This window comes from Panicum virgatum, chromosome 2N (assembly GCF_016808335.1).
Source record: "Panicum virgatum strain AP13 chromosome 2N, P.virgatum_v5, whole genome shotgun sequence".
NCBI classification, from domain to species: Eukaryota; Viridiplantae; Streptophyta; class Magnoliopsida; order Poales; family Poaceae; genus Panicum; species Panicum virgatum.
In genome coordinates this window covers 40,434,286-40,502,815 of record NC_053146.1, presented here as the reverse complement: position 1 = coordinate 40,502,815, position 68,530 = coordinate 40,434,286, and the positions used below count along the sequence as shown (strand labels likewise).

Genomic DNA, 68,530 nt, shown 5'->3' with positions numbered 1-68,530 from the left:
GATATCATGACCTTATGTGATACCCCGTCTGTGTTGATGAACTTTCTAAGGTCGCGGTGTGTGGTAGTGCTGGTTAAGTTTTTGAAAGTACTAGTCACATGCCGTAAATATGGTACGCGGCAAGCCTAGTAGCCGATTGGACCGGGGAGTGGATATACCTGACACTCTCTCTTAGAGATAGGTTTTTATTTTATGTTGCGCAACACCACGACTTCTAGGGACAAGGGTGGACCGAGCACGGGTGGACCTTGGAGCCCTGTAGTCGGGGAGAGTGTTCCTATCCACAAGCCGGAAAGAAAGGTCAACGGTTGTTTGGGAATGACCCGACGGTATTCCAGACGTGTGTGCTAGGTTACCCTTGCAAGGTTGAATTTCGATTCAGAATCGTCCGCCTCTCACGATGAAATGAGACTGCTTGATCTCTTTGCCACACAGAGTAATAAGAGCAACAATATTCTTATTAATCTTGATGTTTGCTTAGAAGTTCCACCATGTTTGGTTAGTAGATGCATACATAGAATGGTTAATCAACTAGAATCTTGAAGCTAAAACTTGAAAGTAAGGACCTACTCTTTATTGCTTTTCAGCAAAGGAAAAACCAGAGCCTTACAAAGCCTTGCATAGTCTAGCTAAGGTGGGCTTTTTATACCCGTTGTCGGTTAAGTCTTGCTGAGTATTAGAATACTCAGCCTTGCTGTTGAAACCCTTTTTCAGGTATGAGTTTTGAGGATCAGATCGCTAGCTTAACCTATCCTTGCTCGTTGCCTCCTGGCTGGTCCGTAGAGTGGGATACGTCTTCGGCCGGCAATGACTATGACGAGTGATACCATGCCTGGGCTAGCCTGGTATCCTTTTTGCGACGTGTTGTAGCCGTCGTGTTTTATCTTCCGCTGTTTTAAACTCTGATTCTACACTTATGTTTTGTATAACTGTTTTACTTAAGTTGGTTTTGTAATAATCTTTTGAACTGGTTTGTAATCTTTAATATGCCTGTGTTGTAAAATTGTGGTTGTAATATCTCTGGACTCGCCTTCGTGCGGGGTATGCTTGTTCGATCCGAGAATCGGTGGTTGTATCGGGACGTTACCCGACAGACCAAAAATTGTTCCGTTTGAAGTGCGTTTAAGCTAATATTGTCTTTATGGTGATGGTTTACGCACTTGAGCCGGGATAATTTAGGCGGTTCTGCCACAACCTCTATGATATCGCACCACCTCTAAGGGTAAACACATACCCACTCGTGGCATATAGCTCATCAGCGGCAGATATCCAGTTTGAATCACTATATCCCTCAAGCACAGAAGGGTGCCCAGAATAGTGAATCACATAACTCATAGTACCTGCTAGATAACGCATAACCCTTTCAAGTGCATGCCAATGATCAGTACCCGGGTTTGACATGAACTTGCTCAATTTGCTCACAGCAAAAGATATGTCGGGTCTCATTGTGCTAGCTAAGTACATGAGTGAACCAATAATCTGCGAATATCTCAGTTGATCTTTGGCAATTTTTACTATTCTTTCTCAACATCACACTAGGGTCATAAGGTGTTGGAGAAGACTTGCTGTCGATATAGTCAAAACGGCAAGACCTTTTCCACATAATGGGATTGTGAAAGAGTAATCTCATTCTCAACCTTAATAAGCTTGATGTTAAGAATAACATCAGCTTCTCTTAGATCCTTCATATCAAACCTCTTTGAAAGAAAGGACTTGACCTCATTGATCACATCAATGTTTGTGCCAAAGATCAGTATGTCGTCCACATACAAACGTAATATCACTCCTCCACCCCCACCATAGCGATAGTACACACATCTATCAGCCTCATTGTTTAGGTGCTTGTTTCAACCCATACAAAGACTTCAAAAACTTACACACCTTGTTTTATTGACCTTTCATTACAAATCCATCAGGCTGATCCATGTAGATCTCCTCATCCAACTCTCCATTTAGAAAAGCTGTCTTAACATCCATCTGATGAATGATAAGACCATATGAGGCAGTCTAGGAAATTAATGCTCGAATAGTGGTCATTCTAGCGTCAGGTGAATAAGTATCAAAGAAGTCTTCGCCTTCCTTTTGTGTGTACCCTTTAGCAACAAGCTGAGCCTTGTACTTGTCAATAGTACCGTTAGGCTTAAGCTTCTTCTTGAATATCCACTTACATCCTACTGGCTTGCAACCATAGGGTCGTTCAGTGAACTCCCATGTTCCATTAGAAAGAATTGAGTCCATCTCACTTTGGACTGCTTCTTTCCAATCATCTACATCTGAAGATGCATATGCCTCTGCAATGGACGTGGGAGTATTGTCCACAAGGTACACAGTGAAATCGTCACCAAAAGATTTTACAATCCTTTGTCTCTTGCTCCTTCTAGGAGCTTCACTGTCATCCTTCTCTAGGACATGCTCATGTTCATCGGATTGTTCAGAAGACTCGATAGGTACTGCAGGTTGAGGACTTATCTCTATCGAAAATCTAGAATTGCTATGCATATCTTTCATAGGAAAAATATTCTCAAAAAATGTTGCATCACGAGATTCCATAATAGTATTAACATGCACATCTGGTATCTCAGATTTAACCACTAAGAATCTATAAGCAATGCTCCTCTGAGCATATCCTAGAAAGTCACAATCCACTGTCTTAGGTCCCAACTTGCGCTTCTTTGGAATAGGCACATTAACTTTCGCTAAGCACCCCCACGTGCGCAGATAAGAAAGTGATGGTTTTCTCCCATTCCACATCTCATATGGAGTTTGATCTTGATTCTTGTTTGGAACTTTATTCAAGGCATGACACGAAGTCAATACAGCCTCCCCCACCATGCCTTAGAAAGACCAGCTGTGTCTAACATGGAGTTAACCAAGTCAGTCACCGTGCGGTTTTTACTCTTGGCAATCCCGTTTGATTCGGGAGAATGGGGAGACGTCCTCTCATGAATAATTCCATGCTCCTCACAGAATTAAACAAATATTTTGGGAAAATACTCGCCACCACGATCTGACCTTAGACGCTTGATCTTTCTCTCTAGTTGATTCTCAACTTCAGCTTTATAGATTTTAAAGTAGTCTAACGCTTCGTCCTTAGTTCGCAACAAATAAACATAGCAAAATCTAGTCGCATCGTCAATTAACGTCATGAAGTATTTTTTTCCCACATTTTGTCAACACACCATTCATCTCACATAGATTAGAATGTATGAGTTCTAGGGGTGCCAAGTGTCTCTCCTCAGCAGCCTTGTGAGGCTTCCGAGGTTGCTTTGATTGCACACAACTATGGCACTTAGAACCTTTAGCAATGGTGAATTTCAGAATTAAACACATGCTGGAAAGCCGAGACATCAAACCAAAATTAACATGACATAAACGTGAATGCCAAACACTCGCATCATCGCTAACGTTGCCGCAAATATGGTTCACCGACTTATTACAAAATTCAGCAAGAGAAAAGCGGAACAAGCCTCCGCAATCATAGCATTTACCAACGAATTGTCCATGTTTCGACACGACAAATTTATTAGACTGTAACACTACCTTAAACCCGTCCTTGCATAGGACTGACCCGCTGACCAGATTTTTGTTGATAGTGGGCACATGCTGCACGTTCCTCAGCTGCACGATCTTCCCGAAGTAAACTTCAGATCTACCGTGCCAACACCATGAACAGAAGCATGTGAACCGTTCCCCATCAGCACAGAGAAGTCCTGGACGGTCTGGTAAGAAGAAAATATAGAGATGTCAGCACACACATTAACATTAGCACCCGTATCCCCATCAGCACAGAGAAGTCCTGGACGGTCTGGTAAGAAGAAAATATAGAGATGTCAGCACACACATTAACATTAGCACCCGTATCAAGCCACCAACTCGTGGATTGAAAAACTGAAAGAACTGTAGGTAAATTACCGTACCCATCTCCAGTGTTGCTTATGGTCACTATGTTGACATTCTTGGACTCATTTGCTTTCTTGGCCCTGCGGTCTGCCCGATCCGGGCACTCCCAGGAGAAGTGTCCAATCTTATCACATACATAGCACTTTTTCCAAAGTCTTGTTCTTCTTCTTTTTGAAGGTAGTGGTCTTGTTATGCTTGTTGTTCCATTTGTTCTTGCCATGTGGGAACTTTTGGACCGGGTTGGCGCTGGACTGGCCTTGATCTCCTTTCTCAGGCACTTCATTCTTCCGAGCCTTCTCCTCAACATCAAGAGTCGCTATCAGATTTTCAACTGATATCTCCTGTCTCTTGTGTTTCTGAGTTGTGGCGAATTTCCTCCACTGGGAAGACAACTTTGCAATAATGCATCCAGCCACAAATTTGTCGGAAATATGACACTTAAGGAGATCAAGATCCTTGACAATGCACTGCACCTCATGCGTCTGTTCCACCACAGAACGGTTATTCACCATCCTGTAGTCATGGAAACTCTCCATGAGGTACAGTTCATTTCCCGCATCTGTTGCATCATACTTAGCAACCAGAGCATCCCACAGCGTCTTCGCCTCTGTCTCATCAATGTACACACGGACTAATCAGTCTAACAGATTGCAAATGATACATCCGACAAAGAAATTATTGGCCTCATCATACTTCTTCTGCTCTTCAGCAGTAAGTACGCCCTCAGGCTTGCCAAGTCTCATGTCCCAGATGTGCATAGCAGTAAACCAGAGGCGAACCTTGGACTTCCAGATCTTAAAGTTCATGCCAGTAAACTTTTCTGGCCTTAGTGACTCAGCGAAACCAGCCATTGTTAAATCAACAGATTGCCTATGATAAATTTTTTGGATTGTTGGAAAAATATACATCTGCAAGTTTAAATTCCGAACTAGATTTATCATGACTAGAATTAAATCTAACATGCATGACTCTAACATACTAGACAGTACGTATATCATAAACATGATTATGAAACAGATCTGATCACAAAATACGTACTGTGCGGGAGCCGCCGGGAAGACGAAAGGCGCAGACGAGACGAAGACGGTTCTTCGAACGGAGCGCAGCAACCGGCGTTGCAGACGATGGTACGCCGCAGCTCCTGACTTGGACGGAGGACGAGCCGTGGCGAAGAAGATGAGCAGTCGCGCTTAGCGCTTCCCAAAAACCTTAGTCGCCCTCTCCCAGTGCAGGATCACAGGAGCGAGCGGTTCCGGAGACCTGCTCTCCCGTTCGCCGGTGCACGCCGGCGCTCGGGATGGAGGAGACTACGGTGGCGGCGCAGCAACGAGAGGAGGCAAAACCCTAACTCATATTAGATCTTCTTATGAATTCCCAAACCTTGGGGACTCCACGTATAGCGATCTATGGTTCACTTTTTCTATGAGGGAGGTGGTCCGTATTTAAAGGGAGAAAAACCCATTACACCTTCGTCCATTAGCAATACGGGACTAATAGATAGTGTACCTCCTCTTAGCGCTAATTGATTTTTGAGATTTATTAGGTTTATTTATATGGACCAAGCCCATAAATCCAACACCTCGAGCCATGGACGCACGCATGGGTCTCTTATCGAGTATATATCGCCGGGCCGGTGGCGTCGTCTCTCCGCCCGGCGAGCGCGCGGCGGCAGCTGCCCGCGCCCGTCGTCCGCCCGCCGTGCCGCGCCGCGCCCCCGCAACGCGGAGGCGGAGGCCGAGGGAGGAGGGAGCTGAGTGATCGAGGCCGCGCGCGCGGTTTATGTAGCCCGTAGGCCGCGCGGGCTGGCAGGCACGCTGACCGCGGCGGCACGTACGCCAGGGGGAAGCGCCCGGGGGATACGATGGGCTAGCGGTGGTGGCGGTGAGAACCGCCGCACTAGCCAGCGAGCTGCTATAGCGCCTGGCGGGAGCGGGCGCGCCTGTCGATCGGACAGCGTGCGGGGCCCGGGCCAGCCTGTGACTGGCCTGGTGGTGTACAGGGCGAGCGAGTGGTGATGGAGGTTAGGGCCGCTCCTGTCAGTCAGTGCCAGCCATGCCCGCCACGCCACCACGGTCCAATATAATGGTCCACGCACACTGAATCCGTCGAGCTCGCCGCGCCGGCCGGCCGCCCTCCTCGTTGCGTCCGTCGTCGCCGCGCCATCGTTCCGTTCCCGTCTCGTACGTGCGCCGGCGGTATCGGCTTTGTCTCCCTGCCTGCGGGGATGCGATCTATCCGTTCTGTGTTCCATCCGTCTTGGCAGGATCGTGCAACACATATTGACATACCTACCACCAATTATTCGGACGTATCTATCAGATTAGGATGACGATGTATTCTTGCATTCGCTTATCATGCATGCACCCAAACGCACAGTGGCGAAGCTAGAGTAATTTGGAGACATGAGGTACATATCTATATCTATGCATATTTCAAAACAGGTAAGATTTTCATCTAAATTTTTGATTTGGTCCGTCTTGTGTTATTGACAGGTGGAACTTAGTCCATCCCGTATGCGAGTCGGACCAGCTCTCCGTCAACAACTCGATCACATAGATCCCTACAAATTAATGAACGAGCAACTATACATGTTTGATACCTATACCAACTCTGTCCGTAGCGATGCACGGACATAATTGCCTAATATATTAAAAATTTAAACTTAATCACTATTTTTATATTATTTTAGGTGCATGAGCACCCCCTTAATTTGTATCACTACTAGAAAACAAGCTTTAGGTACACACCAAAAGTATCAGTATGAAAATGAACTGGTATCTATGCTAGCTTAGGCACCGGTTCATCTTCATACCGGTACTTTCGAGGTGGATGAAATCTATGAATGAGCCTTAGGTACCGGGTGGTAACTTTTCCATTAGTACCGGGTGGTACCACCAACCGGTGCCTATGGATGAGCCTTAGGTAACCGGGTGGTACCACCAACCGGTGCCTATGGATAAGCCTTAGGTACCGGTTGGTAACACCAACCGGTATCTTAGGAGCCTTAGGTACCTATTGGTGTTACCAACCGGTACCTAAAGGTCCTTCACGTGCTATTTCAAAATGAAAATATCTCTCTTTCTGTCACATGTGTTGTGTAGGTGAGATGGTAAGAGACGTACGCGCGAGACAAGAGACCATTGATTCGAATCCTAGCTACCGCGTAAATATTTTTCTTTTACGAGAGCCTTAGGCACCGGTTATTTTACCCGATGCCTAAAACCTAGACTTTTAGTCCCGGCTACGCAGTTTGAAAAACCAGTACCTAAGAGCCTCACCAACCGGTGCTATAAGCCTATTTTCTAGTAGTGTATATAGCTTCACCCCTGCAAACACACTCTTTTTTTTTAAATGATACGGATCCACCGATGTAAGCAGAGCTCATACGAGCAATCAAATGTACCCTTTACTGCCTTACTACCTCCGGCACTAGTTTGTATAGTATTTTTTTCGTGAACGTGCCTGAATACGTATTTCATTAAGAGGAAAGCAATACAACCATTAGAGAACTTAATAGACAGAGGCTATTAAGGTGGAACAAAACACTACAAGCAAATGGCAGGCGATCCATACAACAAACAAGAACAGTAAGAAGAAACAGGGAAAACATAGAACCCACAAACCTAAATACAACCACAGCTGAGCCCGCTAAAATATACTACAACGCCAAGGGAGCAAAGGTCGACAACACAACAAAAGTGGCAAACCATCCACCCCGACCCACCACGGCGGCAAAGCATCCACCTGAAGTGAACACCAACACAACAATGATGGCAAAGCATCTGCCAGAGCAGAACGATGGGGAAGTATCCGCCAACGAACAAGAGGACACCAAAGCATCCGCTAGAAGCGACCATTGCAACCCAGATGATGTAGATGAAACGAGCGAAAGCAGGCGCATAAACGGAAGCTCTCCGATGAGAGCATACGACCACCATCACCACCAACAGCAGAGCTTCGAAGACGATACCTCCAGGAGGGAGCGACGCCATGGGCGTCGTCGTCATCCGACAACAAGGTCAAGGCTTTCACTTGGAAACTCACCAAAGAGGAGGGAACCGGGCAGAGAATGATGTCTTTAAGAAGGTAAATGGCACCCGAGGGCGTCGCCATCATTGGCCCACAAGCAGACGTAGACTTTGCTGAATAATTAGACAACTGCATGATTAAATTTTCAAATAAGTAAATTATAAGATCTAGTATGAACAACTCTATCATACTAGCAAAAAACACAGCATGATCATGATCTCGGAAAACATGTTTAAGATCTGGATTAAACAAAAGTGTACGCAGTGAGTCTTTGCCTCCGGGAAGACGAATGGTGTTGACCGGATGAAGACGGTCCTGTAGACGGAGTGCAGCAGACGGTGTCACAAATGATGATTCGCCGATGCGTCTGACTTGGATGGAGGACGAGCCGTGATGAAGATCTTTGAGCAGTCGTGCTCGGCACTACCCAAAAACCTTATTCGCCCTCTCCCGGTGCAGGATCACAAGAGTGAAAGGTTTCGGAGACCTGCTCTCCCGTTCGCTGGTGCACGCTTGTAAGGATCACCGGGGTGTCCGACCCTAGAGGGGGAGGGGGTGAATAGGGTCGCTAATCGCTTTTCTATCCTAGGGCTCAATCTAATTGCATAAGATAAACCTAACACGTCCTACACATGCTAGTTATGACTAAGGTTTATCTATGCTACCCTCTACTTACCCCAAAAGACTTGCAACCTATAGCCAATCCTAATCAAACTAACTAGGAAAGTAAAGGTAAGCAAGAAAGAGTAAATGCGGAAACGTAATGCGGTAAGTAAAGCGGTAAGGGAGAGGATATGCAAACTCCCGTGAAGACACCAAGACACACGATTTAACGTGGTTCGGTTAGGACACCAAAGTCCCTCCCTACGTCCACGGCCACTTGCTCACAAAGAACAAGTGTGATACCGAGTCTCTTCGCTTGATCACCGTCTTGCCACGCCTCCAAGGCTCCCGACAAGCAAAGGCTAAGTGACACCAAGTCACAAAGACGAGGTCACCGCCACCGTCTATCTCGAAGCGTCACCACGGCACCGTCTTCACTATCTTGGAGCTTTAACACCAAGTAGGGGCCTCCTTCCCCGCACAAAGTGTCGTTGCCACTCCACACCAAGTCGGAGGGTCACACGACGAGTACAAGTGTTTGCTTGCCGCAGCAAGACTTCTCTCAAGGGAGCTCTCGCAAGAACTAATCCCTAATCAAGCACTAAGCACTCTAACAAGTGTGCTTAAGCCTATATGATGTACAATGAAGCTCTATGGTGGTTGGAGATGATCTTTAGCTCTAGTATACTTCTTTGAACTCCAGCACACTCAAATGGTGCGGCCTTGGGGGTATATATAGGCAGCATAAGCAAATATAGCCGTTGGAGACAAGCTGCCAGAAATGTGCTTAACACCGGTTAATCCGATGCTCCCCAAATCGCCATCGTCGGTTTAACCGGTGATACTAAACTGCCCACTGAAAACTAGCCGTTACGTGTACGGGCAATCAACCGACGCAATCGACCGGTGTATGTAATGTTAGCGTCGGTTTAACCGGTGAGTGCAACTGTCCTCTGATCCTTGAAAAACAAACTCTCTGGACAACTGCACCGACGCCATTAACCGGTGCATCATCGGTTCATCCGATGTATGCATTTTCCTTGGTCTGCTTCTGCCATTGCACCGACGTATTCAAACTTCCTATCGTCGGTTCATCCGGTGCCAAACCCTAGCCCGCAGGCCATCTCTGTCATTGCACCGATGAGTACATTTTGCCTTACGTCGGTTTAACCGGTGATACTAAAACTCCCAGACGTGCTCAAGTCAATGCACCGACGTGTGTAATTTGCTTGGCGTCGGTTCAACCGGTGACTTGATTTCTTTTAGGTTTCAGGGCGCTGCCCTGAGACCCGCGAGGGGCGGCTCCCCCTCGACCCCCGTCCGCTAACCGGGTAGCGGAACCCCCGTAGGGGCGGCCCTTCGGGCCTAGCTTCGCCTCTCTTCTCTTTGTCATCACTTGAACCTAAAAGCCTGAGTATATCATCTAAGCAAACACATTAGTTCAAGTGTTGCGTGTGTCATCAATCGCCAAAACATTATATTGAAATATGGCATGAGAGGCCACTTTCGCTACAACGCTGGCACTAGGTTTGGAGCAGACTACGAAGGCGGTGCAATAGTGAGAAGAGGCAACACTCTAACTCAGACTAGATTGATCTTTGGTGAAGGACGATAGGTCCTATATGTAGGAGAGCCCATGACCTCGCGTCGTGATCGGATCATAATCTGATTAGGAAATCGAAAAGACCTGCCATATCTCGTAAACTTAACGACCAAGTTGTCGGGTACCACAATTACGGGCACCATAACCCAGGGACTAAACCGCCCTCGAAACGCAAAACACAATCCGCCGTGTCAGACTCTACAGTCACAATGAACCAAGGCCAGCAGACTTCCTCCGATCCGAAGGGAAAGAAGGACTACTCGATGGTGGTCTTGGAGAGGAAGAAGCCAGTAATGATGACAACTCTGTCGTCGCTCTGCACCCGGATATTATGGAGTTCCTCTAACTCCTCCACGACACCTAGATCCTCTCCAGGTCCCAAAGAGGCCCAATCCTCGCTCGGCCCATGGCCTAGCTCCGCGGTACGGCCCATCCGGGCCCCCCTCGAACCCGCGGAGTAGTCTCCGCTTCGCTCGAGGCCTCCCCGCCGAGGCCCTCGACAGCGCACCACATCTCCGCCTCGCTCGAGGGTAGCGGACCTACCCTCGGAAGAGCAGGCCAACTCCGCTTGGGCCGAGCCATCCTCTGGGCCTCGGCTTAGGGGGAAACTCCGCCTCGCTTGAGGCTACCCCTCGGCAGTTGGAACTAGCAACCCATCTGCTCATCGGCCCGTCTGACAAGAGCATTAACTGCCAACCACTCCACCGCGGAGTGCAGAGTCATACGGCATCAGGCCACCATGCCGCACAGCAGCTGTGACCGGAGTCCCGTCCGCCAACTCCGGTCACTGCTCCGCCATCCCCGGCACTGTTACAACACTGTGGGAACCTGCAACGCCCTGTGCAGACGTGCCCAGCACTGCTCCTGCCACTGTGCTGCCTACTCCTCGTACTTTCTCTGCTGCAAAACCCTCGACCGGCATGGATGCGACCTTCGAACACGGCCCGGGCCTTGATCGGAGCAAGACCCCCGCCCGCAGGACCCTCGGCATGCCGCCACGTCACGCGTGAAGGATGCCACCCTCCACAGTGACCACCACAACGCCCACAGGAGCCATCAGGACGCCGGCGCGATCTCTGGAAGACCAGGGAGCCATCTAGGACAACTGCCACGCCCGGCGCCATGCCCCACAGTGTACTTCCAACAGTGATTGACCACTATACACCCCCGATTCGGGGAGAAGACGACGACTTCCGCGATCTCCCCGTACATGTACTCCGCCACTTCTTGTGTCTATAAAAGGAGGAGGCGGGCTCCTTCCCAAGCGATCTGATCTCCACACACTCATTGGTTCACTCGCTCGCACACACGCTCTCCGGAGCACGATATTGGCACTTGCCTCAATCTCTTAGCAGAGACCAGGGAGCTTCCCTCCCTCTCTCGCCTCGCTTGTACCCCCTACTACAAGCACCCCGGTGCAAGATAGTACAGTGCACTCGCACACCTTTGCTGGATGTACGGCCCCGCGGCCGGAACCAGGATAAACCCCGTGTGTTACTGTGTTGCCTCTTGCATCAACCATCTAGGGTTAGGGACCACACATCATCATTTCTAGTTGGTGCCAGACTGCCGGGTCAGGACACCGACACAAGTAACCAAAAAATAAAACAGCAAAAGAAAGTCGCGCCCCCGCAAGTCGAGGAGACGGATTTCGAAGGACCATTCACGCGAACGTCATGCGCTCGCGCCTTTTGCCACGCCATGCCTGGCGAGGCGAGGCAAGGTGAGTGAGCACGCACGTGTGGAGCTTCCCTTCTCTCCCCACACACTTAGCTTGGAGAGGTGAAGATAACTTCCATAATTATGTTGGTCATCCTCCACTTCAACTAGTAAGGTGGAAGTAAAGGATTACACCACTAGCTCACTTCCTCATGCACATACATGGGCCTTTGAGATTTATTTTGAATTCTTAAAATGTTCATTGAGCCAAGCCCAAATTCCAATAGACTTTCGCCTCCACCGTGTTCCCTCCCCAGAACTGAAGAATGCCGCCGCACAGAAGAGTATGCTAGTCGGCACCCCACCGTAGATGGCCCCTAGAAGAAAACCCACCCCGGGACCAGCGGCGATGGCATGGCAAAGCCCCGGCCACCAGGGGCACCGAAGGTGCAGTTGTAAGTGCATCTAGGCTCTAATGGATTTTGGTGAGTTGATTGACAACATGATTAAAGGACTAGCGATATTATTAAAGTTGTCATGGCAGGAGTTTATTTATATATTAATTATTGACATTGGCTCATGTGATATATAATCAAACAAAAGGCAAATATTATTGTAAGTCAAGCATGTTGTGAAGAAAAATAGAAACAAAAGCTCGTGTATTGATCAATGAAGGTTTCTAATTATGGCTTGACAAAGAAAAGAGTTATTTGACTAAAGGATCAAAGGTTCATGATTACAACAATATGAAAACATGAGAATGAACAGTGGAATTCATTGTTGATGTGTAAAGCTTAACTCAAGGTGGCAAGGGTAAGTGGTGAAGAAACCAACCGAGATGACTAGTGCGAGGGACTAAGCAAGCTTTGGTGAAGCGACGGCTTACCATGTGCGAATTGCTAGGGTGAAGTTGCTGGTATCGGTGGGGTTTTCGAAGTATCATATCTAAGCCATGTTGGGTGAAGCAATGCAATGCATCAAATATATTATGGAGTGACTTAGATTTAAGGAAATATTTTCCAAAGAGATGGAATTCCTAAGTCCCTAGCACAAGTATGTATTTGCTCAAGAAAAGGGGATGCAATGTTGAAATCCCAAGATCGACAAAGTCAAAGTATGACAAGACTGGTGTGATTCAAGACACAAGTGATTGGATTGTGTTTTATATTTAATCTTGAGTATAGATATACCGTACTATCAAGATGGATGCAATATTGATTATTTGACTCGGTCAAAAATGCTCATAGGTCACCGAAGTGAGGATCCTGAGAGAAAACCTCTGAGAAATAACTTAGTACTTCTTGAATGATCAAGTCTTGACTTGATGGACCAAGAGGAGCATTCTAAAAGTGGTTTGCGGTTCTCTGGCCCTGACCGGTCTTACCGGTCCTAGGGCATAACGGCTAGTTTTAGCCTGACCAGTCTGACCGGTCTGACCGGTTTGCACTGACATCTCTAACGGCTAGTTTTTGGATAGTGGGTATTTATACCCCTTGGCCCTCTCTTGCGTGGGCTGCTGGTTCCTTGAATATTCCTGAGCTTCTGGAGGCATTTTCTTGACCAGCAAGCTCTCCCCAACACTCTTTGTGAGCCGTGATATTAGATTGCATATCATTTTATTGGGTTGAGAGATCGAATGTGTGTGAGCAAAGTGACCTTTGTGAAAGTGCTATTTCGAGCAGCTGAGAGCAAACATAGCTTGAGCACTCTTGGTTCTGTCAAAGATTCAATTTGCATTTGTTACTCTGGGAGGTGAGCCTGCTAGACGGCTAGGTGTCGCCGGCTAGCTCCCGACGGTGTGGTGAGCAGCGGGAAGTCTGTGCGGGCGTGATCTTGTCCCCTTGGTGGAAAGAGTCAAGATAGTAGAAAGGAGGAGTGGTTGAAAAAAACCCAACTCAAAGGGATCGAGTTGAAAGAGACTCACGCCCAACGAGTTCCTCAACAGAGACGTAGGATTCACTTTAGTGAGTATGAACTTTGGAAAACAAATCCTTGTGTATCCCTTGTGGTTTGTCTCACTACTCATTTCTCTACCTTTACTTTGTGCTTCCGCTTCGATCTACTTTGTTGTATTGTTTCTGTGTGTGCAGGGACTAGAAAATATATTTGATATCACCTGCAGAGGCACTACATCAAGTTGTATTTGTGCTAGAATCAAAAGAGGGGACTAAATTTGTGCAGGTTCTACACAGGACCGGTCTGACCGGTCATTCCAACCGGTCTGACCGGTTGCCTGCTTTGTTCTGCAACTAAATCTTAGACCGGTCTGACCGGTCAGTATGCTGACTTTGCTTTTAAGAGCTGATTTATCCAGAAATTTTAGAATGCCTATTCACCCCCCCTCTAGGCGACATCCTAAGATCCTTTCCGCAGCAAACCGGCCACCAACAACCCGAGACACCGATGTGGCAGTCCTCGCCCCGGGCCGAGCGGTGCCGATGGCCAGAGGTGGGGGGCCAATGAGGAAAAAGGGGCGAGTGGTGACGGTGGCGTCCCTGCCAACCAAACACCTCGCATAAGAGCTGGCGATAGGAGGACCCACAGTCCTAGCCCTCGGAGCCGAGGCTCCAGCAGTGAGGGAGGCGGTGCCAACGATCGCTGGAGGCCAAGCACGATGGCGCAGGGGCAAGAGCTAAGGCCGACACGGGTGCCAAGGTAAGGGGCGCCCATGGGGCAGGACGCCAGCACCGAGGTGGCGAAGCCCGACGATAACAGATCCGCCCATGGGCTAGCCAGATCCGGCAACCCCAACGGCGGATCTGGCCCGCAGCGATCGGTGGCGGCGAGAGAGGAGTTGTGGGCGATCCAGGTTTGGAGCTTAGTGGAAAAGAGAGAGGGGAAGCGAGCTGATCGGCTTCGGTCAAGTCGCGGACTGCCACCGCCGCATGCCCGGCCGGCCGGTGACGGCGACGGCGACGGCCACCAAAGGCAGCGAACGGAGTAGGGCTGGGCAGCAACGCAGGAATCGCCCCATGTCGCCTGGGAGAGCCCTTTTGTAGTTTTTGTGGGGGGTAAAGAACCCTTGAAAGGGACCAACACGCTCATCGCTACTGAGCATCTTCTCTGTCCAACTGCTGCTCGGTTGTTACTTCCTTTTTTTTATAAGAGGATAGTGAGTTACTTTGTGTTTATCAAGTGTTTCTTTTTTTTTATTTTAGAGGAGTCTCTTAAATGTATTCATCATCTCTGAAGACAAAGGTAAGTTCCAGCACATGTCCATGAATAAGATAGCGATGAAGTTTCGAATAACAAATTTGCTTTGGACTTGCATGGATGGCCTTACAACATCGCTACCGTCTACCGCTCTCTACATTTCCACCATTGACTAGTTGTTTGATGTGAGAAAAAAAAAAAGTGAATTGCTGCTATGAATGTTAATCAAATAGCAAGAGAAATCCTTGTTATTTAGTGGGAATCGATAGCTATATTGACATAGCTTTCCTGATACCAAGGCAAGTGTAGCTACGTTGGTATCATAAAAGCTACATCAATATAGCTAAATTTCACACAACATAGCTAAAGCAACCAATAATTTCATGTCATACAATTTCACATAAGATTCTCTATAAGCTAAATTTTAGAACTACCTTCTATCATTTTATACTTATATTTATTATTTATTAGTGTATTTTTTTTACTTTGCATATGAGATAACTTAAAAGAAAACTAGTTATAATAATCTACTCACTCCCTCTTAAATTATTAGATATTTTAAGTTTTTCAATATATAGATTTTGCTATGCACCTAGACATAATTCATATCTAGATGCATAGCAAATATTTTGCACGAGACCGTCATTAAAGATTGAAATCGGTTTGAGCATAAGCGTTTTCCAGTGCAATCCCGCTTTCATCTGCTTTGATACGTAAGTACAGAAATACGTCTCGGCCGAAGGCTCACGCCAAACATTTGACTTCCGCTTACAGCGTCAAAACTGAAAGGCAGGTTCGCGCAAAGCGGCAGCGGAGCAGCAGAGGGCATGGTGTTCGGGCGGAGCAAGTCGTCCACGTCGACGACGCCGTCCGCCCCCTCAAAGGCGGCGGCGGCGTGCTCGGAGATGCGGGCGGCGTACCACGAGTGCTTCAATCGGTGGTACGCCGACAAGTTCGCCAAGGGGCAGTGGCAGAGGGACGACTGCACCGACCACTGGCACAAGTACCGCGCCTGCCTCGAGGTAATCCCATCCCTTGCCACGCCTCTCCTGCCTCCGCTTCCACCCCCCTTGCTCTCTGAAATTCCACCGCAGGATGACAGATTGATCTTATTGCTTTGCCCGGTAAAGATCACAGCTTTGTTCCCCTTGTTTCGTGGCACGGAAGCTATTCTTGGATGCGATTGTGCTCCCAATGGGGGAAGCGACTGGATTTTGCTGGGCTTCTTTGTTGAAGGGATTCCGTAATCCACACTGTTGTTGCACTTTAGACTCGGATTCTTCCTTGAGGCTTTAGATTTTGTGGCGAGATCTAGATCATCGTGTTTCTGTATAGATAGATCTCGCTGGCCTTGTAGTTTCTGAATCGTGTTTCTGTTATTTCCCCAAATTAGATGGTTGTATCACAGTAAGCCAAATACTCAATTTATATTTCAATTATAGGTAGAGGTAGCCACCAACCACCAATTGTTGGAGTGAAATGTTCATCTATGAAATTGATGGACCCATTGCTTGTGGCATAGAAAACCAACCCATATGTCTCTTATTTGTCTACTCCCACTGAACTTTGTAATTTACTAGCAAATATGCATGTGCATTGCTACAGGAAGTCATATAAATATATTGATTAGCATATAAAAGTGTATATATTATACACCATATTATTTTATAATAACATAATACGTATCAGTTGAGGACTTCGGTTTTTTTTCTATTTTACTCGTCAAACGCTAATTCTAAATGGTTTCAGACCTTTAACACACAGTGACCCGGATTCCGATTAGGACTCCGATACCAAGGAATCATTGCTTGCTTTAGTAATAAAATAGTAGAGATACAGAAGATATTTGTCATTGATTAATGATTAGCCTAACAATATATATGTTTTGTGATGGAAATTCTTTCAGAGATTTTCCCTTACTACAAGTGTAGTGCTGTTATTTCATTTTAGAAAGAACTTTCCTGTGATAATTCTTTTCTTAGTATGAATAATTTAGTTTACAAATGTAATTTGAAGACTATGCCGAGTCAAACCACAGCTCATATTATGAAATATGAATGGAGTATTTAACTGCCCATACTGAACTACTGATGGCCCTGTTTGTTTCCGCGTTTGCTTCGATTCTGAGTCAAATAATCAGAATAATCCCGCCAAACTATTCGTTTGACGCACGTTGCCCGGCCGCCGGCAACTGAATAAGCGGCAGTTAGAACGTGGAGTCCCAAAATCGCGAGAAGCGAGGTCCGAGCCGCTTAACGCTTATGCGTGCCGCGCTTTTTTGGTGTGCGGTCCCAAACAGGGCCGATATCCTGCATATTTTGGAGTAGTTACTGGAAAATCTGTTTTCAGGGATTGAATTTCAGATCTCTATCAGCATGACGGAAGTAATTATTACTGGAGGGTGTTTGTATAATGATTCATGTTCAACACGTGCCATGCTTTCTTCAGATTTTACATGAACACTTTGCTCTCATCACATTGACCTCTGAGTCTATGTTCTATTACTTTATTCCCTATTTTTGCTCACAATGGCTGAATGTTCCACATTTTTATTGCCTGAAGGAACATCTGGAAGACAAGCACCTGAGGCAAATCCTACTGGACGCAGAAACTTCTACGTTTTATGACAGGCCTGAGACTGATCCTCCCTCAGGTCAGGGAGCTAAAAAGTGAAAGTATCGCTAACCACGTGCCATTCTTTATTGCACCCAATCAGAATATAGAGAACCTTGGTAGACGAAATAGAATCCCTAGTATCTGGACACTTGTGAGGTCCTGGATCATTTAACACTTGAGAAGTCGAGCTGGCATTTGCAGACGAAAAAATTCCAGGGTGAGAATGGGGTGCCTTGCTTACTAGCTGGAAACCCTTGAAGAATTAAGAATACAATCTGCTGTGTAGCCGATCATGTTGAAGAATGGTGTGTTTCATTGATGACTTTGTGTTCATAGAAGTTGTTGTGTCATGGGATTTCAGAGATAGTATTGTTTTCAAGACTTCTCTTTCCAATGATGTTGTTAAGAGTTCATGGGTCGTGACAGTGACATGGTCACTCACCCTACGTTGAGTGCATAGCAGGACAGTGCGCTGCGGTTGGTGTAGCAGCAGCTACAGGGAGATCAACAAATTGATGGAATTCTTTTCCATCCTTGTATCTCTTTTGAGTCCGGTGAGTGCGGCAAACATCTCGAGTTGTAAGCCCCTTGTACCTTCTAATTTTTTAGAGGCCTTGTACCATGGTTAAATTTTCCATATTTTAGGGAAAAAAAGGTTTGTCCTGGGTAGCCCAACTTCCTCACCAACAATATTGTCTCAAACATGTGTACTTGTGCTTGTCCAGGTACAATGAGAACTCTTTTGCTGGTTCCAATTTATGTGCTGCATTAATAAATAATTCTGAGAAGAGTTGTTGCTATAGATTCTAATTATACAAATTTTGACAAAAAAGAATGTTCTTTGTTATGCAATTACTCGTTAGCCACTTTAGCAATCAATTTGAAGAAGCAAAAAACCAATTTAGTAATTCACGGTGCTCTTGAATTTTGTTTTGTAGTCGGCTCATTTTAGCACCATTGGTAGCTTAAAAAACAAGAATCCCTAAAATGAATTAGAGTATGTCCAACAATTCCTCAATAAATCTTTCCCAATAATCATCCAATGTGAATGTTCCAATTTTTTTTTTTAGTTTTTGGGAAAGTTGCTTTTGCAGTTTCGCAATAATCTCATCCCAAGCCAACTACTATATTGGGAGAGCTTCAACTCTCTCTTTTTGGGGAAGTTGGGGTGGATTGTTGATTTGTCCTAATAATTATTGGAAAAGGGAAAGGGAAAGAGGATCTGCTAGAGCACAATCTTTACACAAACTCTCCCAATATGATAGTTGGAATGGGGAATGGGGTTCCGCTGGAGATGCTCTCAGGACTCTTTGGAAAGAGGAATTGCCTTTAAGCCAAAGATGACTCATATGATAGCTTACCTACACAATCATCTCCCGCCAAACTGAGCAAACTATCTCAGTTTATCGTGAAATAGGTTACAACAAAAGCTGGTGACTGTTCAATTCATGATGACTTGATTGCTACTTCTTTATTCAAATGAATGTCCTCATATTTTTCTGTCTCCTGATAGCAAATATGCTTTCTGCACCTAAACACAATTGAAAACTTAGTAACCTTTGATTAGCTTGTTTTTCAAATAGCATTGACCACACTGCTTGTCATGAATTGCACAAAAAGGATACTAGCTGCTTTGAGATCAACTTTATTTCAATCAAAGATTGATAACAATCCCAGCACCGATATCGATAATACATTGTTTCTACGCATCTATCTAATGCTATGGCTAGTGACATGGCAGTCTTGAGTATAACACCATGATGATTTGCTGATAATAGCTTTAGTCATATAAGGCTTTGATAAAGCTAGCATTGATGTCAACTGTAATATTTGTTTGAAGTTCTAGCTATTCGTTTGCCCTTTGGCTTCGCCCCTATTGCCAAAGTGACTTAGTCACCTTGCTAGATGAACAAGGAAGTACTTGTATTGCTATATCCGTAGATCATGTAGCACATCAGCAGAGAGCTGACATTTGCAAAGTTTTTCATGTCAGACAGGAATGGTGTATGCTACACTCAAGTCACACGTGTTCCTTTGTGTACGAGAGACATTCAGCAGCTCTTAGATCATCTCCAAGAGTGTCCAATTTTCTAGTTTCAATATATCTGTATTGGGGCCTTGCTAAAAATATTTTAGGCATGGAAAATAACCACCTCTCCAATAGTGCCTTAAAATTTGCCAAACCAGCAAAAAAATAGTAACGTACCAACAGTTTTATTTCTCGCGAAAAAAGGCACGACACCTCCTTGCTCCTCCATCTTCCATCCATGTGGCCCTTTTTTTTCTCACGGAGGCATTGGGAGTGCAGAGAGGAGAGCAAATTTGGCTCAGAATAGCTCTCTTATTGGGCACGCGAAAAAATTGAGAACAGATATTGGACACTATTGGACCTTTGTTTTTCGTTTTTTTGTCCAAAACTAATTATTGGGGGGATTTATTGGGCACTCTTGGAGATGCTCTTATAGAATTGTGAGAACAGAATCAGCCATCTAGCTGTACTCCATGTTCCCCAACGCTGTGTTTATATGCACACTCATGTTTTGAGAAAAGCATGTAAAGTACGAGGACACACATAACAAAGACGACCAGCAGTATACATCTTTCCCGTTCTCTTCATGTGCAATATCACAAAGAGAGGGTGTATCCAACAACAGAGAAGAGATGTTGAAGGTACGGTGTTGACAACACACACATTACAAAGACGAGCACCAGCACAGGAGCATTGAGACAAGTTGTGATTTGGCTGACTGTAACCGGTAGCTGGTGATGATTTATTGTGAGAGAAAAGTAGTGCTGACAGACTGGTGGCTGATGCTGATTTGGTGTAAAAGAAAAGCACTGCTGGCTGGCTGACTAACAAGCCAGTTGAACAGAGTGAATATCCACAAGCCGTCACCTCCAAAATTCTTATTCACCCTCTTTGGATGCAATATCTCAAAGTAACCTATTGATAACGACTGAATCCGTCGCAATAGGATGTAATAGACTATGGTGACGGCACAACAGGACGGAAGAGGCAAAAGTGCAGAACCCTAATATGAGCTAATTGGGTGAAGGTCGCATTTCTATTTGCTCTAGGCTCCGTCTACTTTTCTAACAAATTGGCACAGAAAGTTCAGCCGTCCCTAACTTGCAGTTCCACCAGAGACTATTTGGCCATCCCAAGACTTCACTTTATGGTAGTGTTTCACACTTTCACCGGGGTGAGTTGTGAGTCATGACATTGACGGGTATGGATTCTTGTGTCCATCATCGGATTCCTAGACTTTTTGTGTCGAAAGATCTCGTCATGGGATCAGCAAAGAACTTGTCCCTTGTCAGTGGTGATATAGGTCAGTTCCTCTGATGTGGGGACAAACAAGCGTGAAAGCTACTCGTCCCGGGAAACTTCCCGGCAATTGAGCTCCCTGCGCCCCTTGCTTTCCCCTCCACTCTCCAGAGCTGCGCTCTCTTCTTGCTCTTGCCGTTCATGGCCAAGAAATCCAAGAACCACTCTGCCCGAAGAGCTTCCTCCTCTTCGTCAGCGGCAGGACGTGGTGACAGTGCGCCATGGCTCCGGCTGACGGCTTTCGCCGTGCTCACCGTCCACTCCGCCTTCTCCGGTTACCTAGCCTGGGACGACGCCAGGTTGGTCGCGCTGGTCTCCGTCGGCTACCTCCTGATGCTGGTGCTGCTGTTCTATGGCGGCCTGCCTGGGCTCCAGAAGAGAGACTAGCCGGCAGCTACAGCCAGAGCCAACAGGTCGGTCTTATTATCTCAGAGCATGACCAGGTACCATGAGACCTGTTTTTCCTGGTTCTGATTTCCTGACTAATTTTATCTAGATTTGGAGGTGTTGTAGCTGTGTTTGTGTACAGAGCTGTGTGTGTTGATGAACATGGTTGTAGTTGTAGCTTTGTATGTTACATGCCCCAAGATACATACAGTTGTATAAGCAACTGGGCAGCCAGTACAGGCTGCAGGGTTCAAGTTGTACACTTACACTAGTGTTACAATTATTGTGTACATGTACTGATCTTTTTACGTTTTGCGACTCCTGAATCATCACATTCTGCTAAGTCAATAGTTTGTTGGTGTCATCTTTCTGGAGGCACGCGACTGCAATTATCAAAATATCCTGTTTGCTGGGCAACCGCTTTAACAAAGCAACAGTTCTGCAACACAAAATCTTTCATCTTGAAATCTTCAAATCAAATCTAAATATCCCTGTAGGAGTATAGGAAGATCTTGAGAGACATGAATTTGTTTGTGATAATCAGCACATCAGCACGATCAAGGCCATTAATGCAAATAGCCTGGGGATTAATTTACCTCCATTCCATAATGTTTGTACGAAATCATAACATTCTTGTTGTTGGATAAATTTACCATTGATTAATCGGATGAGTACAAATTTTACTTTACATGCTTTCATCATAGACAATCAAATACATAAACAGACCAGACAAACATTGCAAAATGGAAGGAGTGATTTGGGATGTTTCAATTGCTGTAAATATATTCTATTACATTCACGTGCTAATTAAATCAATGTATTTTCAGCACTACTGCTGTTCTGAATTCCATAATTACACAATTTCAATAGAATTCCTTCTAGTTTACTATCAAACAAATAAGTGTGCAATAACTAGCAAAAATGGATGCTGAACTTTGTGATGACTTACTAGTTACTACTTCTCTGTTCATATCACTGTTCCCATATTTTCAGCTTCTTGGTAGCAAATATGTTGTTCTTGGTACCGCAACAACTTTGCAAACTGAAAAAAAATGAATTAGCCTTTCAATTAAAATTAAGCACACTGTTTGCCATGATTTGTAACAAAATTGTACCTGAGATGCTTTGAGATCAAGTTCATCCCATTCAAAAGATGGATTTGTACCTTCAACGATCCCTGCACCGGCGTACACTAAAGTGCTGTGACCCTGAAAGCAGAGGAGATTTGTAACTGTGAGAAAAAACAACTATGCAAGTCTGGTAACAGAATCATAGAATCCTAGATAGCAAAAGCATAGTGAACTGAGCAAATTCATAGTTCTGCTTACTTTTCCAAGCAACGCTGACCTAATCCCGACAGCAAACTCGCTTTCAGCTCCTCCAAACCAACCAATGGGACCAGCATACATTCCACGGTCAAAAATTTCTGGAATGTCACAATTTAGTATTTGCAAACTGTTGCACTTACCTACTGCATTATTCTATTTCAGAAAGAAATTGGGCATTCAATAGGCAGTATACATATTCTTCAAATTAATTTGAATTTTAAAATGTGTCCAAAATAAATTTAAGCATACCGTAATCTCGTATAAAATGGCGTGCCTCTTCAGTGGGTAAACCACAAACAGCTGGACTTGGATGAAGAGTATTTAGAATCTCAAACTGCTATGCCAGGAAAACAAAACGTTATTTTATTGTACTTTAAGAGTGGTTTATGTCGAACATTACATTTACATACAAAAACATTCCTCCAAGTAGTAGAAGGGCCGTCATAGGTTACCTCGTCATCTTCGTTCCTTATTCTCGCAGCTAACTGTGCTGACAAATGCTGTACTCTTGGAAGTTTCCGAAGAGCCTTGCTGGGATGGACAACCACCTCATCACATATCATCTGCAGATCATATTACAGAGGTGGTTTAGTAAATTGCTGGGACCATCTGCCATCCTGAAAAGCATTATGTCTATGTCAAGCGCCAGTATTTCTAGAACTCAACTTGCCTCCAGCTTCTTCTTTATGCTGTCCCGCACTATAGTAAATTCAATATCCTCTTTGCCACTGCAGGAAATTTTGTATCAGCACTAGCTACATTTCAGGACAAGGCGTTTGATTTCACCCTGAACTTCTCAATTTTAGTGCAGTTACGAATTCTAAGGAGGGAAAAAGGAACCTTAGAAGCAAGTCCTGACCGATTTGAAAGTCATCTGCCCTTGTTTTTCCCCTTGCTCGAGTACCAGCTAATGCCTCACTGGAAATGTTCAAGTATTTCCGGTGAAATAGTTGCTCTGGCTATTCAGAATATTTGCACAAAATCAACGTTAGTTAGAATCAGCTATTTAGCATTTCTGCAACATAACTAGGAGATATGCATGACACAATTTTTAAATACAATAGAAGGAAAAATAGCAAGTATGCAGTTATGAAAGTTTCTATTTGTGAGAATATAGTAGACATACACTATTTCCAACAAACGCTGGAGCATCTGATGGCTGTATGCAGAATTGATAAGCATTTTGGCCCTCGACCTGTATAGTTAATTTACAGAGTGGTCTTTTAGGACTGATTTGAAAACTACTAGTTAGGGGAAAAAGCGCACCTTCAAGCAAGCTAGCAGTTCCACAGGATCTATACAAGTATCAGTAATGTATCTGCTACACCTTGCCAGTACAACCTGTACAAAACATTGGTCACTGTTTTTTTTTTCTCTTTTGGGGATAACCTCTGGACACACGAGACAACAAGAATAGTGCTAAAATTGATAAGGTTGTCTGATTTGAATCCTAATTGCTAGAAACAATCAATAACCATATACACACCATGTCAATCATACTTGTCTGTTCTCGCAAAAAAAAAATCATACTTTCCTGCTTTCTCTATGCCATGGGAGCACACCTAACACGCAATTATCCATAATGTTGATTGTACTTTTCTATTTTCTCTATGGCATAGGAGCAAAGTTTACAAAATGATTTACCTTTACCAACTCTCTTTCCTTCTCTTTGATCATCTGAAGAGCTTTAGTAACTGCAAGATCCCAAGATGCCTTGGTTGGGACATGATTTAGACTCATGATGGTTGTGTGCAGGCTGGACGTGTTCACTTCTACAGAACAAGGTGATATCTGCACAAAGTACAAGGCGTTACTATCTAACAGATGGCAAATGCTGGGTGCAGAGAAACGTGCACCTTCTGCAACAATGATTGGAGATCATCCACAGCGTTGTGCCATGTCCAAGATAGTGAATCGTCCCATGCGATGGTCGTCGCAAGGACCGAGCTCTCCTCAAGCTCATTGAACTCAACCTGCACCACAGTTGAGACATTTCACAACATTCAGAGCACTATTATGGTGTCCCATCCCATTCCATCTCTGATTTCCTAATGAGTGGCAGGCCAACTTACTTGAGGAACAATGAAGTAAAATGAGCCATAGTCCTCCCATTCAACCGAAACATCGCTCGTTGCGTCGAAACGGATGGCGCCATATGCACGAATCAGTGGACAGTCCTTTGAAAGAAATCTTCATAGACAGACAATTGCAAACACAAGAAGCCGAGATTAGACAGCTTCAGTATCGACTGTGCCAAACACACAGAATTCAGAGAATGAGATCATGCCCATTTTGTTTGAAAACACAGATAAAACATAAGACAACAGCATGATGTGGAAACGTCAGTGCCACTATATATATATATAAAAAAAAAAGGAATTGGCTGCCGGCGCTGAATTTACCAACGCTGACTACCTCTTGATTGCGCGCCAATCAGCGAGGGAGAAGGGCTCGGTCCCGCGGAAGAAGACCGCCGAGCCCACGCCCGCGACGCTCACCGGCTCCTTCCACCGACCGCTCAGGGCACCGTTGCCATTGCCGCCGGCGAGGGCGGGCGTGTCGGGCAACGGCGCCCGCGCCGAGAAGAAGCAGCGCGGCAGTGCGGTCTGCGCGTGCAGCCACTCGACGGCGTCCACCCGCTGCCTGATGGGCACCTCGATGCGGATGATGCCGGAGGGCGCGGCGGGCGGCGCGCCGGCCCCGAGCGCGTCCACGGCGGCCCTGAGCTGGCCCACGGCGTCCAGCGGCGCGGGCGCGGCCGGCAGCGCCCGCGCCTCGCGCACGCACACCGCGCCGCGGTCCCCGGCGCCCGGCGCGCAGCCGTTCATGGACAGCGAGCACGACGCGCGCGCCCATCTCCCCACCTGCGCGCACGCACCCACACGAGGAAAGGATCAGCTAGCCGCGTAGACTGCCGAGAAGATGCCGGGGAGAAAGGAGAGAAGCGTGCCGTGGCCGCGGACGCCGGGCGGGCCGGGAGGAGCCGGCCGGGGGAGTAGAGCGAGGAAGACGGCGGCGGCATCGGCGCGCGCGCGAGTGGCACGGCCGCGACGTCGCGTCTGGTGTGAGGTGGAGGTGGCCCGACAGCAGGGGCGCAGGGCGCACTTGCACTGCGCGCGCACGTCGCGTCGCGTCGTGATTTGCGAGAAGAGATAAGAGAAGGTCCCATGGAGATAAGTGGCACAACCGTAAATTGCATCCTGGCTGGCATGGGCACACGCACCGCCCACCATGCCGCCATGTTCAAACAATCAAATCGGTTTACTCTTGAACTATAACCAAAGTTCGAATAACCATCTAAACTATTGTTTGGTTCATTTGTCCCCTTTTCATGCATAGCTCGAGTTTTAAGTTGAAATTTTACAAGATAGTACACAGCATAACACATATTAAAAAAAGTACATCATATTTTTATCATTATTTTGATAGGTTAGAATATTTAATAATAAATTAATCATTAGAGTTCAAAATTATATGTAAAATAATAGTGAAAAATTATAACACTTTTTAATATGAATTGTGATGTTCACTGCTACTCTGTAAAATTTGAAATTAAAATTCAACTTGTGTATGGAGAAAAAAATTGTATTATGGGATAAAATGAACTAAATTGCATAGTTTAGGAGGTAAATTGAACCAAGCTATAATTTAATGGGTTATTCAAACTTTAGCTATACTTGAAGGGAGTAAATTGAACTTTCTCCTTTTTTAAAAAAAGAAGAGAAAATACCGTTACATCTCGCAATTCAAAGGAAGTTTTTGCTAATCCCAACATTTTGGGCACTATATGGTATTTTTAGCAGACGGGCTTACATGGAATAGTACGGTGGTGGTTTCCAAAGTATTTTGGGCACACACTTGTAACGGTTTGTTCACATATTTGTTAAATCAAAATCAATTGGTCCAGTAGTCAAAGTTGCCAATTACTTTTAAGCGAAAATTTAGAAAACTTCCTCCTCTTGGCCGCTTTTCTAGGGTTGCTTAACATGTTAACAATCAGGCGGAGGGAGCATAATTGGACAACCTGAAACGAATGCAGCTCAGCAGCAACAAAATCTCAATGCTAGGGCCATGGAGGCAGATGGCTCTCGCCAGCCATCATATTATTCCATAAACAACCGAGCGATTCCCCAAACACCAGGTAAAAACTCCAAGAAAACACCCTCAATTCACTGTTCACGATAAAAGTCACAAAACATTCAGTGCCAATCAGGCAATAAGGCACGTCGCGAACTTAATCTGCCAGCAACATGAAAACCACCAAGCCATTGATTGGAGTGTAAACTTATATACTAAAATGCATAGTAAAACAAGTTCAGAATTCTACCGAGCTTGAATTATTGTGAAGGTTGCTCATTTAACAGAGTGCTACACCGGCGACTGCAAAAAAAATCCTCAAGGAAACATCGCAGTTCATGAAATCAATAGGCTGCAACGACCAAAAGATGCCGGGAACCCAAAGTTTTTTGTTTTCCCAAGCCGACCTGGTCCCAATTTCAGCTGGGAAATAAGTACACGCTGGGAGCTTTAGAAAGAGAAAAAGGGACTTGGTAAAACAATCAGGGCTTGAGGGCCACGGCGATCCCAACCTTCGAGCTCTTCTCAATGGTCTTGGTGTCAACCTCAGCCGAGATGGTCACCAGTGACTTTGGCCTCCACTCATGCTGGATCAGCGCGCTGGCCTTGCCAGAATTGTTGAAGCGGGCCTTCACGACGGTCAGTGGATCCAGAGCGTGCTGGGTGCCAAAGGTGAGGGTGTTCTCGTTGGTTGAGAAGCTGTGGGTCAGCTCTGCCCCAACAGCTGTGCTAGTCAATAGGTTAACATTGTGGTAGTAAGCTGCAGTTAGGCTGTCTCCCTTGTTGTTCCTGCAAGAGAAGGTTGGATTGGTCACATGAAATTTGGCAGACACAACACTGGAGAGTAGAGACATTAAATTAAACAATCATAAAGTAGAAAACCAAATTGCTTGCCATCAGCCACTTTTAGAGGCAGCCCAATATTAGCTATATTACCATTCGCTAAATGGAAGACACCCAATTTGATTTTTTGCAATTATATATAAAAAACACTCAACAAACTCTGTTGCTTCGACCAATTTTCTTTGTGCATACAATAATCTCAGTGGGTCATAAACTCTAGTTGCAAGGAATATTGTGAAGCAAATTGTAATGTTGCTTCTTCTAAAATACTTCATTTGAGAAACAGCTCCGAGATAGCATGAAACCATGGTGACCAATCTTAATATTTTTTACTACTTTTTGTGTGCTTAGCTAAAGAACAAATTGATGTGAGATACATAAAACAGGGATTTACACTTAATAATCATAAAAATACAAAGCGTGATAGGCGTTGTCAAAAAACAGGCAGTTGCACTTACCCATAAAAATGTCACAAGTTAATAAACAAGCTAAGGCTGCCAAATAACAGTTGGATATAGTGATTTAGATATATAGGATTACTACGCTTTGAAAACTCACAGGTTCAGGGATGCGATAAGGTCTTCATGAGTGATGCTCAGTCCAGCATTGTATTTGGTTAAGCTCCCAGATGCGGTATCAAGTGAGATATCTGCACCAACTGCCACAGCCTTGGTTCCAAAGGAGCCGGAGAGGTTGACTACAGGATTGGCAGTCAGACCAATGCTTGCATTAACCCCAGCATGATCATGCAAGTACTGAAGCTCAAACTACAACCGGAAAAGAATAAATAAATAAATAAATAAGAATACATTAAGCATTAAGAATCCACTTTAGAAATCATTAACTGACGACTAGATGGTTACCTTTCCAGATCTCTGATCAGGAACAGCAAAGCTCAAGATAGTCTTCAGTCCTGGTGTAGCAATCTCATCAACAGTAACCGTAGTAATGACCTGAAAAAACATCAAAACAAGCAAACAACAGGACATATAAAAAGTGGGAATATAGCAGACAAGCTAATTAGATAAGAAAGCAAATTGTTCAGCAACCTCAAATAGAATGAATGATGTTAGTTTGTCAGACTGCAATCATTAAGTGATATCATAAGAAATGAACATATTGCAGGTCCTTTTTGAGTATGGTATGCCATTTTGGAATTAGGTATACATAGAGAAAGAAAAGAGAGAAAGATTTACATTTGATCCTGAGTTTGCTTTCACATCTATGGTGACGTTCTTGTTCTTTATCTGTGATTGGATCTCACCAAAAATTAGGTCAGCTTTCTTTGTGCTAGTAGCTGTGATAGCCTGCATGAATAAGCAATAAAGAACATTAAAATCATAAGAAATAAAATGATAGTAGTAAACACCCGCAAATGATTCTAACAGAATAGCACTATTCAGTATAATATAGATAAGCAGCATTTAAGAGAAAAATCAAACATATACACACACAAAAAAACATTGTTAAATCACGCAATATTTACCATTTGGCCCCATTATTATAGGTTCTACAAACAGAGACATTATTCCAGATTCAAATACAACATCCATCAAACATGGCAAGATGCAAAAGATAATCAATTATGGTAACAGCATAACTATGGTTCAACACCATCTTTTGTTTCTTGTTAGGGAAAAGGCTCTAGTCAGGTATTCTATACTTTGATTGCAATTGTATTATTCACAATTGCGCTTTGATTCAAAAAAGACACATTTGCATCTAATTGTATTCACATGCCACCCATAGAAGAAAACCCAGCAAACCGCACTAGAAGCCACCATACATGACAGACCTCAGCTGCCTTGCCAGCATTCAGAGTACACATCATTCAACAACTGACTATTCAAACAACTGTGCTCCCACCCACATATAACTGCTAACATGTGTTGCATCCCTTGATAATTGAGCCTGACACCAATTACTTATGTCAAGCTTGCTGCTACTTTACAAAACATTCACACACACACAGTTTTTTTTTTAACAAATAGGCTAGGGTAGTGGAGTACTGATTCTTTCCCTGCTTATTCGAACAGCCAAGGGCCTTTCTCTACCAACCTCACTTCAAAACAAGCAGTGAAGAAGGCTGACAAGCAAAACAAAGGTTGCTAAATTACAGCGCCAAACGGACTAGCATATAAACACAAAGCACAGCGAATAAGCAGGCCCATGCAGGAAACCAATCTGATCAATCTCATGTGCTGGCTGTCGCGCCTGCCTAAATCCCGCTACCGAGCAGCCGATCGCTGAGATCGCGCTACAGGATTCAAACCACGCAGATCAATCCAATACAAATCATGAAACTACCCCCTCACAGCTTCATCAACCCGATACATTCAAGCCCTAACCCATCTGACCAAAATGGTGAGGGGAGGGGAGAGAGGAGGCGGAGCACTTACGACGCCATTGGAGGTGTAGGTGGTGAGGGTGAACTTGTGGTCGGTCTGGTAGTCCCTGTACAGCAGATCTGCGGAGAAAGCCAAACAAAAACAATCAGAAAACCAACGAAAATGCAATAACAACCAGCGAGCTCAGCCCCGAGCGTGAAAGGAATCCGGGGGGGGGGGGGGGGGGGGGGGGGGTGGAAGAAGAGCGGAAGAGAGGGACGGACGAGCCACCCACCCCAGGTCTTCTTGCCGATCTCGGTGTAGAGGCCTGGCCCGACCATCTTCTCTCCGGTGGCGGCGGCGCGACGAGGTTTGGCGGCGGGTCGAGGGGTGGGGAGGATGATTGGGAGGCGGCGGATAGGTGGAGGGGAGGTGGGGAAGAATAAAGGCGGAGAAAACGAACCACGGCACGGGCGGCTTACGTGTGGGCCCGGTTAAACCCTAGTAGTTTATTTCGCTTCTGTTCTTTTCGCTTTTCATGTTCTTTTTGTCACAAAAAAACTGAAAGGGCCATGGCTGGCTTCTTCATCAAGTTGAAAAAATTGTAGCCGTTCGCTTGTTTTTATATGCTTTTGAAGAATATTCAGATTGCAATTTCAAAATGTCACCCATATTCGATAAGCAACTTTTTTTCAACAACAAAATACAACAGTTTATCATGTTTCTAGTCACGTTATTGAACTTTAGCTCAGGATTTGTTCTGCATATATAGATTGTTTCTAAGTTGTATATTTCCATCATCGTTCTAAATCCTTAGAGCGCCTAAGAAATTAGAGGCATTCTTTTCCCTCCTCACTCTCTTAGCATAGAATATGTAGAGGTCGTAAAAAATCTTAAAATTTAATCTAGATAATTTAAGATTGAGCTGAAAAAGGGCTGAGTTTATATTTATAAAATTTTAAGCTAAGAATATATAAGGATCGAGTTGGATTGTGAAGATGGTATTAGAGTCACCATTCAATGGCACCCCTATCCGTTGTACAAACACTATAACACACGAAGAAAATAGGTTTACTACCATCATGTCAATTAGTTTTAATTAGTTTTTGATACTTTCCATTACTTTTATAAGGCTTAGCTCGTTGAACTACTAGTGTTACCATTGTTGTACTAATTCTACTGTTGTAAATTTACGATTCATATCACCCAATATGATTTAATAGTGGCATAATTTTACACAAAGGTATATTGAAAAAGGAGAATGGCAAATATGGATATTGTAATTGACATGATCGTGAAAATATTATTCTCCGGGACATTGCATAACACCAATACGGCGCCATCGTTCAAGGAGTTCATTGGTGGAAGTAAAACAAAATGTTCATGATAAAGCGTCCTTGTGTACTTTTATATTATTTTCCTTGAACTTCTTATAAATAAGAAATTAAACTTGTGCTTAAGTTGCCAATGACATATGGGTGTCAAGGACAACCATACAAAATGACAATTCGACCATGTTATGTGTTGCTTTTGTTGCGTCTTTAGCATTTTGAAAGGTTGCCAAGCATCCAAAAGGTTTATTCTTTTCGAGCCATGTGCTGCTCGTGGCGAAGTCTTAATGCACCTCTCCGTTGATCTTGACAGGGTTGATTGTTATAAAGAAGAAACATGTTGGATCAAATATTTTACATGCATGATGACTGGGTTTTATTCTTCCCAATATTGCCTAGCTGGATAATCTGATTATGTCTTCCTAGTAATTGGATTGCGGTTACCAATCGGCAGTTCTGCAACATCCACTTTGGAATGTTTTGATCTTTCCGGAGAGCTACTGCCAAGCAACAGAATTGTATAAATAAAAAATAGTAGTAAAATGAGGTGTATATAAATTTGCAAGGTAAGTAGAAAGTACAATCTTGGAAAAATTTTATTTTTTATTTATGAACTTTCAAAAATATACATGCAACTGAAAAATTTGCATATCTATATATACCACTACCGCCAAATGAAATCGCTGCAACCGGATGAACCGGCGGTAGGTGTACTGTAGTAATCTTACGTCGGTTCATTCGGCTGAATTTTTCTAGTCTAGGCAACTCACTTTTAAAAAATTATAACTAATTTATATGAACTCCGATGGAAATAAACTTTATACGAAAATTGTAGATCTCGACTAGTCTATAGCTTTGTAGTTCAAACTTTTTCATCAGAGCCATCTTGAGGCTCAAATAATCGATACAAATTTCAGATCTAAAATTTAAAGTTTGGTCTAAACAATGGACAACACACCTTAAAAAATTTATATGAACTCTTATGGAGATAAACTTTGTATGATAATTATAGAACTTAACGAGATCTACAACTTTATAGTTCAAACTTTCATTCGGATTCATCTCCGCGCTAAAATAATTGACACGAGCTTCAGATTTCAAATTGAATTTTAGATCTGAAGCTTTTATGGATTATTTGAGCCCCAAGATGGCTTCTAATGGAAAATTTGAACTAAAAACTGTACATCCCATTGATATATATAATTTTTATATAAAACTCATCTCAATCTGAGGTCATTTAAATTTGTTATGATTTTTTGAAAAGTGAGTTGTCTAGGCTAGGAAAATTACGCCGGTAAGGTTGCTGCGGTGCACGGGTGCACCTACCTTCAGTTCATCCAGTTGTAGCCATTTCATTTGGCGGTAGTGGTATAGATTTGCAATTTTTTTTGGTTGGAGGTATATTTTGAAAATCTATAAAATTAAAAAGTAAAAATAAAAAATTCACAATCTCGAGACTTGAGATTTTATGTCTTGCGGCCCATTTCTTTTTCCCATAGCATTTTTTTAGAGAGCTCTTTCCAGTGGATAGCGCAGGCCGAAATTTTGGTCCATACTAGATGGCCAGATTCTAGCCCAGCCCAAAATGAACCGGCCCAACAGGAAATAGGCATGATTACGGTTCAGAAAAAAAAAGTATGTTATCTTCATGAAAATATAAAAAGATTTATGTTATCATCAACTGCGTAAGCATCCACGGTTTCGCTAAACATGCAATCGTTTTATCCAGGAATCACCTCATCTATTCTGTCCTGGCAAGCCATCAGCATCTCGTCCAGCGTCACCTCTCATCTGATTTCCGCTAAGAAATTCAGATGGCATTATTTTCCCCCCTCTCAAGCTCGATAAAAATCGCTCGCTTCAATCCGATCGCGAATTGTTCAGCCTCGGTGACATAAGAGGCACCTCTTCTCGTAAGAAAGGGGCCGATCGAGCGAGCGAGGAGAAGAGCGCGGGCAGAGGTTTTCTGCAGCCGCTAGTCCGCCCCAAGAACCGGGGTGGGCGGATCGGCCATGCCGCCGCCGCTGCGGGAGGAGGAGGGCGGCGATTCGGCGGCGCCGGCGGCGCTGCGGACGCCCGCGCACGTGATGGCGCGGGTGTTCTCGCAGCTGGACTGCATCGATCTCCTCAGCTGCTCCCTCGTCTGCAAGTGAGTTGCCCCCTCCCTCTCCTATCTCCCTCGTGCATGGTGCTTGACGGAATGCCTCCGCGCTTAACTTTCTCGGGTGTCTGATTGAGGGAGAAATCTTTGAAGGCCCAATAAAATTAGCCTCTTGTCTGAGTTCAGGAGATGCGTGTGCCCTGCTGATATTGGTGTGCGAGATTGCAGGGATGTGTTCTAGTCCCGGCTTTGGTTCATCCTTTTTTCAGTGGCATCTGCTGAAGAGGAGATGATCAATTGATACTCACGAGTGACCTGATCAACTAACCAAAATCCTTTTCCTGCTCTGTTCAGCGGATGTCTCTGAACCTGGAAAGTAACAGCAAACACAAGTCAGCTATGTTACACGGATACTGGTACGGGTATCGGATACGCGGATACGCATTTTTCCAAAAAACACTGATACGGGGATACGGCTAGGATAATTAATAATTACACATAAATATCACATAGATATTCAGCAAGTGAGATTTTACTCTTGAGTAACTTCCCCTATACTCAGATGTGCAATACTTGCATGCCCATATAACATTACCTCTATAACTAGCATTCTCTAAAAACACAACTGATTCCACAAGGGGTTCTTCAGTTGCTGCTCATCTAGTTCTACAGTTCTATTGCAGCAAGTTCATCATTTTGTATCATCTCTTACTACCAAAACAGCATTTGGGTGGGCTGATTACTGCTTTGGGCCGTATCCCATCTGACCCAAAAGTATCGGATACGCGTATCCAAGCAAATACGTATCCATTTTTTCAGAATACGGCTAGAAACGTATCCGAGGCGTATCCGGGGCGTATGGATACGCCACCTCCTAGGAGTATCCGCGTAACAGAGCAAGTCAGAGCCTGGATCATAGCTTATAGCTCCTTTCTGAATACTGTGCAGATGAATTGGTTTTGCTTCATACCACTCCTCCCTACTGAATTGGAGAAGCCTCCACGCTCTCCAATACAGCAATACTGGATACCTTTCTCCAATACTGAGTTTCCCTCGTGTTCTAAGCTCTGACAGCATGCCTAACATGACTGATTTTTCAGAAATATAGTGCCTGCAATGTGATGTAACTACTACATTATAGTCTATGTTTAAATCTTGTACTGGATCGCTCGCCAAAACCCCTAGAATGTGTTTTGTTACAAGTAACAGAGTCTAAGTTAATAGATATAGCACCAAATCCTCATGTCTTTTCCCTTTTCCTGCAAATAACCCTAGTCCTAGCCTCCTAGGCAATGTTCACTAACCCATACTTGTTTTAGATCTTCTTATCATTTTGTGAATCACCAGGCAATGGTACCACGATTCTGCAGAGCTTAGAGAGGAGTGGAGGAAGGAGTACCTGGATGCTTGGAACCAATTTGGATTATCTGTGATGCGTGAGGCGCAACCGCTATGCCTTACTTGCTCGCTGAGAAGCTTGCATAGTCTGTGCCCATGACCTTGCTGCTATCTTGTTCTCCTTTCATTTTAATCAGGCAGAAAGGATCAATAGATTTTACTGTTCATGGTGATTGTTACAAGATCATGTATACGGGCAATCAAAACTGTTGTGTTACATGGTGTATAATTAACAATGTGCAAATGTACATGTTTGGTGTGTGATTTGTTGTACACTTGTACTCCAAGTTATGCAAGATAAGGAAGAACCTTCCATTAGGATTTTAGGACTTGCCAGTACTATAGAGTTTGCATACCGTCATTGCTATGTGCTTTGCAGTTGTGTGGAGATCTTAATTCATTGGAAGTGCTAAAGAACAAAACCAACTTGCTGCTATTGTATTCCAAAAAAATACAGAAGAAACTCGTACTGTCAAAATATTCGTAAAAACTGCCAACTAAACTTATACAATCCATCAAAATGGGCGTTCTTGAATAGACTAGCACCCCTTTGGTAAAACTTCTGTACAAGAACGATCTTTGGTAAAACTTCTATAGTTACATGGTGCATATCGTGCATGCGGAAATATGTTTGTTGGGTGGTCATATTGTGCAAGAAGCCTTGTCCTAGGATTTCACTTGCAAAAAGTTTGTATCTTATCAGCGCAGAGTGTTTCGCAGTAATACGATTTTCCTTTTGTCGAAAAGTGCTAAATAACAAATCCAACTACACTGTCTTAGGAAGAAATAATTGTAGAATAACTTAACTGACAGCATCAAAATGTGCTAACTTTGCAGTCCATCAGAATGGAGCCCACAAAAACAATTTCATCCAATAACAGACATCTTGTCATTCCAAAGATTTTGCAAAAGAACATCACTGCGGCAAAAACCACAGAATTCTCAGTAGCTGCACTTTCAATATTAAGCTGAGTCCTATCCAAATTGACTTTCCACAAGTATATAGCATAGTAGGAGGTCACCAAAATAATCGCAAGTGCTCCAGTCGATATGAAACCTACTAACCTTTCACAAACCATGCAAGTCTATCTATATCATATAATTCACAACTTCATAGCACCATATAACAGATGCCGTCGACACTGCTTTGCAATCAAAACCAATCCTCTTTTTTTTAATCCTCAGGACCCTCTCTCACTGCAGATTGGCCTGCAGGAGGCCATCTCTTATCTGCGCCGCCACATCTTTGACAGCTCCAGGACCATGGGGGATGAACACTGAAGAGGACTTGGATGAGGCTCCAATCTCCTTCATGGTGTCGAAGTACTGGGTGACCAGGACCATGTCCATGATATCCTTGGCAGTGGTGCCAGGGACGTTCTCTGAGAAGGCAAGCACACTGTCCCTCAGCCCGTCCACAATGGCTTGACGCTGCCTTGCGATACCCACACCAGCCAGGTACTTGGACTCGGCCTCTCCTTCGGCTTTCTTGATCTGGAGTATCTTCTCGGCCTCAGCTTTCTCGCTGGCTGCCACCCTCATCCTAGCAGCTGTACCATACAGCCAGAAGGGTAGCATGTAAGATTAATCGATATAACTTGTAGATGCTTGCGGCTGAGCAATTGCTGTATTGCCAAGTTAATCCGATCAAAATCAATTGTTACTTATGTGAATGGTAAAGTGCTTGCCTGCATTGATCTCGTTCATTGCTCTCTTGACACGGTCATCAGGCTCAATATCAACAATCAGCGTTTGCACGATCTCATAGCCATATGTAGACATTGCCTACACCACAAAAATGCCAGGTCAGTCCAAAGATTCTACATTCTCTAATGCAAATTCAACAAGTAAACAAAAATAAAAGCATGACAGAAACCTTTTCAAGCTCATCTTCAACAGCTTTTGCAATGTCATTCTTCTGCTCAAATGCATCGTCCAGGTCCAGCTTTGGAACAGTAGCTCTAATGACTGAAAATAAACAGTGAAGCACTAAGAAAACCGGTTTATTTGAATTGTGATTTGTGCGGTATAGAAACATGACCTTCTCTCCTTGTACCGACAAAAAAACTAAAAATATGAACAAGCACAATACAAAAGGGACAATTTATCTCAGTAAATTAAGTACAATTTATTATCTCAGTAGATTAACAAACAAAAAAATAGTCAACTGACATAAGCTACGCAAGGACTTGAGGGTATCAAATACCGGATAATTCAGGTGCAGTACAAGATATGATGCAAACATGGATACAATGAACAGATAAAGTACAATTTCAAACAGAAGGAACACTTACCATCAAAAACATATGACTGAATTTGTTCCCTGGTATTGCTCAGCTTGTAGAAGGCATCGGATGCCTTATCAGCAAGAGCGCGATATTGGACAGATGCAACAACAGTGACAAAGACATTGTCCTGAACAGATCAAATACAGGCAACAAAATTCAGAAAAGTTGTTTCTTAGGCTGGAACTTCGCAGAATTGTTCTTTGATCATGCCAATAGCTTCAGACAAGCAGAAGTCAGATATAAAATAGAATGGTATTGAAGAATACCTTTGTCTTTGTTTCACAGCGGACATCCAGCTGCCGCACACGCAATGAGAGGTAACCAGCAATCTGCTGCCCTATGCACCAGGGTAGAAAGTGGCAACCAGGCTCCAGGACCTCATTGAACTTGCCAAAAGTTTCTTTGATGGCTACAGTTGACTGATCAACTTGCACTAAACCCAAAATCTGACCCATGTCTTATCTGCACAAAAAAGATACCTGTTAGGCAGTAGTCCAATAATGCATAACAAAGGACAGGAGTGCAAAGACAAGGTCATTCATTTGTCATCCGAGCATAGGTAGCTCAGATATAGAAGCAACTACGGTATCAACTAGAGGTACTTATTGAATGAAGCTTATGGTACAACAAGTTTTGACATCATAAAGGAAGCCAAAAATATGACACGCAAGTCAATGAAAATCATTATATCATTACATAGGATAAGATCACCACAAAGACTGTATTCATGATATGCGAACCTGAATAGATAGAGATTAACGACCCTCTCCAATCAGAATATCCTAACATGAAAGACAACTAAAAAACCCTGTGATGCTCTAGAATCCTTTCAAATAAGTAAACACACGACACCATAAACTCACTGACAATAGCTTACTGATATCCACTGAAGGACAAAAGTAGCAGCAGAATAAAAATTCAGCAATCGCAAGTAGCACAATGCATAGTTTATCTGTACTTAGTTTGTAGTCAGGTGCCTCTGCCCCTCAAACTTTGGATTGTGATTCTTCTGACATGTATTAATTACCCTTGTCTGCACGTGCCTGGTGCCCATATGAGTGACCATATCAATCTAACTTCAATTATCAAAGTAATTCACTGAAAATAAGTTATTATCTTCTATGTCTGTCTTATCTAGTTCATTTATAAACCCACGAAATGAACTAGATAAGACAGACATAGAAGATAATAACTTATTTTCAGTGAATTACTTTGATAATTGAAGTTAGATTGATATGGTCACTCATATGGGCACCAGGCACGTGCAGACAAGGGTAATTAATACATGTCAGAAGAATCACAATCCAAAGTTTGAGGGGCAGAGGCACCTGACTACAAACTAAGTACAGATAAACTATGCATTGTTTTCCTAAACCAACTGGCAGATCAGCTATATGCCATATTACAAAGACTTAACCCACACGGCAGCGTTACAGAAGTATAGAATAAAGAATAAACTGTGCAATTTGACACCTTGCACTGCAATAAAGTGATGCAATCAATTATCCCGCAGCGTTCAGAACTTCAGATATGGAGCAGTGCACGTCATATTTGCCTACCACTGCTTGAAACAAAACAAAGACAGCTGACAGCCGAGCGATTCTCCCGATCCACCGCGAACAGGAAACCGCTCGAAATTTCAGACACGTCGATCCCACCCGAACCAGCCCCCCAAATCCTTATCTTTCCCTAAAGAAATTTTACACCTTCCGCCGCAAAACAATCGCGTTGGGGGGCAAGAGCAGCAAAGCGGCAGCTAGAATTGGCAGAACCAAGCCTTGAGTAAGGAGGAGGTCGCCGACACGCCGTTACCAAATAATGTCGGGGAAAAACGCGCATCTAGCTAGCAGAGCTGGAGAGGACAGGGTAAGAAACCCCGAAGATCCCCAAGAAAACCCACCACCCAAAGCCCTAAACCTGCAGCAAACCGCTAGTGCATCCATCCATCCAAGATCCAAGCTGGGATTGGTTACCTCAGCTGATCGATCCTTGCGCGCGGACCCGGGGCCGAAGCGGAGTAGACAGCGACGGCCGACGCGATTGGGGTTTTTGGGTTGGGGAGATCAGCCCCCGCGGCCGCGGCGCGGGCGTGTATTTATATAGGTGGACGGAGACGCGCCCGCGCGCCGCGAGCAGCGAGACAGAGGGAGCCCCGCTGAGGCGCTGGCCCCGCCTGGCGGACGGTCCAGATCGCGTCCCGGGCAGGAGATCAACGGCCCGCCCGCGTGGCCTGTCTGGTGGGGTGGAGGTGGCAGAGTCCTCGCCGCTGGGTATCGCTAATTTACGGTTGACCGTAGGGAGGGGATCCCTACCGTCGATTTCCCGACCGTTTGTTTTTTTTTCCATTTTTAGTAATTTTTTTATCGTTTTCTGAGTTTGGAAATTTTTTGTAAGAGAAATTTTGGAGAGAGAAATTTTTTTGACGAAAAATTTTGGAGACAAAAAAAATTTCAAGCAAAAAAAAGGAGAGCAGAAAAAAAAATTCAAGAAAAAAAATTTGGAGAGCAGAAAAAATTCAAGAATTTTTTTTGTATCATTAAAAAAATATTCATCCGAAAAATATTCATCCGGCGGCGGGCGACGGCGCCTCCTCCCCACCCCGCCGCCTCCCCTCCACGCCGCTGGCCCGGCGCCGCACCTCCCGTCCCTGCCGCCGCCACGCCACGCCACCCCTCACCTCCTTGCCGCCGGACCGCCGCGCCTCCCCTCCCCGCCGCCGGCCATGGAGCAGAGAGAGGCCTGCTATGCCTCCCCCTCCCCGCCGCCGGCCATGGAGCAGAGGGGGCCCGCCGCGCCTCCCCTCCCTCGCCACCGGCCATGGAGCAGAGAGAGGCCTGCCGCGCCTCCCCTCCCCCGCCGCCGGCCACAGAGCAGAGGGGCCCCGCCCGCCTCTCCTCCCCCGCCGCCGGCCATGGAGCAGAGAAAAAAGGGAGGGGGAGGAGGACAGCTGGCCATGGAGCAGAGGAAGGGAGGGAGAGAGAGGAAGGGGGAGGCAGAGGGAAGGGATGGGGAGGAGGACGGCCGGCCATGGAGGAGAGGAAGGGATGGGGAGGAGGACGGACGGACAGCGCCGGGCGGCTCGCCTGGATCCAGATCCAGAATGAGAAAGAGAAAAAATGGATAGAGGAGGAAGGGAGCAGGTGGGGGGAGGGGATCACGTGGTGGCCCATGTCGACCGTAACTTTCCTTGCGTGCGGTCATCCGGAAACTCAGCATTGCGCTCACCGCTCCCGCCACTTGCCGCGGTATGCGTGATGATTTTTCCTTTTTTTTTGGGGTTGGTGATGAATCAAACCGAGTGGTGGTTTGATGATTACTATCCATTGGCTAGGGGTTTACCACGGTTTGCAGATGGGGTTGCTGCCATGTGGGCCCACGGCACGTTTGTGCACAAATTGCAAGGTGCTTTCTTTTTTGGTTATAATGACAGCTTGCTCGTTTGGTTTGAATGAAGAGGAGAGTGTGAGAGAGTTACGGAGCAACAATAGGTACTTGTGGAGGTTTTCAAATTCCAGCCCCGTACACCAAAAGCGACAATTCACCTGTTTGTAGGAGAAAGAGAAATGTTACTTATTCACCAATGTGATCTGTCAAATTTATAATGCTTGGTACAAGAAATTATTATACGTTTCTATAGGCAGTGATATAAAATAATGTGCTTGGGAAGTAATGTGCTTGTTCACATTGGCGAATTATTTACATGTCAAGTTTGTTCAGGCAGTGAAATAATGTGTTTTATGTAGAGGGTATTCTAGAAAATCACATACAATTTTATTTCACCTTCGCCGCCATGGAAACACTCCGCTCCGAGGTGGATGAATCCGAACAATTCTGATTTCAATACAGTGGATGCAAAAGCGAAATTTTATGGGTGATGATAAATCCGCCCGTCTGTTTGGTAAAATCACCATCCAAATTCATTGATTTCGAACGCACGTTAGCCCACGAACTCACATTGCTGTTTTTCGAGTAGCAAAGTATGTTTCAAATGGAGGATGGCCTGGCAAGAAATAAGAAACTAGAGGTCAAGCAAAATTAAATGTGATGAACAGCCACACGAGGAGATGGATACCTGCATGCAATAGTGCGCGGCCATAAATCGAAGTGTGAGATGATCGCTCTGTACGAATGCGCCAGTATATGTGTGTGAGACCCGATGTAGCACCTCCTCCTAGCGCCCAGGCAACCACCGGGCCCATATTCTTTAAATACCCAAATAGCACTGCCTTCTCCAAGTGCCTCGGGAAATGGCTCATGCCTCCAAGTACCATGCATGCATTCAATAGCAAAAATACAACATCAAAAAGTACAATCAACCCTTTTTTTTTAAAGATGGGACACTGATATAGAATAAGTATTTGAAACTTTCACTACCATTGGCACCAGCAGTGGAGCTGCAGATACCATCAATTCTAGCTTTAGCGAAGGATACGATTGGCAGCACCATCAGCACCATCTGCACCACCTGAGTCACAAAAACCACATCCAACGGACCATCCTAATTAGGCTAACGTGGACACGCTTGGAGGCCGCCTCGGCGCGGCCTTATACTTCTAATTTCTATTTCCGTCGATTTCGAAAACGGAGCGGACACAGGCAGCATCAACCACCCACCTCACGCCGTTGCCTGCCTTACACCAAATAATTGCCAATGAAACCGTGCTGGCACGATACAGGCAGAAACTTCCGCAGCAATAAAAGTCCGCCCCTCTGTCAATCTTGATACACTAGAAACTGTCGTCGGAGGAAACCGAATTGCCAATGAATTCAGGGTTTAGACTAAGATTATGATGCCAAAATCGCATTGTTGAGGAATCATGTAGCGCGAAAACAAAGGTGGATTCATGACTTTTCATTTGTTTAGCTTCGAAGACTTTTCATTTGTTTTGCTTCGAAGGGAAGGAAATCTGCATTCCTCTTCAGACCTACATAAAGAGCAACTATCAAGATTCAAGAGGCGTGCCACACATTGTGCCGGGAAATCAACCAAGCTACCTTGATTGGGACAAAACATATATAGAAACGGTCCATCAGCATTCAGCTAAATCCTCAGCGAAACCATCCACAAAGGAGAGACTCATACCTACACCTCCTCTTCACCTATATCCTTTGTGCACAACTCAATCTACAACAAGCAGCAATTCAGGTTCGACGCCAACATTCAGCCCCAAACCAGCCACCCCCACCCCAAGTTTCACCACCAGAACTAAACCCTGCCGTTTTCGCCGACATACCGGAGCCACGCCCATGCCTCCAGTCATTTCACGTTCGGCTTTGGCGAGTAGCGGAAGGGGGAGGCGCGGGGGCCGTCAGAAAGGCTCCTCACCGGCTGCTGCCCATTCCGTGCTGCGAATGGGCCCTGTGACTTGAGGCCCCTCCCGTTCATGCTACTCGAGTGCGCCATCCGCTCCGCCTGCATCGTCTGGTAGAAATAGGAGGAGCTGGCCATGTCCTTGAGGTTCAGCAGCGGCTTGAGGACTTCCACCACCTGGCTCATCAGCGGCCGTGCCTTGGGGTCACGGCTGAGGCAGGCACGAGCTAGTTGCGCTGCCTTCTGGGCACCTTTGACAGAGAAGTTGCCCTCTAGGCGGGGGTCGATTAGCTTGTAGAAGCGCTGCCGCTCTCCTAGGAGGGGGCGTGCCCATTCCACGAGGTTGTGCTCCCCGTTGGGGCGGTTCTTGTCCATTGACCTGCGCCCTGACATCATCTCGAGGAGCACTACCCCAAAGCTATAGACATCACTTTTTGATGTCAAATGACCTGAAAAGTTGGGGCAAAAAGATAAAAACACGTGTCAAACAAAGATCAGACATGTAAATAGTAGGAAAAGGGCATTTAGATCTTGAAAGAACAAGGTACTCAAATTACTCCTCCAAAATTGAGAGGACAATACAAACCTATGCTAGCATAATGATGTTTTGTTAGGATCAGTTGCACAAATCTTTGCTGGATCAACTCAGTGAGAAATCTATATTCTATAATATGAACTAACAAATCCATTTCCAGTTTTAGTGTAGACCTTTTCTAGTTTGTCCCTGCCACTGTGTTTCCAATTTTCACTAAATAAAGGGTTTGGAGAACAAAGACATGCAAACAATAAGTCCAGAAGGGCTTCACTATATTCCAGTGTGTATTAGGATTCTGTTCCAAACAGCTAATATACATGAATACACTATAAATCATAACAAGGCCATAAACCTCCGTTTTGTCCATCTCAGCCTTCCTTTACAAGTGTGGGCTTAGAACAAACAAATAAATATGTTAAATATCACTACCCCAGTATAATGGGAACTTAGAACATTACCCATACAACAAGCAGGACATGTAGCACTAAAGCATAAATTACCCAACCAACAAGCATGACAGGTAGCCCTAAGCACACATTACCTAAAGTCCCAAACAACAAATCATGCCATATAGATTATAGCACTAAAGCATCTCAATGCCTTCCAACAAGTATAAATTCAAATCTTAGATGTCTTAACAGAAGCAACAAATGATGATAACTGATGTAAAATTGCAAATCAGCATACTTATCACTTAACTTTGTTTTAACATACAGCAAGCAGATATACAATTTAGTAGGAGAACTAACTTTCAGATAGGTAGGTTGAGCCTGATAATGCACTTACCTGTCATGACATACTCCGGTGCTGCATAACCATAGGTCCCCATTACTCGAGTAGAGACATGGGTTTTATCACCAACAGGGCCATCTTTGGCAAGCCCAAAATCTGAGAGCTTTGCATTATACTCCTGCACGAGCAATGTAAACGTATGATGCAACAGTATGTAAATCGTGTGCCACACATTGCATAATCCTATTCATGGACTTACCGCGTCTAGCAGTATATTCGATGTTTTAAAATCACGATAAATGACTGGTCTTTCTGCTTCTTCATGAAGGAAAGCAAGACCCTTCGCTGCTCCAAGAGCAACCTTCATTCTGATGGCCCATGGGAGCGGAAGAGACCCTATAAATGAAAGCATAATGATTATTTAACCTCCTAGATTTCTATCTTATCATTTAGAATTATCTAAACTACACAAGTAAATATCGCAACGGAACAGGCACTCTAATATGATATACATTTTCCTAATGAGAAAAAAAAACAGATCCTAGAGAGAGCATAATGCTTCAACAGCCTGTGAATAAGCCAATTACATACTTCTGAATAGATGGTTATCCAAACTGCCACGAGGCATGAATTCATATACCAGCAATCTTTGGTCATCTTCAACACAATATCCAATCAATCTGACCAAGTTAGGATGGTGAAGGTTTCCAAGAAAATCAACTTCAGCCTGGAAAAAAAATCAAACAGAGTATGAGACACAATCATCATGAAATTAAATGGACAATAAGTAACCAAGATGATATATTAAATTGAAACAGGTAAAACAGAGTACATACCACCCATTCTTTGTGCCCTTGAAGCCCATCATGATTGAGCGTCTTGACAGCAACTGTGAGACCTGTACCAGGTTTCACAGGCGCAGTTCCATTCTCTTCAATCCACCCTTTAAAAACACATCCAAAACCCCCTTCTCCAAGAAGACTTTCAGGCCTGAAGTTCCGGGTCGCACATTTTAGATCATTGAATGCGAATTTGCGCAGCTGAGAGGCAACTTTTATTTCCTCTCCAACTTTAGATGCAGATGAACTGCTCTCAGCATTACTAGTAGTTGTAGAACCTGAGACTACTAATGCAGCCGGTTGGTTCCTGCTACCATTTTCTGTTGACTTCTCTGCTGTTCCACGAAATATATAATAATTTAGCAGGCCACATTAACTAAAAAAAGAGTGTTATAAACAATATACTAACTCAACACATCAATGACCCTAAGAAAGAAAAACACAAGTTCAATCTGCACAGTTTGAACTTGACTAAACGACACATGAGAATAAAATTGGGGAAATGTGAAGTTTAGCTATTGGGCATTGACAACATCATGATTTCCCAATACAATATCACAATGACTAAAAACAAACACCCAGCTTAAGGTCAACAGTTTGGAAAAGCAATCAATAGCTTTTTTATAGGGAGAAAGAAAGGAAAGTTCTTTATTCTGCATCCTTCAAAGCATCTCACAAAGATCATTGAACTCCAAAACTACAAGAACTGAAGTCTACACTGTCTGTCGCTGAAAACTGAAGCAGAATATGAAAATTTGTACCATAACGCGCATCAGACAACCAAACAGCCTGAGCTAATAATGACTCAAGTAGCATTCAATTAAAGCTTTAAATCTCATCTTAAAGATAGTATCAGTTAATGTCCTCGGTTAAAGGAGGTGCAGTAATTCACTATCTTCATTTAACTCCCTGTTTTAAATACAAAAATGGGCACTTTCTGTTCATACTAAAAGTATCTAACTACTAACCAAGGTTTTTAAAGCGGTAAGGCGAGGCGAGGCGATGGGGAACCACTCAGTCGCCTAGGCGACGCCTAGGTGGGCTAAGGCAAGCCTTAAGCAAGGCGATCCGCCACCGCCTTGTCGCCTAGGCGATGCCTTAAAAACCCTGCTACTAACAGGCATCCTTTAATCTCATACCTTACATACATTTTCAGTTTATTATTCATAATGTTCCAAGTCACAATTATGGAAAAGGCATTTCAACTTTTACTAGCAGAAAAATTAATTGCGGACTTGACTCCATAGAAATTTTTCTCCGCTTCTTTCGTTACTATTTGTGTTTCTTCATGCATACAGTGTCAGACAATCCAGAATACCAAGCAAACTGCAACCAAATTGACATCATAAACTAGCTAATGTCCGTACTTGTGAATTTATACTTCATTCATTTGCATGTGGATACAGAACGTGGCGAAATTGCAACCATCTACAAAATTACACGTGTTGCAACTTTACATCGTTAAAATCAAAGACAGGTCGATGAGTTTAACACGCTAACAACCGTTTCTAACGGACAAGCCAATAGCATTCCTTCCCAGTGCATGGTAACGCTAAATTTTGTACGCATCTACTGGGAACAGTGTGGGGCCAAAACCAACACATGCTATACTAAATATAGACAGTCAGGAAAACACTTTCCCATGCACACTTCCTCCTAGAAAACCCAAATTACTATCATGTGCACTGCAGCTCAGCTAGAAACATGCTAGTTTCTATTTTCAAAAAAGAAAAAAGAAAAAGAAACATGCTAGTTTCACAGGATTTGCCGACAGTTTGGTAACCCTTATGTGCTCTATATGCTGATAGCAACCATAATCATTCCATTCACAAATTCAATGCTCAATGCATGGATACAGCCCAAAGCGCTATCACTCCAGCTGCAGCCAGACATATCTCCCTCGACACCAGCATACCAACTACAGAAAGCTGCGCACGTCCTCGACATTTTTCAATCAATCAGGTGCAACCTCAGCGTCAGGTGACAAACTGCGACGTGCGTAACATCATAGCCAGAATGCAAACCACGGCTTACAAATACGGCCTCCGATTATGGTCACCAACAACACGCAAATCTCGTCTACCACGCCAACAGGACAGGAAAACACAATGCAGGTATGCGAGACGCCCAGGGACGCTTACCGCCGTGCGTGCTGGCGCTGCTGGTGGATGTGTCGACCTTGGACCTCGGCGGCGGCGGCGGCGGCTGGCAGCTCCCCACGGGCCAGAGGCGGATGCAGCAGCCGGTGGCGACGGTGGTGTCGTCGTCGCCGGCGGCCTTGGGGGACGCGCGGCGCCTGCTGCTGCCGCGGCGGCTGCGGCGGCACCAGCCCCAGCGCTCCCGCTCCCGCTCCTCCTCCCCGGAGCTCTCCCACCTGTCGAACTGCCCCAGCTCCGGCGGCGCGAGCCCCATGGCCTTGCTTCGCCTCCTCGTATCCTCCCCGAGCCGCCCACACTCCCCGGCCGCGGGAGAACTCAGATCAGCTCCGGATAACCTTCACCGCCCGCGCCGGCGAGCGCCGACCCGCCCGGCGCTCCCTCCGAGGGGCCGCCGAATCGGCGCCGGAAATCCCACGCCAAGGCAGCGCCGAGATCCCAGCCTCCCCGCCGAATCGGGCCGAATCACGGCGGGCCCCGGGCGCCGGGCGCGCGATCCTGCCGCATCGGGAGCGTGTCCCGCACGAGGAGCGCCGTGGCACCAGCGGCCTCTCCTCCCTCGCACTCGCACACACAGATAAGACCACCCGCCACGCCCGAGAGCGCCTCGCCGAGCAGCAGCCGAGCCGGCGCCCCTCCCCGGCCCAGGACGCGGCAGCGGAGGCGGCGGCGGCGGCTGCGGGTGGTGGTGGTGTGAACGGGAGCGAGGCGAGGGTGCGGAGGAGGGAGTGGGGAATAAGCGAAGCGAAAGGGAAGGAATAATGGATTGTGTCAAGGCAGGAGGGCAGGCACCGCACAGGGGGAGGAGAGAGAATGTAGTGTGTCGTCTAGAGAGAGAGAGAGTTGTGTGTGGCGTCTGCGGTCTGCCTATCATCTGGAGAGAGAGAGACGGGGGCAGCGGGCAGCGGGCAGCAGCGAAGGGGAAGGCACAAATGTTCCTCGCCCACCCTTTTCTTCTTTCGGAAGCACATGGCCGACGTGGCCACCCTTTTTCCGCGTGCGGCGGGCCGGCGGCACCCCCTCCGCCTGGCCGACGTGGCGACCGCGTGGCGCTGACGCGGTCAGCGCGGGTCTCGTTGCCCTCCTCCTTCGTCCTCGTCTACGATCGCTGCTGTCTTGCTCGACACGGAGTGATCTCCGTGCCTCGAGCTAGCACATGCATGGCAACAGCCAAAGCTTGATCTCCTCAATCACCTAGCGAGTTTAATAAAACATTAAAACCATGCTACCTGCAATAATAATGCACCATCAGTTGGTAGTAGGCAATAGAACATCCACCTCTCGGTCTCATGCCAAATTGCCAATCTATTCAGTGATATGATTGAGCCTAGTGTACCATTCTGTAACCTTAATACCTTCTGACCTTCCTAAACAAAAACGAAAATTCTCCTTGAAATAGTACGGGCACCTATTCTTGCGTTGACCGAGGAAACATGCGGCACTCGCTCTCACATGCACCGGCACGTACGACGAACGCCTTATATATTTGACTCGTGTGTCCAGCTAGCTCACGGCTTTCAGCTAGCTCACGGCTTTCAGCTCTCACATGCAGACGATCTATCGCCAATCACCGTCAAGGAATTTCAAATTTGAAGATTATTATATGCGCAGATCGCGCATGTGTAATAGTACTACATCTCACATGTGTTGTGTGTTGCAAGATTAGAATGTCAAATACTGCCAGCTAATCTCATTCTCCCGCCAAAGAACGGTCTTCAACGTTAGGCTCAAAGGCCAAAAGTTTTTTTTTTGGTTCCCGAAGCGAAGAACCCGTAGGCCAAGTATGCACAAACTTATTGTATTTCTAGAACAGTGGACATCGAGATTTTGTCACTCACATGAACAGAGCATTCTGATGCAGAGCTGGCCCTACAAAAACAGCAATGGAAGGTAGGTAGATTGAAGAAAACCAGAAACACGTAGTACTCATTACCGAGGATTATCTACACATGTTTTACAGACTGAACAGCAATGAGTACAACAGCAACTTTACAAAGCAAAAGTAAACCACCTAAAGATGCAGGTTATGAAAGTAAAAAAGAAACATAAATATAAATGGTGGGCCCACGACTCCTAGGCCCCTAGTCTCTTCATTCATGCAGATCTCATATAAAACAAATATAGTTTTCGTTTAGACCAAGTAGTGCAAATCTTCTCCGGATTGATATAGCCATATAGGTAAACACAGGCTCATATGTTCATATTCAGAAGAAATATCTGAACTGAAAGAAGCAGAAGTTTTTATGTGTTAACCCTAAAGATTGTATGGATTATTAACAGCTTACGTGAAAAGAAATGATGAGCACATCTGGACACTTATTTTATTCTGCAATGGCACTATAAAAAGTATGTTTCTGTACAACCACAGAAAAAAAGTATATACTAGAACAAATTTTCTAGAGAAGAATGCTTCTCACAAATGAAAAGAATAACTACCTACAAAATTGCAAGATTCTCCATGCCATGTGTGACGCAGTCCCATCCAATACCTGGGGTCCTATGCCGGCCATGAAGGTGGTCTTCAGGGTATTATCTACGCAAACTCGTTGAATGCTTGTGCTCCTCTGGCCACCTTAATGAAGACATCCTCCAAGGTAGTATCAACTAGGCCCAGGCATGTATTGTGAGCCGGCGCTTCGCGTTCTCGACTGCAGCAAAAACTTGGGCTATTTTCACTTCCTGCTTCGGGAGCTCAAACTTCTGAGTTCCAGATAGATGGTAGATCTTGTTCGCACTGGGTGAAAGTTGATGCACTAGCAGTTCAACCTCCTGTTCTTGGTCTGGCGATGTTGTCATTGTGAATATGTATGTGCCTCCGTACCTAGCCTTTAGCTGCATTGCATTGCAGAACCGAAGACTTTAAGGAATGTTATTTCGTGTGATGGTAGAAAACAAGGAGTTGTACCTCTTTAGTGTTGGTGTATATTGAGCCCATGTGTATAGAGGCCCATCTAGAGGGCCATATATAGGAATCATATATACCCACCCTTCTAGAATTGGAGGAATACATCCATTATTCCCTCCTACATGGTATCATTAGCCTAGGGTTAGCCTCTCTCTCTCCTCTCTCCTCCCTCCCCTGCCAGCCGCCGGCCGCCGGCGCCCCCTCCTCTCTCCTCCTTCCCTCACCTCCCCTCCTCCTCTGCTGTAGCCGCCGGGCCAGCTGCTGGATCCGCCGCCGCCTGGTCTGCTGCTGGATCCGCCTCCTCTGCTGTTGGATCCGCCGGCGCCCGGCCTCCCTCCTCTGCTGCCGCCGCCTGGCCCCTGCCGGCCTGGCGTGGCCCGGCCGCGGCCGCGCTGGCTGTTGCCGCAGGTGCACCGCGCGCGCCATATGCCGCCGCAGCCCTGGCGGCCCTTGCGCCCCTCCCTGATCCCCGCTGCCGCCGCTGCTGGTGGTGCAGCAGGGGCCGCGGCCGCGGACGCGGAGGGCCCGGCCCTGCCGCCTGGGCCGCTGCTGCCTGGGCCCTAGCACGCGCTGCAACTGCCTGGGCCGCCCGCGCCGACGCCTGATTTGGCTGCTGCTGCAGCCGCCGCCGCACAGACCGCCGCCGCCTGCGGGCCGCAGCACAGCTGCTGCAGGCCGCGGGCGCCGATTCGGCAGTCCAGCAGGCCGCGGGTGCTGCTCCACGGGATGCGGTCGCCGATCTCGCCGCCCTGCGGCTCCCACGGATGCCGCTGGCCGCCGCTCCCACCGCCGCGCCTGATCCCGCGTGGACCGGGCTCGGGATGTCGCCCGCGGATGCGCCGCTCTCCGCCGCCGCCCTCCGCGGGCAGCCGGCCGACGCCGCTCTCGCCACGGCCCTCCTTGCCGCCAAGTCGGAGGCTTCGGCGACCCAGGAGCGGGTCCGCGTGGCTGCCCTTGCCTGGGAGCGCGAGCGCGCCGCGGCCGACGCCTCCGCTCTCCGGGTCGCCGAGGCAGAGCACTTTCTCCGCTTCTCCTCCGGCCAGCTGCCCGTCGACCCCGAGCCCGGCGCCTCTTCCTCCCGCCAAGCCCCGCCCGCTGGATCTGGAGCCCGGTACGACCCGACCGATCTCATGGTCGCCCAGCTCCACCTCCAGGCCGCCGGCGTCCAGAACATCAGGGCTCTGGTCACCTTCCTCCTCGGCCCGACGTCCTCCTCCTACGGACGCTGGCGGGACCAGGTCCTGCTCGCCCTCCGCCGCTACGCCCTCGACTACCACGTCCTCCTCGATACGCCGATCGAGGCGCGGGACGTGGCGTGGCTGCGCCTCGACAGCGTTGCCATGTCCTGGATCTTCGGGACCATCTCCCTAAATCTTCAGGACCTCGTCAGGACCCATGGCGGCACCGCACGGCAGGCCTTGGTGGCGCTCGAGGGGCAGTTCCTCGGCAACGCCGAGTACCGCGCCCTCCAGCTCGACGCCACCTTCTGCACCTTCGTGCAGGGGGACCTCTCCATTGGCGAGTACTGCCGACAAATGAAGGGCATGGCCGATGCTCTTCACGACCTCGGAGATCCGGTGTCCGATCGGGTCTTGGTGCTCAATGTCCTACGGGGCCTGAGCAGCACCTATGACCACCTGAAGAGCTGGATCGCCCGCCAGAGGCCCTTCCCCTCCTTCCTGCAGGTCCGGGACGACCTCGCTCTCGAGGAGATCACCAGGGGTCTCGCGCCCGGATTGCCCTCGTCCACCTCCACCGCGCTCGTCGCTGCTCCACCGGCTTCCTCCGCCACCCCTGCCACCTCTCTACTTGGTGCTGCTCCTGCCGGGCAGACCGGAGGTGGGGGGGGGGGCGTGGACGTCATCGGCGGGGGGGGGGGGGGGGGACGTGGTGGTGGTGGCACTGGTGGCCCTGCTTCTGGGGGTACCGGTACTGGTGGGGGCCGTCGGGGCGCGCCAACTCCTCTGGCTCAGGCTCCGACTCCCGCTCCTGCCCCTGCCCCTAGAGGTACGCCCTGGCCATCCTTCAGCAACCCATGGTCAGGGCGCATCTCGATGTGGCCGTTCCAGGGTCCGGGAGGGGGGCCTCGTCCTTAGCTCCAGCTGGTGGCCATGTTCACCGGTGCTGCTCCCCTCTCCGCGCCGTACTAGACCCCGCCCGCTCAGCCCAGCTAGCAGCCGACCTGACCTGGGGGGTGGGACTAGGCAGCTCTGGCGCAGTCCTTCAGTACCATGGGACTGACGCCGCCGCTCAGCACCGAGTGGATCGCCGACTCGGGTGTCTCGTTCCACACCACTCCTGATGCCGGTATCCTCTCTTCTGTCCGACCCCCACACCCCTCTTGTCCTTCTTCTATCATGATTGGTGATGGGTCTTGCCTTCCTGTCACCGCCGTGGGTTCTACTCCTCGTCTTCCTAATGTTCTTGTTGCTCCTCAAATGGTTCACAACCTTCTTTCCATTCGCCAATTTACTGCTGACAACTCCTGTTCTATCGAATTTGACTCTTCTGGTCTTACTGTGAAGGATTCGGCTTCCCGGCGTCCGCTCCTCAGATGTGACAGCCCGAGGCCCTTTACACTCTTCGGCTTCTGCTTCCGCTGCTTCGTCTTCGACTTCTTCGTCTACTGCTTTTGCCGTGACGCCTTCTTCCACCACCTGGCACCGCCGGCTTGGTCACCCCGGCCGCGACGTTTACAAGCAATTTACAAGCAAACTATGCAATTCATTTTTTATTTCATCTAGATTTAATACTCTATGCATGTAAGATTCTCTTTCGATGTGATAGATTTGGAATTTGGAATTTTGAATTTTGCATCTAAACAAGGGTCAATATGAGCCGTTTAGTTCCCAAAATGAAAATTTTTGGATGTTAATTCGACTGTTTAACCAGATGTCGGGAAGACTTTTCGGATAATAATTAAAAATTAATTTCAAAACTCATTTAGAAACCGCGAAACGAATCTTTTGAGGTCTTTGATCGTATCATTAGCAAATATGAGTTACTGTAGCACTTATGGCTAATCGTGCCCTAATCTATACTATAAAGATCGAAAACAATTGAAAACCTTTCTCACTCAATTCGGACCCGCCATACTCCTCACGTCGGACCCATCTGTCAGGGCCAAAAGAGGTATGAGGAGTTGGAGAGCCATAAAAATTTAAGGGAAATTTGTCTACAGAACACTCTCAAAGCGTGATTTTGTGCGCTGCACACTCCACTCCCTGAAATAGTCTGCAGCACACCTCGAGTGAAAATTTTTGTGTGTGGCACATTGACTCCATTAAACAATTCATTTTCAATTTGAGTGGTGAAAGAATATGACCCGAAAAAAACTAAAATGCCCCTAGTATTTCCTCCACCGGGACCTTATCCCTTCGATTCCTTATCCATTCACGGTGGAGGAGCGTGTCTCGCCGCGATCGATTCATCGCTTGCGCGTGTCGTGTCTCGCAGCAGGCCAGCGCTGGACGACGACGCGGCGGCGTTGTTCCTCGGCGGGTGACGGCCTGACCATGGAAGGGCACCGCGCGCTGTTGCCCGTGCCGGTGCCGCAGCCGCGGGCGTTCGCGCCGGTGGACGACGACGAGCAGGGCAGGGCCCTCTGCTCCGTCGGCGCGTCCTCCAGCGGGCGCCTGCCCGATTCCGCACCGCCGCCGGCCTCGCACGGCGTCCTGTCGCATCTCTACCGCCACAGCGTCGAGATCGACGTGCTCGTCCGCATCGAGAACGAGAGGCTGCGGTCGGGGCTGGAGGAGGCGCGTCGCCGGCACGTGCGCGCCATGGTGGCGGCGGTGGAGCGCGCGGCGGCGAGGGCGAGGGTGAGGCCGAGGCCGAGGACGCGCGGTCGTGGTGCTTCGGGCCCTCGTCGACTACGCCCTCCGAGTGCGGCGGCGGCGGCGGCGGCGGCGACGAAGACGAGGCCGACGCGGCGGAAAGGAAGGTGGAGGCGCTCGAGGAGCTCAAGGGCGTCGTGGGGGCGCTCCAGGGCGCCGGGGGCGGCGCGTGCATGTCCCGCGTCGAGGCGGCGGCGGCCGTCCGGAGGAAGGCCAAGGACGACGCCGCCGCGAGGGAGATGCTCGCGATGCTCGGCGCCGTCCCGCCGCTCGTCGCGATGCTGGACGAGGGCGGCTGCGGCAGGGAGGAGGTCACGGACGCCGTGCTGTACGTGCTGCTCAACCTGGGGATCGGCAACGACACGTGAGTCTCGCGCGTTTTCCTTCTCGCGCTCCTCTGTTTCCTCCGCTTCGTGATCAGACCTGGGTGTATTTGGTTGGTTTCTAAGTCGTCGGAGTTGGTTGCTGCGATTCCCAGGAACAAGGCGGCGATCGTGCAGGCCGGCGCTGTGCACAAGATGCTCCGCATTGCGGAGGGCGGCGCGTCCGCCGCGCTCACGGAGGCCGTCGTCGCCAACTTGCTCTGCCTCAGCGCGCTCGACGCCAACAAGCCCGTCATCGGCGCGTCCGGCGCCGCCCCGTTCCTCGTGCGTGCGTTCCAGGGCGCGTGCGACACCGAGCAGGCGCGCCACGACACGCTGCGCGCGCTCCTGAACCTCTCCATCGCGCCCGCCAACGCGCCACACCTGCTGGCGGCCGGGCTCGCGCCGACGCTAGTGGCGTCCGTCGGGGACGCGCCCGTCACAGACCGCGCGCTCATCGCGCTCTACAACCTCGTGGCGGCCTGCCCGGAGGGCCGCCGCGCGCCCGACGCAGTGCCGTTCCTCGTTGACGTGCTCAACTGGGCCGACGAGCCCGGGTGCCAGGAGAAGGCGGCATACGTGCTGATGGTCCTGGCGCACCGGAGCTACGGCGACCGCGCGGCCATGGCCATGGCCGCAGGGGACGAGGCGAAGGCCGCGGAGGCGTACCAGTGCGCGTGGGTGGGGAACACGGACGGCTTGGCGCGGTGGCCCCTTAAACTGTTAAGGGTATTTTGGTCTTTTCACATAATGTTCTCTCACCTCCCAGCAAGCAAAAGAGTTGTTTAATGGGAGTGGTGTGCCACACACAAAATGAGTCATTCAGAGTGTGTTACAGACTAATTCAAGGAGTATAGTGTGCAGCGCACAAAACCATATTTTTAGAGTGTCGTACAGACAAATTTCCCAAAATTTAATGTTAGGGGATGTTTCTGTCTAAAATTAAAATTTTTTCTCACCGAATCCGCTTACCCGCCCCGCGCATACCCACCCCGCCCGCGGCCGCCGTTTCGTTCTGCCTTCCCGGCTTCCCCCATCTGCTCCGCACAGCTCGGTACTTGCTGCCGCTTCACCTTGCGCGCGCGGCGCCTCCCCGGCGGTCCGGCTGGCGGCCGCAGCCTGTCTCCCCTCCGGTCCTCGTCTGGATTGCGGAGGTTCTCTCGATGCACCGCCCCGCCGGTGGCGTCGACAACCTCATCCCCACGTCGGCGTGAGGGAGGACGCGGAGGAGCTCAAGGCCAACAACGGCCTGGAGGTGGCCAACCAGTTTGACCAGCGGGCGGCAGGACGGATTGGTTGGGCCATCCGGACCTCCGCCAAGCTGGGCTGTGCGCCATCGTGGGCGCCATCATGGGCGTCGAGCTCATAGAGGCGCGGAGGGTGACCAAGAGCCGGTGGGACGCGCGCCGCTTCAGCGACGAGCAGATCAGCTGTGCCTGCATCGATGCCTTCGTCTCTTCCGAGGTTGCCTGTAGGATGCTCAAGCTCAACTACGCTGAGAGGGTCATGTTTGTCCCGTGAAGCTGCTGGTCGATGGCGACAACACCGGCTCGCGCGCGGTACCTCCCGGCCGCCTGACTGGCTTCCACAGCCTGTCCGGCAGCCTCCCGCCTCCCCCTCCCCTTGGGGGCTGTGCGACAGTGACACTGTCTCTCGCGCATAGGCTGTTCGATGAAACGCCCGTAGAGCACGATAGGATTCGGAGTCTCCATGGTTTTTTCTGCTGTTTTTTCTGAGCGGTCAGATCCTATTGCAGCTACTGGGTTGCTTTCTGCTTGCTCGATTGTGATGGTAGGTTGCTTATGCTCGTGAGATTCCGTCTTACTATAGTGCCACCATTCTGCAATGGGGTGCTCCTTGTTTCATATGCAGTGTTGCGTGCTATGCTTATTCTCTGTTTGGTAGGCATTTTTAAATGACTATGCTTATAGTATATTTTTATTATTGTTTTGCTGTTTGAGAACTATTTCATTGGGTTAAATGCTGTTTGTACATTTTGTGGCCCTAAGGTCTCAAGGTACATGGCTTTCCATTGATATCAATTGAATAAAACTATGAATATAAACTTACATTTAGTATTTTTAAAAATACGTGTGTGCCGCACGTACATTTTACTAGTTAGGCTCAAAAGATTCGTCTCATCGTGTACATCCAAATTGTGCAATTAGTTTTGTTGTTTATCTACAATTAATGCTCCATGCATGTGTTCAAATAGAAAGGCAAAAAAATTTGGCCAAAAGTCCCTAGACTAATTTTAGTCCTTATCTTTTTGGTTCCAAGAACTAAAAGAGGGACTAGAGATCATTAAATGAATGCACAAACAACCATATTACCCCTAATCTGAATGCATCCAAGACGTGGAGACCGGGGTAGGGATGGAATAGTAGGCCTTATGTAGACTTTTAGTTCAAAAAACTCCTCAAGAGGGATTTCGGAATTTTTTAGCCCCGACTACTATTTTAGTCCAAAAAATCTCTTCTGTTTGGTTCTTTAGCCTCAAAAGTCACAAGAACTTTTGCATTAGTCCCATGAACCAAACACCCCCTAAATAGGAGTATTGAACATAGACTAATTATAAAACTAATTATATGAATGGATGAGAAATTGCGAGACGAATCTAATAAGCCTAATTAATCCGTCATTAGAGGTTATTTACTGTAGCACGATATTATCTAATCATTGTATAATTAGATTCATTATATTCGTCTCACGATTTCGCCTAGAGGTTATGGAATGAGTTTTGTCAGTTATCTTAATTTAATACTCCTAATTAGTGGTCAAGCGTTCAAAGTTACTGTAGCGCACCAAAAGTTTTGGAAACTAAACATGCCTATATTTGATATGCACACCTCATTATTTTGATATTAAATTTATAAATCTTTCAAAATATAACATTAAATGTGTGAATTCTTTCAAAACTATGAAATGAATTTTGAGGGGCGTTCAAATCGAGTAACGATAGAAAAAGAAAACAATCGAGCACACAATAGCCGAACTCATGCATGATGATGCGCCGGGCTGTAACATGTAAGCCCGTGTAGGACCATGGTTCGGTGCGGTGCCGGAGCCCGTGTTGGAGTAGGCGGCTTTGCTGTTCTGGAGTAGGGTTCAGAACTCGTGTTGGAGCATGGTTCGGTGCTGGTGCTGGAGCTCGTGTTGGAGTAGGCGTTGGTGCAGACGTTGGTGCTCGTGCTGGAGCAGGGTTTGATGATGGTGTGGGTGCCCGTGTTAGAACAAGGTTCGGTGCAGGTGCCGGAGCCCTGAAGCCTATCGATCGAACTTGCCAAGTATTTAGACAGACTTCAACAACGAAGTGCAAAATTGGAAGGCAAATTAGTCTTTGCCTCGTGTGAACAGTATTTTTCATTCCTCTTTCATCCTTTCATCCCACCGGCTCCAACAGAGGCAGTGCAATCGCATTCGCCATCCTCCACCGCCACCGCAGATGGCTCGCTGCTCCGCGCCCACGCTCGCCGGCCGTGGGAATGGAGAAACGGCGCCGCCCGTGGCTCCCTCCTGCATCCCTCCTGACGGGGCGGCCTCCCCTTCTCCCCTTCTCCCCTTCTCCCACGGCAGAGCAGGCCTGCGCCGCCGTCCCCTTCTCCCGCCGCGGCCCCTTCCCTGCTCCTGCTCGGGGCCGCCGTCCCCTTCTCCCGCGGCCGGCAGCAGATCCCAAGCCCTGAAGCCTATCGATCGAACTTGCCAAGTATTTAGGTCTGCATCAGTGCAGCGCTGCGCGCGCGAACGTAATGTAGAGATTTGCAGGGATCTATCTCGATCAGAGAGCATATGTACTACGTGTTTGGTCATGGGTGGAGCTCCATCTAAACGCGCACGCACACGTTTGCTTGCGAATTGCGATGAGGGTACGTGCTATTTTTTTTGGGTGTGTGTCTGTGTCAATCGATTCAAAAATAGTTTATCTGTCAATCACCCTTGCCTAAAAGGCTACAACCCTTTCCCAGGTGTTATTAGGCCCGCAGCTTGCCTGTTAAGTTTTGTAACAAAGCAAAATATTGGGAGGCTTTTAGTCCGTGGACTTGTTAATGCTTTTGTTCTATTGGAGACCTGTTAAGTAGGTTGTTGTCTTATTGTTAGGCCTTCCTTTCTGAAATTCAGTCCAGTAGCTGCCTATTTTTGTTTGAGGTTCTTTTTTGTTTCAGCTAAATGATACAAGACAAAATACCCTAAAATAACAACGAAAAAAGGTCACATTCAAATTTTTTGGACAGACAAAAATTTACAAGTAAAATTTTATTACAAGAATCACAGTGGCTCAATTCGCTGCAAGTTCTATAAAATAAGACTCAAATCACATGGGCTAAGAGTGATGCAACTCAAATTACATACATGTAACTTTCTATATAATATAGGGTCTCATCTGTTCTCTCTTCCTCCTGCTGCTGCTAACCTGTGTTTCTTCAGAACAGAAATTGACAGCAAGCAAAAGGAATGTCCAAGTATACATGATGTAAAATTACCCGACATAGTGTGTCCAGTTTCAAGAATACCTTCTCCACATTCTCATAGGGTTGACTCATGCAAGGCATTCAGGCTTAAGGGAGGTAAGAATTACACAAGACACTATTGCATAAGAAAAATCTAACCCTACTTACGGGCCATTTTAGTATACGCAAAACACAGGTAATCAGAACAAGATCTAGATATCTGAGCTGAACAAGACAAGAACATAACTACAAGTAAAAGAGTTTCACAAATGCATGTCTAATTTTCAGAATCGGATCCCGATGTACTAAAAGACCACCACCGACAAGTACATAGAGCAACAGTAACAAGAGATAATAGGAGCTTTATTACTTCCAAGATAGCTCACGATTCTTTTCAAATTTTGCATCATGCATCCGTTTCTAGAAGTTATACATAACAATTGACAGAGTCAACCACATGTGGATAACTGTAGAACCTATGGCCATCCCCAACGCATAGTGTCTATAGGTGGTGTCTAAAGAAAAAAAGAGAGTAAGAAACTTCCCATAGACACTATTTCCCTAATGCATGGTTTTTATAATAAATGAATAAAATAAATCTCATCCAATCCTCTCTCTCTTCTCTTTTTTTACCTCATCCTATCACTCTTCTCCCTTTTTTGTTCTCGTGGAGACATGATGTCTTGCATGAGAAACCATGTCTATCTTTTCCCTCATTAACTCTCTTTCCATATCACCAAATTGCTTACATGGCACCCTTATTAATTCTATGGACACCACCTACTAGAAGGGTTGGATCTGTTCTAATAGAACAAGCACATTCTAGAAGTTGCAACGTTAGAGAAGTATAAACACTCTTATTTATTATAGTTTGCTAGCAAAAAATAGTGAAAATAATTAAAATTATAGAATTTGCAAGTAGTTTTACATTCATAGACGCTACAACTACAAGTGAGGTTTTCAAGTGGCAACCACCGAACTTCTAGTGAATCGTCCAATATAGGCACTATATTGGACAATTTCACTAAAAGTTCGGTGGTTGCCGGCACTATATTCATAAAAACTAATGAGCAGTTTATTTTTTGTTTTTCCTGTATATATATAAAAAATATCTACATATACAAATATTTTTGCTAAAATAATAGGTATTCAACTGAATATCTTTGAATACATCATGGCCCGCCCCTGAGGTATGACGGTCGTTGAAAATAACAAAAACGAACTAATCCCTCAACGAACCGTCATGGGATGGAGAATGTGCATAGATTACCGAAAACTCAGCGCAGCCACAAAGAAGGATCACTTTCCGCTTCCGTTCATTGACGAAATGTTAGAACGGCTAGCCAAGCATTCCTTCTTCTGTTTTCTCGATGGGTATTCGGGTTATCATCAGATTCCCATTCATCCCGACGACCAAAGTAAGACCACGTTACATGCCCCTACGGAACCTATGCCTATCATAGGATGTCGTTTGGGCTATGTAACGCTCCTGCATCATTCCAAAGATGCATGATGTCTATCTTTTTCGACATGATCGAGGAAATCATGGAAGTTTTCATGGACGATTTCTCCGTCTATGGAAAAACTTTCGATCATTGTCTTGAAAATTTAGACAGGGTCTTACAAAGATGCCAAGAGAAGGACCTGATTCTCAATTGGGAAAAATGCCATTTCATGGTCCGTGAAGGCATCGTCCTCGGACACCTAGTGTCCGAAAGAGGAATAAAGGTGGGTAAAGCCAAAATTGAAGTCATAGAACAACTTCCACCTCCGGTGAATGTTAAGGGCATTCGTAGCTTCCTAGGTCATGCGGGGTTCTACAGAAGATTCATTAAAGACTTTTCACAAACTGCTAGACCCCTCACAAGCCTATTAGCTAAAGACGCACCCTTCGAGTTCACTGACGAGTGCTTAAAAGCCTTTAACACTCTGAAAAAGGCACTCGTCTCGGCTCCAATCATCCAACCTCCGGATTGGAGCCTTCACTTCGAAATAATGTGTGATGCCGGTGACTTTGCTGTTGGGGCGGTCTTAGGCCAAACCAAAGATAAAAAGCATCATGCAATCGCTTACGCTAGCAAGACGCTAACAGGAGCCCAACTGAATTATGCAACCACAGAAAAGGAGCTCTTGGCAGTCGTCTTTGCTATAGACAAGTTTAGATCTTATTTGGTTGGAGCAAAGGTCATTGTTTATACTGATCATGCAGCTTTAAAATACTTGCTCACCAAGAAAGATGCTAAACCGCGCTTAATAAGATGGATTCTCTTACTCCAAGAATTCGACCTTGAAATAAAAGATAAAAAAGGAGTAGAGAATACTGTTGCAGACCATCTATCGCTTATGCAAGTTACTAACTTGCAGGAACCACCAATAAATGACTTTCTACGCGATGACATGCTACTGAAGGTGACGGACTCTACCCCGTGGTATGCAAATATTGTGAACTTTATGGTTGTAGGATATGTGCCACCAGGGGAGAACAAGAAAAAGCTAATCTACGAGAGCCGTCGACACCTTTGGGACGATCCATACCTATACAGGGTATGCTCAGACGGTCTGCTGAGACGATGTGTACCCACAGTAGAAGCCATACAAATTATCAAGAAATGCCACACTGCAGCATATGGAGGCCACTATGGAGCGTTCAGAACTCAAGCAAAAATCTGGCAAAGTGGTTTCTTATGGCCAACAACGTATGAAGACACCAGAGAGTTCATTCGAAGGTGTCGCAGATGCCAGATGCATGGTGGCATAACAACTCGCAATGCAATGCCCCTCACAAACAATCTTCAAGTCAAACTTTTCGATGTCTGGGGCATTGACTTCATGGGTCCTTTCCCAAAGTCCCAGGATTGCGAGTACATACTGGTGGTAGTGGAGTACGTATTCAAGTGGGTGGAAGCATTACCATGCAGAGCTGCTGACGCCAAACACGCCCGGAAGATGTTCCAAGAAGTCATCTTCCCGCGGTTTGGAACTCCAAGAATGTTTATAAGTGATGGAGGGTCACACTTCATTGACAAGACCTTCCGAAACTACCTCAGGGAGTTAGGAGCCAAGCACAACATTGCCACTCCATACCACCCGCAAACCAACGGTCAAGCAGAGACATCCAACAAACAAATCAAAAATATCCTGCAAAAGACCGTCAACGAGATGGGGAAGGGATGGAAGAGTAAGTTGCCTGATGCACTCTGGGCATACAGGACAGCATACAAGACCCCCATTGGAATTTCCCCATTTCAGCTTGTCTATGGCAAAACATGCCATCTGCCAGTGGAACTAGAGCACAGAGCCCACTGGGCCATCCGGCAATGGAACATGGATTTGAAGCAAGCCAGAAAGAACCGACAAATCCAACTAGTAGAATTGGAAGAATGGAGAGAGAAGGCTTACCACAGTGCCAAGATTTACAAAGACAGAACAAAACGATGGCATGATAAGAGGATCAAGCCGAAGGAATTCAAACCCGGAGATAAGGTACTATTGTTTAATTCTAGGGTTAAGCTCTTCGGCGAGGGAAAACTCCGAAGCAAGTGGAAGGGGCCACATACCGTCGTCAACGCATCATCACATGGAGCCGTCACACTCCAAGACAACGAAGGTAAGTTGTTCAAGGTAAATGGCCAACGCTTAAAAGTTTTTTATATGCCATATAACTCCAGTGACAAGTTTGATGTTATAAATTTAGTAGAATTTGACACGTATCAAACTCCTCAGCCCCAAAATAAAACCCAAAACCACTTGCATGGGGCCACCTCGTGCCCCCTGACCCATGAGACAAAATTGAGAGCCAGAGGGGCCCAAGTGGGGCCGGCCAAACCCCTGGGTCGGCCGACCCCACCTGGCAGCAAAAGCCTTTCAAATTTTGTATTTGAATCCCCTCAAACGGCCATTTCTCGTTTCCATACGTGCCGGGCTGCAGAAAGGAAATTTTCTCCCGGTTTTGGCTTTAAAATGATCCTCTCCTTCTCCTTTCTTCGTCATCTCCAACTTGATCTTCTTGCTCTCACCCCCTCCACAACTCTGATCATTCCCCATGGCTGGCAAGGCAATCATCCCGTTCAACGAAGCTTCGTCCACGTTCGCCCTCGAGGGAGAGCCCTCGTCGGCGAACCTCGTCCTTGCAGCCATGGAAGTCGACCAGGAGGCCGAGCACATCTCCAAGACGCCATTGGCGATCATCCCTGCACCAGCCTCAAAGGAGGAGGCGAAGGGCGCCAAAGGGGGTCGGCTGAACCACGCTGGCGGCCCCTCGGCCTCCCGCTCGACGCTGCGCACCGTCAGGAAGATCTCCGCCAAGAGGGGTAGGTGCCCAGGCTCAGGAGGTTCTGCACGACTGACGACGGGGATGCTCGCGCCGAAGGATGTCTCCAAGCACCTTTTCGCTGACCCGCTACCACCGATGCCGTTAGAGGAGGGACAAGAGCACGTTTACTCATTGTACACCAAGAGAGGGGATGTCGTTAGTCATAACTATGTAACTACACCCACACGCACCACCACGACACCCTCACCTCCACAGCATTTTCACGTTGTGGGCATCCGTACCCCAGGCGGTGGGTATGGTAAGGGGTTGATGCCCGGACTCTCTCCTAAGGATAAAGGAGAAGCTGAGTCCATGGCATCCTCCCCTAAGAGTGCCAAACGCGTCAAGAGACACATCCCTCCTCCTCCGATCACACGTCCCGGTGGGCAGTATGAGAGCGAGGATGAGCAAGTCCTCATGGGACCTAAGGTCGCCCAGCTCCTTCGCACAGTGATCAAACTGCGCGATGGACAGAAGGAACTTAGCGACCGCGTGGCGAAGCTCACTTTAGAGCTCAAGTCTGCCAAGGATGACTACGACACGCTCCGCCGTTGTCTAGGCGTTAAAATAGAACGCCTGGATAAGCGAGTTGAGAAGGGCAACCTCTAGATTGCACATGACCCTTCACAGTATCCTTTGGGCACATTACCACTTTACTTTCCAGCATTTATTTTCATATATTTCCCTTTGTATGTAATGTGCCCCCAAATTTGACAATTCAATAAAAGATCAACCCCCCGGGTTTCAAACCGGCAGAGTTTTTGTTTCCATGTGTTTTTGAATAAGATCGCAAGCAAAAGACTAGTGTGGGGGAGCAGCACGCACCTAACTCAGCACACAACACCGAGACTGGACACACACAAAGAGATCAAGGCCAGAGGAGTCACCCTTGGGCTGATCGACCCATGGGTTCGGCCGAGCCCAAGGAGGGCCCACCTCGGCCCAGCTTTCTCCTGGACTTCGGTTTGCATCTCTAATCTTGTTTCCCTTATGTTCCAAAATGAAAATCCTGCGCAAATAAATATTAAAAAGAACCATGCACTCCATGCACTTCATGATAAAATTTGCATACTCTTTATTCCTTGTGTTTACCTCATTCTTGTGAACCAATTCATGATAGGGACCCCATGCTAATCTAGTAATTGACTTTTGCGAGATGGTTAAAATGAATGGAACCTAAGTTCTCCCTTGCAAAGTACTTAGACTTTTCTTTTAAAAATAAAATTCTAATAGCATGGCTCCTTGTTTGTTTATAAAATTCCTATCCAAGGCCGTATATTTAAAAACCTTCTACATATGCAACCTATTATCTCTTTGAGCTTTGTCAAATTGTTGTGACCCTTTTGAGAGATGCATTTCATATTTCCATGATCAAGATCACGTACACTCCACATATTTTACCAACTTCTACACTGGAAGTTGAGCATCCATTCCACAAAATAAAAACTCCATGTTATTCATGGCTTTTCTCTCCAAGATTGAAAGGACATGAGCTGTTAAAAAAAGAGAAAAAAATGGACACATGAAGGTCCAAAGTATGAAAAAAAAATGTGGACACATGAAGGTCCAATGTGTTTCAAAAGAAAGTTAGCCCATGTCCAAAAGAAAGTAAGAGAGAAATAGCTCATGAAAGGAGTTCATATTTCATCCACAAATTCCACACACTTGCACATCTTGATCAAGGTTTATGACTTGTTGCTCCTAAAGGATCCGGTCTTTGACTTAGCAACACAAGAGGAATAGGTATGTTTTCAACTTTTCCCTATCCTGAGCTCCACATAAGCCTTTTTAGAGGTAGGAAGAAAAGAAGGCATGATCTGACTTGGTGAGGAATCCAAAAAGCAAAAGGAGGATCCGAGAGTACAAACTGAGGAGTTAAGCTATGATTTGGTTTTGAAAATATTCATAAAACCTAAGTACCAAAGCTTGGGAGACTTAGGAACCTGAAGTTTAAACCGTTCCAAGCTTCAATTATCAAGGTAAGCATGGTAGACACTTAAAAAGTTCACAAGTCTGGGAGAAAACTTGGAATAACTTGTATGCAGGTTTATTCAAGGGAGTTGCATCCACCTTAATCTTCGCCTCTTTACTCGAGGACGAGCAAAGGCTAAGTGTGGGGGTGTTGTCGACGGCCCTTAAGTCAGAAATTAAGCCGTCAACTCCTGCATCTTTTCATAACTTTCAAAGCACCAAAAGTAGTTATAGGGCTTAATGCTAACCATTTCCACAAGTTTTGGTGATTCTTGGATTGCAGGCACCCATACCCGGAATAGAGCAAAAACAAACGAAAGATGCAACACAAATACACAGAATATCTGACGCTGCATCACACCAACAAAGAGGGCCCACAAACTAGACCAAACCGACCAATCTAGCCCCAGCACCGACCTATCTGACATCAGGACCCACCAAGCAGAGACCCAGACAAAGGTGGTGGCCAGAGGCGGCCAAGGGGGTTCGGCCTACCCTACATGGCAGGCACTCGGGCTGAGATTTGGCGGGAAGCTCGTTCCTATCCTCCAGAAGGCGGTTATCCATGTTCCCTGTGCAACGCTAGAATAAGTAGTCGAAGGCTTAAGCGTGGTGCTTAGGTCCTAGATTGCCTTTGTTTGCCTCGTGCTCCACAGTATTGCGGGGTAGACCGCAGGTGGTGACAGCCCTGTCGGTCCGCTACGAAGCTGCTTCGTGGTTAGTGCACTCCCCCCTGTCCGAGTACGGCGTAGAGCCATAAGCAGGAGGTCCCTAACAATACCTGGGTCAGACCGTTGCCCGAAGTAAACAAGTGACTATCCTAAGTTTACCTTGCCTTGATCTTTAACCTTAGATAAACTACACTACCCGAAGCTCGCCTACCTCTTCTTCTCCTGGGTTAAACCAGCCTGAAGGTCATTACACATCCATTCCCTATGAAATCTCGATACCTTGAATACTCTCCGGGTGAAGTGCTACAACGGTATCTTCCGTGCGCTTGCGGATTACTCTGTGATCGTTAAGAAATACCAACACAAGTTCTGAACTTGATTTTCCTTCATGGATTCTATTTCGGATTTCATGGCATCTTACCATGACTCGGAGTCAGGATCTTCCATCGCCTCTGCATATGTCATAGGCTCATCATTGTCCAACAATAATAATTCCCGCGCTGCGCGGAGCCTTGCTCACCTTCGTGGTTGCGGAGGTGTTTCTGTTGCCATAGGCATCTCAACTTGTTCAGCTACATTAACATCACTTGTAGAGTCTTGTCCTATTGGCTCATCTCGAACTTCTTTGAGTTGCATCGTTCTTCCACTTTTCTCTCCTTTGAGAAACTCTTTCTCTAGGAGAACTCCGTTCCGAGAGACAAACACTTTGTCCTCAGATCGGTTGTAGAAGTAATACCCTAAGGTCTCCTTTGGATATCCCACGAATATGCACTTATCCGATTTGGGTGCAAGCTTGTCAGACTGGAGTCGTTTGACAAATGCTTCACATCACCAAATTTTTAGAAAAGACAAACTGGGAGTCTTGCCAGTCCATATCTCATATGGTGTCTTGTCTACGGATTTTGACGGCACCATGTTTAGTGTGAAAGCTGCTGTTTCTAGAGCGTAACCCCAATATGACAATGGTAAGTCGGACTGGCAAATCATTGATCGAACAATGTCCAACAGAGTTCGATTACGTCGCTCGGAAACCCCGTTCCTTTGATGCGTTCCAGGCGGCGTAAGTTGTGGAACAATTCCGCAACTCTTCAAATGATCGCTGTTGGGTATATTAGCGTCACGAATAAATCCACAAGCGCATGGATACCGTTGTAGCTTTCACCTCAGAATATTCCAAGGGTTATCGAATCCACAGGGAACGTGTGTGCACTCTCTTCTATTCTTATCGGTCCATGAACACACCAAGATAGGTAGAAGGGTAGAGAGGGTTCCTAAGATAGTACTACTGCCGAGTTAAAGGTCGATCTCTCGGGTACAATACTCGCTTCAGGCACCGGCTTACAACTGGTCTGCCAGTCGACTCCGGCCAACAACTCTACACTATATCCGAACGGGAGGATTGCGAAGGACCAATAGGGCTGTCACCACCTACGGCCTACCTCTAACAAATCGTGGGATATAAGGAAAACGAAGGATAACCCTTAGCCTAGACACCACGCCTACGCTACGGATTACTACTGCAGTCTAACTACGTATGACGTTCCGTAGCAAACTATAGCACTCTGTATAAAAATAGAGCGACGAACCCGCGAGTAAGAGAACTGATCTCACTCAACTACAAGCACTACTAGCATATACTATATCAAGTAAAATACTAGAGATAGGAGCCACGAATACTTACTAAAACCCGAAGAATGTAGTAGCATCCGTAGAGGTACAAGCTAGGGCAGAATGCCGACACCCCGGCACTTCTCCCGAACTACTCCCTCACTCTCGTAGAGGTACAAAATTGGAGAAGAGTGCCGAAGACCAGCACCCCTCCTGAGTACCTCTACCCTCTCCCTACTTTAAGACACTTCTAAACCAAGAGAAGGCTTGAGAGAGCACTTGGATGAATGTGAACTCCAACTTGGTGGGTTTGTTGAAATGGAGCCCCTCCCCTCATATTTATAGAGGGGGTACATGGTGCTTTCGGCCGAGGATTGAGACGGTGCCTCCTTGCACCGCCTTTGGCATCGAATGAGGGATCTCTACGTGGAAGATGAGGCCGAGGCGAACCGACCTTAGGTCGGGCGACCTGGTTGGTCGGCCGACCGAAAAAGGTGGCCGAACCAACTCAAACTTGGTCTGGAGGCTGCTAGGTGGGCCCCCATGTCATACCCAGGGGTGTGGGCCCCTCTTAAGGTGGTTTAGATGCTCTGGTGGGCCCGTGGATCCTCGTGAATGCGTCTGATTCGTTGAGAGGGTGTTGCCACGGATTGATGACGTGTCACCTTGCTTGTGGGCTGCATTCCTTCTCATGTGAGGCTATCACTACAAGAAACTATTTATTCTGTGACGGAATATTTTCGTCATAGATCGCTAAAAATTCGTCATAAAAATTTGTCTGGACGTTTTCGGACAGCGTCATGTATTGAGCGTCACAGATTAAATCAGATGACGTTTTCTGTTAAATCGTCATAGATCAGCACAATTTATGACGTTTTTGAACCGTCGTAAAACACCTTGAGCCCATGCAACCAAGTCCAGACCTAGCCCAAGCCCAACATTCGTGATGAAATTAAATGTCACAAAAGTTCGCCACGTGGCAGCCAACAAGACTAGTGAGGTGGATAATGATGATGACATTCCTGTGACACATATACGATGCCGTGGCTAATGACGTCATTGATGACGTGGCGTGTGACGTCACTAATGATGTGGCTAATAGCAGCCCATTTTAGGATTGGGCCAATCAATTGGGATATTTTTTTGACCCTATCAAATCAAAGCCCACTAAACAGGCCCATTAAAAGTTGAGCCCATCAATTTCAATCCAATTTCTCTGGGATATAACAGCCCAATTTCTCAAGGATATAGCACAAAAATGGTCATTACAGCCCAAAGTACATACCAAATATACCAGCCCAAAATAACAAATTCAATATCAAGTTTACATTCAACACATTCATCTTTCATCTCTGCTTCCAGAATCAAACAACAGTTCCCAAAATATAGCAGTTTTCTTGTTGAGGTTCAATGAACACAAAAAAGGTTTGGTTTCATGTTGTTCATGATAGAAACCCAAAAACAGCAAATGTCTGAGGACTGAGCACCAAGCAGCAACCATGTTGTGCATTCAGGTTCCTCCACACCATCCTCCACACCAGCAAGACCTGCAGCACATATAGGTAGCAGTTTGATTCCAGAAGCAAAGGCAGCAAAAGTTCCAGAATAGCACCTACAACACCAAAAAACAAGTATTTGAAACACATTAAGCCACTATCAGTGAGGCACTCCAGCAGCAAAAAAAAAAACAGTTACATTGCAACATCAAAAGATTGGTTCCAGCAAAATCTAACATACCATCATGCCTATCATCATGGTCGATTTTGACCCAAAGGAAGGTCTAGTTTAGCCTCCAATTCAGCTTGCTTCTTGCTCAAGCCTTCCATTTGTTCACGCTGGTTGCTAACAATCAATCGAAGCTCAGCATTTTCCC

At 46.6% G+C, this 68,530-nt stretch overlaps 7 protein-coding genes and 1 long non-coding RNA gene across 10 annotated transcripts; 3 read left to right on the top strand and 5 right to left on the bottom strand.

The window, feature by feature from the left end:
• The first annotated feature begins 15,688 nt into the window (after positions 1-15,688).
• Positions 15,689-18,320, top strand: LOC120660465 (uncharacterized protein At4g33100-like). Its single transcript, XM_039939007.1, has 2 exons — positions 15,689-15,969; positions 17,510-18,320. The coding sequence occupies exons 1-2, from the start codon at positions 15,775-15,777 to the stop codon at positions 17,618-17,620; spliced, it is 306 nt and encodes a 101-aa protein (XP_039794941.1). The 5' UTR covers positions 15,689-15,774; the 3' UTR covers positions 17,621-18,320.
• A 3,109-nt stretch (positions 18,321-21,429) lies between these two features.
• On the bottom strand, positions 21,430-25,708 carry LOC120660464 (isochorismate synthase 2, chloroplastic-like). The gene is made up of 14 exons (XM_039939006.1): positions 25,557-25,708; positions 25,022-25,470; positions 24,679-24,796; positions 24,463-24,579; positions 24,251-24,397; positions 23,873-23,947; positions 23,733-23,801; positions 23,447-23,565; positions 23,277-23,334; positions 23,059-23,169; positions 22,856-22,940; positions 22,607-22,704; positions 22,394-22,486; positions 21,430-22,320 (listed from the first exon to the last, which is right to left on the bottom strand). Exons 1-14 carry the CDS (start codon positions 25,626-25,628, stop codon positions 22,246-22,248), a joined length of 1,686 nt encoding a protein of 561 aa, XP_039794940.1. The 5' UTR covers positions 25,629-25,708; the 3' UTR covers positions 21,430-22,245.
• A 1,170-nt stretch (positions 25,709-26,878) lies between these two features.
• Positions 26,879-30,329, bottom strand: LOC120660463 (mitochondrial outer membrane protein porin 1). The gene is made up of 6 exons (XM_039939005.1): positions 30,149-30,329; positions 29,926-29,993; positions 28,723-28,833; positions 28,390-28,479; positions 28,085-28,293; positions 26,879-27,472 (listed from the first exon to the last, which is right to left on the bottom strand). Exons 1-6 carry the CDS (start codon positions 30,192-30,194, stop codon positions 27,166-27,168), a joined length of 831 nt encoding a protein of 276 aa, XP_039794939.1. The 5' UTR covers positions 30,195-30,329; the 3' UTR covers positions 26,879-27,165.
• A 2,547-nt stretch (positions 30,330-32,876) lies between these two features.
• On the top strand, positions 32,877-35,012 carry LOC120660461 (F-box/SPRY domain-containing protein 1-like). The gene is made up of 2 exons (XM_039939004.1): positions 32,877-33,333; positions 34,633-35,012. Exons 1-2 carry the CDS (start codon positions 33,197-33,199, stop codon positions 34,781-34,783), a joined length of 288 nt encoding a protein of 95 aa, XP_039794938.1. The 5' UTR covers positions 32,877-33,196; the 3' UTR covers positions 34,784-35,012.
• Positions 35,013-35,548: 536 nt separating this feature from the next.
• LOC120660460 (hypersensitive-induced response protein-like protein 2) lies at positions 35,549-39,072 on the bottom strand. 2 transcript variants are annotated; one of them, XM_039939001.1, is made up of 6 exons: positions 38,945-39,072; positions 37,238-37,433; positions 36,978-37,098; positions 36,560-36,651; positions 36,372-36,468; positions 35,549-36,233 (listed from the first exon to the last, which is right to left on the bottom strand). In XM_039939001.1, exons 2-6 carry the CDS (start codon positions 37,424-37,426, stop codon positions 35,878-35,880), a joined length of 855 nt encoding a protein of 284 aa, XP_039794935.1. In that variant the 5' UTR covers positions 37,427-37,433; positions 38,945-39,072; the 3' UTR covers positions 35,549-35,877. The 2 variants fall into 2 exon arrangements, with proteins under 2 accessions (XP_039794935.1, XP_039794936.1); XM_039939002.1 differs by lacking the exon at positions 38,945-39,072 and having other exon boundaries at positions 37,238-37,503.
• A 2,868-nt stretch (positions 39,073-41,940) lies between these two features.
• Positions 41,941-47,375, bottom strand: LOC120660458 (probable serine/threonine-protein kinase PIX7). 2 transcript variants are annotated; one of them, XM_039939000.1, is made up of 6 exons: positions 46,530-47,375; positions 44,386-44,720; positions 44,141-44,276; positions 43,809-43,945; positions 43,604-43,727; positions 41,941-42,731 (listed from the first exon to the last, which is right to left on the bottom strand). In XM_039939000.1, exons 1-6 carry the CDS (start codon positions 46,798-46,800, stop codon positions 42,229-42,231), a joined length of 1,506 nt encoding a protein of 501 aa, XP_039794934.1. In that variant the 5' UTR covers positions 46,801-47,375; the 3' UTR covers positions 41,941-42,228. The 2 variants fall into 2 exon arrangements, with proteins under 2 accessions (XP_039794934.1, XP_039794933.1); XM_039938999.1 differs by having other exon boundaries at positions 44,386-44,723; positions 46,530-47,373.
• Positions 47,376-48,840: 1,465 nt separating this feature from the next.
• Positions 48,841-49,505, bottom strand: LOC120660462. The gene is made up of 2 exons (XR_005669610.1): positions 49,450-49,505; positions 48,841-49,376 (listed from the first exon to the last, which is right to left on the bottom strand). It is a non-coding gene; the product is annotated as an uncharacterized LOC120660462 (long non-coding RNA).
• A 3,459-nt stretch (positions 49,506-52,964) lies between these two features.
• On the top strand, positions 52,965-54,861 carry LOC120662611. The gene is made up of 4 exons (XM_039941722.1): positions 52,965-53,222; positions 53,336-53,649; positions 53,764-54,376; positions 54,571-54,861. The coding sequence occupies exons 1-4, from the start codon at positions 52,965-52,967 to the stop codon at positions 54,859-54,861; spliced, it is 1,476 nt and encodes a 491-aa protein (XP_039797656.1).
• The last annotated feature ends 13,669 nt before the right edge of the window (positions 54,862-68,530 follow it).

What these genes read in the sequence shown, in the direction of transcription:
- LOC120660465 (XM_039939007.1), top strand. Translation starts at nt 15,775, where the DNA reads ATGGTGTTCGGGCGGAGCAAGTCGTCCACGTCGACGACGCCGTCCGCC. An exon ending in AGTACCGCGCCTGCCTCGAG is followed by an intron (nt 15,970 to 17,509) that starts GTAATCCCATCC and finishes TATTGCCTGAAG; the next exon opens with GAACATCTGGAAGACAAGCA.
- LOC120660464 (XM_039939006.1), bottom strand. Translation starts at nt 25,628, where the DNA reads ATGCCGCCGCCGTCTTCCTCGCTCTACTCCCCCGGCCGGCTCCTCCCG. An exon ending in TTTACTTCATTGTTCCTCAA is followed by an intron (nt 24,580 to 24,678) that starts GTAAGTTGGCCT and finishes ACTGTGGTGCAG; the next exon opens with GTTGAGTTCAATGAGCTTGA. An exon ending in GGTCAGCGTTGCTTGGAAAA is followed by an intron (nt 22,487 to 22,606) that starts GTAAGCAGAACT and finishes CTCTGCTTTCAG; the next exon opens with GGTCACAGCACTTTAGTGTA.
- LOC120660463 (XM_039939005.1), bottom strand. Translation starts at nt 30,194, where the DNA reads ATGGTCGGGCCAGGCCTCTACACCGAGATCGGCAAGAAGACCTGGG. An exon ending in GATCGGCAAGAAGACCTGGG is followed by an intron (nt 29,994 to 30,148) that starts GTGGGTGGCTCG and finishes CTTTCTCCGCAG; the next exon opens with ATCTGCTGTACAGGGACTAC. An exon ending in AAGCAAACTCAGGATCAAAT is followed by an intron (nt 28,480 to 28,722) that starts GTAAATCTTTCT and finishes ATGTTTTTTCAG; the next exon opens with GTCATTACTACGGTTACTGT.
- LOC120660461 (XM_039939004.1), top strand. Translation starts at nt 33,197, where the DNA reads ATGCCGCCGCCGCTGCGGGAGGAGGAGGGCGGCGATTCGGCGGCGCCG. An exon ending in AGCTGCTCCCTCGTCTGCAA is followed by an intron (nt 33,334 to 34,632) that starts GTGAGTTGCCCC and finishes GTGAATCACCAG; the next exon opens with GCAATGGTACCACGATTCTG.
- LOC120660460 (XM_039939001.1), bottom strand. Translation starts at nt 37,426, where the DNA reads ATGGGTCAGATTTTGGGTTTAGTGCAAGTTGATCAGTCAACTGTAGCC. An exon ending in GCTGTGAAACAAAGACAAAG is followed by an intron (nt 37,099 to 37,237) that starts GTATTCTTCAAT and finishes TGATCTGTTCAG; the next exon opens with GACAATGTCTTTGTCACTGT. An exon ending in AATGAACGAGATCAATGCAG is followed by an intron (nt 36,234 to 36,371) that starts GCAAGCACTTTA and finishes TGTATGGTACAG; the next exon opens with CTGCTAGGATGAGGGTGGCA.
- LOC120660458 (XM_039938999.1), bottom strand. Translation starts at nt 46,800, where the DNA reads ATGGGGCTCGCGCCGCCGGAGCTGGGGCAGTTCGACAGGTGGGAGAGC. An exon ending in AAGGGCACAAAGAATGGGTG is followed by an intron (nt 44,277 to 44,385) that starts GTATGTACTCTG and finishes TTTTTTTTCCAG; the next exon opens with GCTGAAGTTGATTTTCTTGG. An exon ending in GGATAACCATCTATTCAGAA is followed by an intron (nt 43,946 to 44,140) that starts GTATGTAATTGG and finishes TTTCATTTATAG; the next exon opens with GGTCTCTTCCGCTCCCATGG.
- LOC120662611 (XM_039941722.1), top strand. Translation starts at nt 52,965, where the DNA reads ATGGAAGGGCACCGCGCGCTGTTGCCCGTGCCGGTGCCGCAGCCGCGG. An exon ending in AGGAGGCGCGTCGCCGGCAC is followed by an intron (nt 53,223 to 53,335) that starts GTGCGCGCCATG and finishes ACGCCCTCCGAG; the next exon opens with TGCGGCGGCGGCGGCGGCGG. An exon ending in GGCCCCTTAAACTGTTAAGG is followed by an intron (nt 54,377 to 54,570) that starts GTATTTTGGTCT and finishes ATTTAATGTTAG; the next exon opens with GGGATGTTTCTGTCTAAAAT.